The following is a 69850-nucleotide window of genomic DNA, read 5'->3' as shown; positions in this document are numbered from 1 at the left end:
TATTTTGATTAAAATTACTCATATAAAGTAAATAATAACATAACTATATGAAGGTTGGCAAATTCTATTGTTCAAACTCCATTGTTCTTATTTCCCTTAAAAAAAAATCCATTGTCCTCATTGTTGATTTATTGTCATGGGTTTGGACCATAGTGAGGCCAAGTGCAACTAGGAATAACAAAAATTGCCCGACCCGCAAGTACCCGACCCAACCATAATGGGCGGGTTTTACCCGACCTGCAAAGCAAACAGAGCGAGTTTGGGTTTTAAAAACCCAACCCGTAGTGGGTTAGAGTCGGGTGCGGGTATTATGCATACTGACCCCGAACTCGACCCTTATACATATATAATATTAAAAAAAATTTAAAACCCTAACTTTCTCATTTCTCTATTTCACTTCCCTAACCCTAATCACTCTCTCAGTTGACTCCCTCTCCCTCACTCTTACTCTCAGTCGCCTCCCTCTCCCTCACTCTCACTCTCACTTGCTGCTGCCACTCACTCCTCCACCATGCCGCCCACTCTCACTTATTGCCGCCGCCTCCCTCTCCCTAACTCTCAGTTGCCCTCACTCTCACTTTCCAATAAAATCTCAATTGAAGAATGACCCTAATCACCATTTTTGTGATGTATTCACTTGGCAAGGATTGGTACAGTAGAGAGCTTGTGGGGACCTTCATGGGGGTGTTGGATGATTACGATTTGGGTCTTTGTTGGAATGGGCTGAGCCAGAATTGTTTCGCAGAGACACACTATGTTGGGTCTACTGCACTTTCAGCAAATGGGTCGCCACGATTGTGGTGGTTTTGATTCGGCCTTGATTGAAAAAATGAGGGGTTTTTTTTTTTTTTTTTGAGTTTCCAAGTGTTTTGTGGTTCTGCTTTTGGAGTGTTTTAGTGTTTTACTTTTTATTTATTTATTATTTCTTCTTGAACTGTATTTAGGTTTGTGATAGGATTTGTGTTTGAGTTTTTTCTTTTGAAAGGAAAATCATAAATCTAAAAATCATAAATTAGGAAAACATAAAATTGATTTTTATTTTTATTTTTAAGATTGGGTCATGGATTGGACCAAGGATTAGGGACTTTAGATTAGGTTCTGAAGCGGCGAGGCAAGGCCCAAAAGGGCGGGTTTTGGGGTTAAAAAAACCAACGGGGCGAGAACGAGTACCGAAATCAATATTTGGAAAGACAATCGGCTCCCACTTTCTCTTGGTCAAAGATTAATCTTTCCACGTTCTATTCTACCCTAAGAAGCACGAACATAGGTACGAGTACAACACACAAGGGCGGAACTAGATATTTTATTTGGGGCAACAACAAGCTCCCACTTTCTCATGGTCAATGAGTAATCTTCCCACGTTATATTCTAGCCTAAGAAGCGTGGACATAGGTACAATTGTGACACATAAGGGCGGAACTAGGAATTTTCCTTTAGGGGGCCGAGCTATAATACCGATACATTACACACACACACGAGGTTGAAAATAACTTATTATCTTCTAGCTAGACTCTAGTGATTAAATAAATGTTGTTTAGTTTGATATGAGATATGTACAAAAAAAAAAAAAAACTCGGTATCTTCAAAATATATAGAATAAAACTCAATAATGATATTTCATACAATAATATTCATCTATTATCATATACATAATAAATTCTTAAAATTTTCATTTGCAGTATAAATTACTAAGCTATCTATCAAAGTGAATAAAAAAATTCCAATAAAACCAAAGAAGTCTTCAAATTATAAACCAATACTTTAAGTGCATTGTTGAGAAAAAAGTGAAATTATTTTTAAAAAAGAAACTAATAAAAATACATGAATTCTAATATAGCATGAAACAGTGGGTAAGGCACGGTATGACACCTAAAACGACACGGGTATGACACTTCAAATGAAGTGTCCATACTTCCTAGATTTTACATGTTGAAGCAACAATATCTGATTTAATTTATTCAACCTCCAATCCACCAAGATGGAAAGAATTTCTCATTAATTCTATTTTCTACCCCTTTTAAGCTTCAGTTATCAAGTCTATCCCTTCGAATGCTAAAGACCTCAAGACTCTCTAGTTTGGACGAGTAATAGATCATGATTTTTTTTTAGGGGTCAAAAATGCATATTCTCAATCATATATAAGAAACTAAACCTCGGACCTGCTCAGAGAGGGCATTATTCTCAATCACTACTTGAATTACACCTCTCTATTACTCTAGGCACCTCGGCCTTAGACTTGGACTTAGCTTAGCATTACACTTAAATTGTTTTCCCACTCTCTATAGAAAATTTATTGTTTGGGCTTGATTTGAAGGACAATGCATCATTGTTCTTAGTGAGCTTGGGCCATCAATCTCTGAGTACTTACAAAAAATATAAAGAAATAATTAAATTTTAAATATAATTTCATTAATTTGTTATTATAAAAATACAAAAATAATAAAGCATATAAAAGCTATTAAAATTATAATTAATCCTTCAGGACTATTGGTTATAATGAGAATGAATAAGTACCTTGCAAGTATAAAACATAATGATTAATGCTAAATATATTATTTATAATAAAAAGTAATATATAAGATTTTGTATTTTATTGATAGGTGTCATGAACTATTTTAATTTACCAAATTCTTTAAATTGTAATTAATTACTATAGTTTTCCTTTTCTTAACTGAGCCAATAGTTCAACTTATTGGTCATCATTTTGGACACAAAGGATCTTTGATAAGACAGGTTCGAATCCTGGTTGAAAATTTTACAACCTCCTTTTTTTTATTTTTTCTTTTTTCCATAAACGTGTGTGTTTGTTCAAAAAAAAAAAAAAAAAAAAAAAACTCTTTGAAACTAGACATTCAGCACAAAAAAAAAAAGGTGAATTAAAGTGGCAGTGTGGCATACGCATGTGGAAGGGTGAATTAACCCAACGGCTTAGCTTATCTTGTTTTTTTTTTTTTTTTTTTTAGAAATCCTTATCTTGGTTTCTAATAGTTTAAGATTTAGCCGCCTACTTATCTTTAATTCTTTATCTCAAAATTTTAGTTGCCGCTCCCATTAAAAATATTTTTTAGTTGCCGCCATGTTTTAAAAAAAAACCTTTAGCCCCTCATAATCACTTTGATAAAAAAATAAAGGAGTTTCTAGTTACCTAAAAAAAGCAAAGGAGAATACAAGAAGTTTCTAATCTCATTAAGAACCAAAAAAATAGTAATAATAATAATAAAATAAAAGCCTCTTGCAGAAGGAAATCAAGGAATCATACCAAGAACCCACGGGTAAGTCTCTCTTTCTTTCTCTATCACATCACCAGTTTTCTTAATCTCTAGTATTTTTTACATTTGAGAGTTTGCTATTTTCTCCAAATCTAATCTCCAGTATTTTTTTTACAGTTTTCTTTTAGAGTTTTCTCCAAATCTAATAGAGTGAAGATTAAAGAGTGACTGCATGTGGTTTTTAACTATTACTCCCCAGGTAAACATCATGATTTATATAAAGTATTATGCATTTGTTATTAAATAAATAAATAAAATATTATATAACATATAAATAAAATAAGCTTATTAAATTTATAAAAATATACAATATAGATTATAAAAAAGAAAATAATATTAATTAGTTATTTGATTAGATTTTTTATGCATTTCATGATTTGTTGAGACTTAGTATTTTTTGAAGGCGTTGAGACTTAGCATGTATATTAATAAAATGAGTAATGAATGAATTGAGACTTAGCTTTGACTTTGAATATGTGCATGTGATTCTTGATTTTCATGAATCTATACTAATTTAATCTAATATCAGTGAAAATTATTTTTTTTCCTAATTAATTACTAAAATTTTTTGTAAAAAAAAAAAAAACCAAAATGTCTTTTTGGGACACCAAAAAATACAATGAACAATTCTAGGAGCCTAATACAACTATTTGGCACACCTAACAACAATTTTTAGACTATGATCATTATCCTCTCACACTAATTTACTCTCAAAAATTTAGTTGGAACCCATTAGTTTTTTTTTTCCATGAATATTATCACAGTTCCATTGGGGACTTTTGTTGGGCACCTATAAAACCTTAAATAATGCATAACTTTGAAGAGAGAGAACATAGGTAAAGATCCAATGCACCATAATAACCAACTGGTATAATATAATAATCTTAATAAATTAAGTGATTTTTAGTTTCAAGAGTTGAGTCATTTAACTAAAATTAAATTTTCCCTCTTTTTAAAAGGTTGTCATTTGTTCATAGAGTTTTTAACAGTATTCTATGGGTAGTGTGCTCTTGCTTTTTCAAACATTAATTTTATTTGCAAACATATGTGAGTAATTATCTATAGTAAATTTTCACATAAATATGACAATGAAATGTTTTGATTTAGTTGAGGTTGAAAATCAATCCCAACCATGAGGTCCATCACATGACTCATCAACACATAATTAATCATATGACATATCACGACCTGATCATTCACTTGACCCATCAACTAATCAATCAAGGGCTCTATTAGAGACTCACCCTCAAGTTGATGACTATTCATATGGAGAATATATGGAAGTAAAATTTCAAATTACAAGTAGCCATGAATATGATTACTTATGTTTGTAGTCCTTGTAGCATATAACACATTATTATAAGTACGATTGTGTTGTTGACTACTCCTTTTTTTTTGTGCATAAACAAATGATGCAGGTATATATATGATACTTGGAATAACAAGTATGTATGACATATGGAGTTTGCCCCTAAAAATAAGGTTAAGTTGTCTTTTGATCATTATTTCCAACCTGCTGAACATGAACGTCATAGGCTTAGTCAATTTATAAGATTGTTGCAAGGAAGCCGCACTTATGTCTTTTTAACGTTCTTAGTTGGCGTACAATGCCAAATGACTACAAAGAAAATTGTTGGAATATCATTGAGGTATTAAAATTTTAGTGACATATATTATACTTCTTTCCAGAATTTCAATGCTTCTAACATTTTTTTTTTTTTGAAGAAAAAATGCTTCTACATAGTGGTTATGGTTTTTTATATGTATTTGTGTTTCAGTCAAAATTTAACATCTCCCAAGATGAGATTGCAAGTTGGATAATCAAGCGTCATACTTTAAAGAGATTGGGTGATTAATGAAGGAATTGGAAGCATGCTTTGAAAGAAAAGCACTTTGATAAGTCAAAAACTGCAACACAAGTAGTGGCTAAGGCTCCAAATATGGTAAATCGTCAAGATTATTCTGAGCTTGTTGACTCTTGGTTTAGAGGTAATACAATAAAAATAATGCATGTGAGAAGATATGTATTTGTCATCATTTGACTATATAATTTTTACTAATGCAAATATATGGTTTATTGTATTCCAGGAAACTAAGACAATACATTGGAATATAAAAGGAGACCAAGTTTTATTGCTAGAGTGACTTTTGGCGTACTTCGAAGGGAATATTTATAGTCTTAGGTTTTATTGTAGGTTGTCTACAATTATTTTATCCTTGTCTATCTTAAGTACCAAAAAGTATTGTTTATACTTTTATTTGGCTATTTGCGATTTCAAACTTCGAATTGTAAAGTTTTATATCTTCATTTGGATCAATATTATTAACTCTTTGCAATAATTTTATTACTTTGAGTTTTGAAATTGTGGATTTTAATAACATTCCAAACATGTTATAGCACCGTTGTATAAAACTGCTGTTAAAGAATATCTAGTAGTAATTCACAAATCTGCTATTAAAAATAATTCATGCTAGAAATAAGAGCTTTATACTAATATTTTTAATTTTGTTTAGCAGCGGTTTATAGAATTGCTGCTAAAGAATCTATAGCAGCAATTACATGACTGCTAGTATAAATAATTAATTCCAAAAGGAAGACCCTATGTACTAGCGGTTTTTTAACTCTCTAGAAGCAGTTCTATGAATTGCTGCTAAATAATCTATAGTAGCAGTTACATAACCATTGGTACAAATAATTAATTCCAAAAGGAAGGGCCGTATGTACTAGTGGTTTTTAATTATCTAGCAACAGTTCATAGAATTGCTGCTAAAGAATCTATAGCAGCAGTTACATAACCGTTGGTATAAATAATTAACTCCAAAAGGTAAGGCTATGTGTACTAGCGGTTTTTAATTCTCTAGTAGCAGTTCTATGAACTGCTGCTATAGATGTTTTCTATACCAGCGATTCCTAAAACCGCTGCTATAACCTATAGTGACCTATAGCGACGGGAACTTAATAGCGGTTATTCAAATTGTAGCAGTGGTTTAGAAAACTGCTGGTATAGACCTAATTGACTTTTAACAGCAGTTTTTAATAGTTTTAGTAGTGGTTACAACCGCTACTAAAAATCAAGTTTTTTGTAGTGATATAAGTGTAAGATTACTAAGTTACTTTATGAATCAGAGCAGCATGCCCCAAAATAATGGAAATGGAAAACTTGACAATATGATGATGTCAAATGGGTTTAAAATGAATGAATGTGATAAAATGGGATTGAGATTCGGTGTAATTGCAATAGCATCGTGCAATTAACCTCTCTATTTCTCACAAAATTTGTTTACTTTTTTATTTTTTCTTAATTTTTTATTCAATGGTTGAAATTTTAAGTTGTGTTTTTGTAACTTTAAATCACAATCATTCATAACAATTGCATCAGGTGCAATACCCTGATCTCAATCCACTAAAATGAGTTTAGAACTAATGAGTGTGATAAATGGAAAATTTGTCATTACATGTGTATAGGGTGATAATATGCTCATTATAAGTGGATTTTTAATTCGGAACCCAAATATCAATATCTACTATGTCAATTAAACTTCATTCATGTTTTTTTTTTTTTTAAATCAATTATTCCCCACATTTCCAAGTAACTAGATGATTTTTTTTTAAGAAGTAACTTGATGATCACCCGCAGGATGTAACTACACTAAAGTATCACTTCAAATAATTTGTAGGAAATCTCCTTTGCAACATTAATATTGTTGTGAATTGTGATTACAATCAAATAAGGTGTAGAGTCTAGTGAGAGAGTTTAACAATAGAAAAATACCAAATGACTAATATATTGCACATATAATATATGGGGCCTGAAGTGAATTGTCACGAATTCTTTTAAAATGTTACAAATTCCAAATAATTTATAATATGAAAACAAAAAGAAATCATATGAATGACAGAGTATCTCTAAAGAGCATTATAATGCCATTTAAAAAACGTTATACGTTGTAAATTCCATAATTTGAAGTGTCTGAACTGATCACAAACTCGGCAACCTAACTAGCAAGGCCGTGAAATTGTAACATTCTCAATCTCTAGTTGTTGCAAAGTGTTGGCATATCCTTGCCTTGGAGCCATTGGGGCAAAACCGCAAGCTTTTGTGAAGTGATAATCTTCAATTTTCGGAGGCTCAACTTGAGATTCTGATTGTCTTCTTCTGTCAAACTAAGCTCTACACAATTATCAATTATTAGGGTCTCTATGGCAGTTAGCGATTATAAAGATCAGAGGAATTTGTAAACAGCAAAAGTAAACTGAGCATAGTGCAGATGCCTGATATATCAGTTGGTATATGCTGATATGTTGGGGAATAGTAAGAAATCTAAAAGGGAAAGTTTTAGAGAAACATTTTGTAAAATGAAATGGAAATATATATGGCTTCAAAGAAACAGTAGGTTCCATGTTGAGGAAATAAAGACAAAGCAAATGGTCGAAGCTAGAATGGCTGCTTCTAGCAAAATATGTAATTCCATTCTAAGTAGGATTCTCTGTACTAATTGGGGGATCCCATTGACAGTAATCCAAAGTACATAGATGTAAAGATATAGGGTCTTAATTGTTGTAATCCAAACCACATGAATTGCAAGTATAGCTGATATAAGAAAAAACTCAAAATTGAATCAAACTTAGTGAATGATTAAAATTCAAGAGAGGAGATCAAAACTCATGACCAGTGTATTGGTCTCTGCTTGTATAATGTAGGCATAGCTAATCAAAATGAGATATCATTATAAAAGATTGGCATTATTCAATTAGACTGTTTGAAAATAGTGGCTGATGGACATTGCTCGCCTTCACCTACGTATTTAAAAAGAATAAATCTCTCAATATTAACCATATTATCTTAATACTAACCCAGTTTTCTTTTTTTAACTGACCTTGACTCTTGGCAAGTTGAATTCTAATTCTTAGAAGTTAGATCCAAATTTTAATACGATTTCAAAGACAATTCCATTAGTATAATTGGTCATCACGTATAATCCCTTCAAACATGTTCCCGATTTTTTTAGGATTGCAGTTTTGTTCTTCACTTTTATTGTAGACAACATCTGAGGGGATTTCAACACCACCAAAATTTTTTATTGAACATGATAATAGTGAAGATTAAAACAATACTCATCAAAAAAGTGTTTTGACTTCTGACAACTCCATTGGCAGAAGTAGGATTTGAAAAATGACACAATTATTCTCCAACTTGAGAACCAATGTGGTCTATGATCTTCCATCTTTGCTTTTTTCCTATCTTTTCCATTCTAATTATTGGCATGTCAATTGTTTTCTAAACGCATTCCTACAATATCATTTATAATTCTTTTAAGCTAGAAGAGGCTTTCCATGAAAATTAAATTTGGCATTCAAAATCCAAACAACAATCTCTGCAATGCCAGTTAAACCCCACATTTTCCAAGTAATAAGCATTCTTATTACACATGGTCCTTACAAAAATGAATAATAAAATATGAATAGATGAAGAAATACATGCACACACCAATATGAATATATGAAGAAATGCATACACACCACCTCTTTATTGATTTACATCTCTTAATTTGAATTAAGATGAAATAGATGTTTATTTTTATACAACACTTAATGGCTTAATGCAAATTACAATAACAGAATTTTATTTATTTACATTTATTGATCCTAATTGCAATGAAGAAATGCTTACGATTTAAGGAACATACAACTTCGTATTGAGTACTGTTTAACTTTCTATTGAATGTGACTTGTGTTGAACTCCTAAAATGATAGCTGCAATTATATAATAAACTTAAGGCGAGAATAATACTAGGAAAAAAGACTCTACAAAAGAAAAAATAAATAAATGAAAACTGATTATGTGATTATGGTTTTTGGGTGCCAATACCTTGGAGGGGAAAAAGAATGGAGAAATAAAGATTTATATGATCCCTTTGGTTTTGGAAATTCACTTTCATCCAAAATGATATGTTCGTCTTAATTTTCTTTAAATTTAAATCAAATAAAAGGGGATTTGGTTTTAGAAGTAGAAACTAAGCATAACTAGCATTTAGGATTAGATAAGTTTCATTGTTAAGACCATAAGATAAGAGTAGAAAAAGAAGATGAAGATTTTACCTCATCATTTTCTTCATGTGAACTTCCATCATCATCTTCTTCTCGCGAATCTACACCCATGTCATCATCCATTTCTGATGCACTTTCACTCTCACTATCCTCATCGAGATCAATCTCTGATATATGAGCAATCTTGAACCAATCTTCTTGTATGCGTTTTCTAGTTAAAAAATGACAATCTCTAATTATTAATTCTCTTAAAGTAGTGAGACCTTGCATACCCTCTGGGAGAGATGACAACTTAGGACAATCAATAATTATAAGTGTCTGAAGTGATTTCAAACTCTGAAACCAATCCGGCCAGGCCATGAAATTGTAACATTCTTCAATCTCTAGGTGTTGTAAAGTGTTGGCAGATCCTTGGAGCCACTGGGGCAAAACCACAAACTTATGTGAAGTGACAATCTTCAATTTTTGGAGGCTCAACTTGAGATCCTGACTGTTTTCTTCTGTCAAATTAAGCTTTTCGCAATTGTCAATTATCAGGGTCTCTAGGGCAGTTAGGTGTTTGATATTGAGTGACAAAGAGGTCAATTTTGGACAATTTTCAACAACCAATGTTCGAAGGTTGGAGAGGCACCCGTCCATCCCTTCAAACAAGCATATTAGACTTGGACATCGAACGACAATAAAGGTACGAAGAGACTTCAAGCAACCTACAACATTCTCTGACAAGCATGTATGCTTTGTTGTTACTACCAAAACCCTAAGGTTGATCATGTTCCTTATACCTTTGGGCAATCGTTCAAGATTGATGCAACCATTAAGTAGTAAAGTTTGCAAATTGTACAGCTTGCAAATGGAATCTGGAAGTTGCTTGATTATGTGATTAAATGATAGGTCGAGATATCTCAAATGCTTTAGAGCGCCAACAGAACTTGACAACACCTCAAAAGATGAATCACTCAAATCAAGTACACGCAAGTACTCAAATCTTGAGATGCATGCTTCAACAAAGGACAATGGTAATTCAATTTGGAAAATAATAGTTTGTACTCTACTAAGCTTGTGTAAGGGCATCACAAATTCTTGGTCATTGTCTACGAATGACAGATGACGAACTTTTTCATCAATGTCAGACTTCTTGGTAACGGTTAGACACTCACCTTGTGCAACTGAGAGTGCAAGATCATGCATAAGATCATGCATTACAAACGAAGAGTAATATAAATCTTCCTCAACATCTTGAAAGAAAGATCTTGACAACAACTCCTTAATATACAAGTCACCAATATCTTCAAGCTCTTTATTTTCATGTGATTGAAGAGCTCCATGTGCCATCCAAAATTGAATCAATTCAATACTAAAGAATTCATAATCCTTTGGAAAAAGAGAACAATAGGCAAAGCATTGCTTCAAATGAAGTGGCAACTGATTGTAACTGAGCCTCAATGCGGGTAAGATGTCACCCTCATTCTGTTCTAAATGCCATATCTCATTATCTCTAATGAATTTCCACTCATGTTCATCAAGTTTTGAATAAAGTAGGCCGGCTAAAGTCTTTACAGCCAATGGAACCCCTTTACATTTTTCAACAATTTCTTTTCCAATTTCTAAGAGGTTTGGATATTGTTCTTCTCCTCCTTCTTGAAATGCCAATGTCACAAACAAAGACAAACAATCATCTTGCGATAGGCCATCTAAATTGAATGTGGGAGTAGTGCCCATAATGGTAGCAACCGAGTCATTCCTTGTTGTCACTATGATTCTACTTCCATTACAACCTCCAAGTAACAAATCTTCCAATTCAATCCATTTATTACGATCTTCATTCCAAACATCATCCAAGACAAGTAGAAATTTCTTACCTTTTAAAAGTTCTGTTAAGCTAGTTTGCCATTGATCAATACCCAAGTTTTCATCAATTGTAACTTTTGCAGATTTAAGGATATCTTTTATCAACCTTGTAACATTAAAATCCTCAGACACACACACCCACATCCTTAATTGAAAATGGCTAACTACCCGTTCATCATTGTACACTAACTTGGCAAGTGTGGTCTTCCCTAAACCTCCAATCCCAACTATAGGAATTACATTAACATTTCTACCAGCATTTTCAAATGGGTCCATAAAAAGATCTATGATCTCTTCCTTGTCATCATCCCTACCGATGACATTCTGAGGATTAACAAAGGAGTGGGTCATGTCCCTCCTCTGATGCATATTTATGATCTTCCTATCCTCAAGTCGTTCAGCTAGATTGAATTTATCCTTAAGGGCTGCAATATCATCAACCCTCTTCCTAATATCCTTGATTTTATGCGCCAATTCAAAACGGACTGCAAGTGGATTAGAAGTAGAAAAGAAATGACACACCTTTTTGCTAGTGCTCCCGTATCTCTTCGTGACTTCCTTTTGCAGGACTCGGCAGTGAAATTCATCCAGCACATTCTCGGCATCATTAAGAACGTCTTTGAGCTCCCCTAGCCAAATCCTCAGCCTATGGTCGCTTGCTTGTTTCTCCTCTGCATCTAAGAGCACGGCTTTAATGGTGGCCACAGTGAGCTTAAGCTTTTTCAGATCTCTTCGAACGCCCCATGCTGAGCTGATCTCTTGGAAAGCACGGGATCCAAGTTGCTCCAGGACCTTCACTGCGATGCCATATGCAAGTTTGGCCATGTCTGGTTGGTTGGTTGATTGGAGAAAACTGAGAATGGTAAAGTGCTACTGAGTGCTAAAGACTGAAGTAGCTTAGCTTGCTTGGGAAGAATGGTAAAGTGAAAAGTGAATACCTGGGCGGGAATGGACGTTTTGGAGCTTGGGCTGTAGTACTTTGCTACTTTTGTTCAAATAATTTTGCCGCCAGCTATTTTGTTTTCAAATTCCATAGCAAGAATCAGATTTTATAAAAATTTCTTAACATTTTTACAACAAACTTGTTTTAAAGTTTCATTTGGTTTGCGTTTGCGAACTGTGCGTCTGCGTTTTCAGCCTTTTTTATTTTTTTAAGTCTAGCGCCTGTTCACTGTTTAAGAGATATGAACAGTGCAATCAGGCCAATGAATAGTAAATTCATTAATGAACAATAATTAAAATATAATTTTTTATTTCTTTTAGTTTTCAACAAAATAAGTGGTATCCAAACGCATACTAAGTGTGAATTTGGAAGCACGTTTTACACGTTTTCTAACAGCTACATTTTTTTTAGTGAGTCATGTGCACTGTTCACAAGACTCATAATTATTTTTTTCAACAAAAAAAAAAACTTTAAAACTGGGTCTCACGACATTATTCGCACATTTAAAAATTATTTTGTTACAATGTTTTCAGTTTTCAGCAATAAGCGGTATCCAAACAGACCCTGAGAGTGTGTTTAGATACCGCTTATTTTGCTGAAACTGAAAAATTATTGTTGAAAATACTGTAGATGAAGGTAAAAGTTAGTTGAAAATAGTACAGTGAAACCCATGAATAGTAGTAAAAATATACTGAATAGTGAAATAATTCTAATTTTTAATCCTAACCCAAATACACACTAAGGGTCCGTTTGGATACAGTTGAAAACTGAAAACTGAAAACATTGTAGCAAAATAATTGTTAAATAGGTGAATAGTGATGCGGGTCCCATTTTTAATTTAAAAAAATTTAAAAAGTACATGAACAGTGCACCACTGTGCGGTTACTGTTCACGCACAGTGGTGAACAGTGCACCTGTTCCCCGTTGAAACGCGTGCGCAGGGAAGAAAAAAAAAAAAGTCTCAAACGCAGGACGCTGGACGCAGCCTCCCAATCCAAACACACGCTAAGTATAATTTTATTTTATTTTAGTTTGGGATAAATTAACACCTCAATCTGTTATAAAAATATTATTAGCTTAGCTTGCTTGGGAAGAAATGGTAAAGTGAAAAGAGAAAGCCTTGTCGGGAATGGACTTGGACGGTGGTACTTTACTACTTTTGTTCAAACAATTTTGCCGCCAGCTATTTTGTTTTCAAATTCCATAGCAAGAATCAAATTTTATAAAAATCTAGTAACTTTTTTACAACAAACTTGTTTTGAGATGTGATAGGCTTAGGTGTAATTTTATTTTATTTTGACTTGGGATAAACTAACACCTTAATCTATTATGAACATATTATTAAATTTTGTTGAGTTCGTAGAATAACTCTGAGTCTGTTTGGATATCGCTTATTACTGAAAACTGAAAACATTGTATCAAAATAATTTTTGAATGTGTGAATAGTACTGTGAGACCCACTTTTAAAGTTATTTTTGCTAAAATCCGTACTTGTGGGTCTCGTGAACAGTCTACGAAACCCACAGAAAAATGCCCAAACGCCCAGACGCAAGCACAATCCAAATAGTCACTATATCTTTAAAAAAAAAAAAAATTCTAAGAAACGTAACCAAATTTCAAAACAATTTACCAAAAGTTTTTTTATTTTTTTTATTTTTGAGATGTTGTGGTTGGATGGATATAATCTTTTCTTTTTTCTTTTCTTTTTTTTTTAATTTGATTTATGGTGGGCTCACATCTCAATTTAGTATGAAAATATTATGAGGATTTGTTTTGTTCATATAAAATCTCTTTCAAAAAAATACTCTTTTTTATTAAAAACAAAAAAAAAAATGGTTAATAGACAAATGGTAATCATTTTATTAACTTAATCCTATTTTATTTGAAAAGTCAATATTCTTTAAATTAAAGAGGGCAATGGCCAAGAATCTTATTGTTCAATCAAAATCTTCTAATGTTATTAATGGAGACGTTTAAAATTTAAATCACCTCAACTATCAAATTATATATATAAATTAAAGAGGGTATTTTTGGAAAAATCATATATTTTTATAAAAAAGACATTATTAAATGGTATTTCTCTTAAAAACAAATTATATATATATAAATAAAAATTAAAGAGGGTATTTTTGGAAAAATAGTATATTTTTATATAAAAGACATTATTAAATGGTATTTCTCTTAAAAAATATATAGATTTTCTAAACATGACTATTGTAAGTGCACAATTTGTACCCGGTTCAATCACTAGATGGACTCAGGCCCAAAGAGCCTTGTACAATGAAATTTGTAGAACGTGGCTTGAAACTAGTTTTATGGATACTGGACAACAAATAAACAGGCTAGATTGCCACTAATTACACAACCAATGGACAAGAATAACAGAAATTCTCCTCGGATATAAGCCGAGGATGATTTGTATTGCCTTTCTTTCCTTTAATGATAAATTACAATTGAAGAAGAAGATCCCCCTTCTTTCCCTTTCCCTTTCCTTTTATATCGCTCTTCCTCCTCCCTTCACCTTCCACGTGTAGTACAAATCACCAACTTAGATACTTGACTTATCCACCACCTTCTTGATACCTTCAAACAAGAGCTAGAAGGCTGAACATTACTGTTCAAAGGTCATTTCCCCATTAATGCGGCCAGAGAGGTAGGTGTAGAATCTTTAATGTGGTGGTAGCAGCCTTTCCCCTTGATATTTCTCATACGTTCCTCCTCTCCACAACCATGTGGATCACATCTTTACTCACTTGGCCTTCCAGAATTCTCCCCCCAACATCATGACGTGTCATACCATTTTTACTGAACTCAGCCGAGGAGATGCCCTTCTACGGACTACATCATCAACCCTTTCAGCAAAAGCTGATCTGTGGGCCTTAAAGGCTCTGCTCGGAATGACCCATATCACCAATATCAAGCCCAAAGCCCAAATACGTGTTTTGACCATTTTTACCCCCACAACTATCAATGCGACTATGTGAGACTAAAGTTATTGAGTGATTGAAAGAGAAAAGAGAAAAAGCAAAATTACAAATTTACATGTGATTCAACTTAATAGCTTACATCCATAGTGAAAATTCATGTACAATTAAATCTTTGTTATATAATTTAATACTTTATAATGAATCTAGTGTAGAATTTATATAGTAAAGAACCCTAGACTATTAACTCAAAAAAAAAAGAACCCTAGACTAACCTTGGGATTAATTTGCTTAATCTACTTGTACTTGGGCGGTTGGGCCTACAATAAGCTTAGGCTTTCGGCCATAATATCTTTTAACACCAAGAGAGTGACGAAGGAAGAAAAACTTGAGTGTCCACTTAGGCAAAAAGTATTTACACTTTGCATTTTGCATTTTGTCTCAAAAAATTTTAAATAAACAACAAAACTAACTTTTGAGAAAATAAATGTATATTTGTATTTTTGTCACACATTTATCATAAAAGCTGCCAAAACTATATTTGTATATCTTATTTAACAATGAAGCTACTGAAAAATTACAAAGATACCAAATGGACAAATGTGTTGAAAGTGATTTGTTTTGGTAAGCATTTTAACGACAAATTCTTTTTTAACTTGTTCATTTAGGAACAACTTATTTAGCTTTTTACTGAAATTCTTTTGCTGAATGTGTGTTAAAGTATATTTATACTTTGAAAATATGAAGAAAAAAAAAAAGTAAGGTTTTAAAAAATTGTACATAAAAAAAAAAAAAAAACAAAACAAAACAAAAAACTTATAAGCTGGTGTCAAACACACACTAATTGAGATCTTTAGCAACACAAGCCACGTCCATAGCAACAAATTAATTGCTTTTATAATAATCCTTCATTTAATCTATATATCCAAAGAAGATTGTTTGAAGAGGCTCCTCACGTTTTTTATTATAGGTAGTACATCCCATTGCTGTTTAGTGCAAAAACAATAATCAGGTCCAATTGAAGATGCAGTGTGTATGTATGTGTGTGGCACCCTCCCTCGGGCATGTTCATCCCTGCACTTGTTGCATTGACTGCAAAACCGATGAATCCCGTGAATACATCAACAAAATACTTTTTACCTGAGCAGCTCTAGGGGCAGTTTGATTTGCTTAACATGAACCTATTTAAGATGTCAAAGAAAGACACCATCCTCATTCATAGCAACAAATCATAGAAGACGCATATCCTGCAGTAAAAGAGATCTACAATTTTGTTGTTGAAATGACCATGCAGAAACATTTAACTTGGTGGGAAAGCCATAAAAGAATCTGCCAAAGGTTCTTCGAAGTAATTTGGCACTGCATTTTTAAGGTGGGTTCCCTCTATGTTCCTCAAAAAGTTTGGAACTAAGACTTTGTTGTTGTTGATCCCTTTTGCGTTGCATTTCCTAAGCAACTACAATTCTTTAACTTAAACTCCTCATATGCAGTAAAAACAATGTTATGAACTTACGATGGCACTAAAAAAAATAATATATGATCCTACATTTGATTATCAATCTCAAAGTAGCCAAATGAACCAGGACCTGAAAAGTAGCCACTTTAAAATTTACTAGTTAGGGCAGCACGTGCTTACTGTAGAAATAAGTAGTGATTAAGGTAATTCTAGATTTTATTTATATCACAAAACATAGATGTAAATCATTTGATTTTTAAAGTACATAGAGATTTACATTAATCAAAAGGGACATTAATTCCCAAAAAATAAAAGACATTAATTTTACCATATGCAAACGAAACAATGATATAATAGTACACATGATACAAATAGAAATAATGCCACACTTTTTGTATTTCGCTTTATACACCACTAATCGAGGTATGTCATGTGTCTAATTTTTTTTTCTATTTAAAAATTTGATTATTTTATAATAAAAAAAATACATGACAAGTTATAATTGCTGCATTTGTGAACCTATCTAAAGCTTTTTCTTTCCTCATCTTTCATTTGTGTATGTTTGTTTCTCTGCACATCATTTGATCAAAGTAGTGCTACATAAGCAAACCATGTTGCATGCAACTGAAATGAAACTTCTGTTATTTTCTTTATTCTCACAAGATAAATCTTTCAAGGAAATGTCTTGAACCTCAGCATATCACCACGTGCAAAAGGAAATATCCTCATCTCTGGATTGTTGCTGTAGAATATCATCTTTGTAACAATCCCTCTTACAAGAAAACCACAAGAGAAAATTCTAAGTTTTAACAACTATGCCATGTCTATTAGTTTTTCCTCCATCCTTTAATCCTATCTTGTTGGGTTCTTCAATGGAAGATTCATTCCCTTAGTATAATAAATTACACATCATTTAGCTTTTATGAGAAAAATTGCAAAGAACAAAGGCATATGGATGTGCTTATACCACATAACAACAAAGAAAAAATCAGTCATTCTTATTTCAGTTAAGAAACCCGTTAGCTTCTGTCATTAATTGCAAAAATTCAGAAGGTTGGGAACATCAAGGAGATTCTTTGGTAACAATTTTGACAATCTTTGACGATTACAACCATTTGTTTGTACACAACTTGTCAGGAGCATCAATCAATATAGTGTTCTCTAATGGTCCAACACACACACAGGTGTGCAATATTGATCCTAATTACTAATCCAATCTAGTTGATTGCCCTTGACATGAATCACCAATTCGATATTTCTCAAATCATAACATCACAAAAATTTGAAATTAAAACTAAATTGCAGCAACAACAAAAAAAGAAATAAATAAATAACCACTAACCATGCAACTCTGTCTCATTGTGTAATTTATAGGAAAATGAATCCAGTTGTTTCATCCAATTAATTTCACCTCAGCAGCTAGAAATTGAACAATGAAATGAATAATCAATTACAAATGCTTACCTGTTGTCTATGTGATTGTTCTTTGGAGAGATACAGAGCTTCAGTTTCATAGCTCAAGGAAGCTCAGCAAAGACGCATATATTATTATCTTTTGGTTTTTCTATTTGGCTAGCATGTATATATTATCACCAAGAATTGTCAATTAAGTTTCAGCAACTATCTGCTAGTACAAGCTAAGCAGATGAAACATTGAGAATTTATTCAGCCCTTCATATGCAAGCAGGGCCATAAAGTCCTATAGCGATAACAAACTGTCTAATGAAAAACCAGATAAATACCGGCAAGGAAACAATAATTTATAAACTCACTACAATAATTTATAAACTCACTCTCTAGGAAATATTGTTGCTGCTTTGCATACCATTTTCTAGAGCAGACAAGCCCTCATTCTTCTCCAGCAAGTCATGTGCCAGCTGATAGGTCAGCTCAATGGTCTTAAGTGCATTTCCTCCAAGGAAAAATGAAAATTCCCAAACATCAACAACCATGTATTCAATAGATAAAACAACCTAAATATAAAATATTGATGAATTATTCAAAAATAACAAATAAGAAAAATGGCTAAGATGATTATCAAGATCTATAATTTATATTCCCCTTTGTTATCTCCAAAGGATGTGTTGCCACAAATGGTTAACCAAAATTCATAAAATTTTGAGCAGATTGATCAGCAAGGCATTCAACCACAGAAAATAAACATAGATTTGTAACTACTTGGAAGGGTAAGCAAAACCTTAGAATTTTTTTTCAATTTAGCATCCACTAACACCCATATGCATATTATATAGCCAACTTTGAAGCAAATAACTCAACTCTCAATCGTGTGAAGATAAATACAAAGCCACTCAGATTGGTAATCAATGCCAGACGGTGGTTCTGTTTGTGACTTTGCGTATCAAATGTTCCACCATGCAAATCAAACCATCAATCGTGAGGCCATCTAAACTACTTTCTTGAATTACATAAATGTAAAATCAAACACATATCATCATATAAGTATCTCTCAAAACTACACAGAAAATTCAGCAAAACAAGCCTATCGTGCAAGCGAAATAACTACAAGAGTGTGCTCTGATGGTGTGAGTAACCATCGTACAACACTAAGAGTGAGCAGCTTTAAATCCTATTACTTTCCCAACCAAAATAGTAAATTTCAATTACTTTTTTTTTTCAGTTCTCCATGCCCTCAAGATAATCAGTATGCTGTTTCATCCCCAGTTCAAGCAATGAACACCTCCATCATTTCATTAAAGCAAATTATGGACCAGATGTGATTCATTGATAGCCTGTCAATGACACACACACACACACACACCCAAAAACAAAAAAAAACTGAAAATCATAAAATAAGAAGACTAATTGATGAACGAATCAATAATCAATTTTTAGTTTCTTGTTAAGTTCCCAAAATTGCTAGCAAAATGAAAAGATGATAATATATTCAATGTTAAATATCCATTACAAACCCCAAGAAGCCAAAGGAACAAAACATGCCCACATGACTAAGATTTTTTCTGTTTTGAGCTTTAGGTAAGTTATGTTGTGAGCTTCTCTAGAACTCAGAAAAAAAAAAAAAAAAAAAATCAATTCTCCATAGTTTCTACTAACGAACTTGTAATCAAATGTACGTAGATCTAATCATTCTAGAGAGGAGGGGATTTAAAGGAGATTAAAAATAAGAGAATGAGAATGAGGATCTACCAATCTAGGAATTTTAGGGTAGGTGAATCAGAAAATTAGGAGAGAGACAAATACCTAGCCAAGCCATCCATTTCTCTCCCATCATGTAAAGAACCATTAACCAAGCAAAGAAAAACTCTCGGCTCCCTTTGCTTCCATCCCAAAATTTCCCTCTCCACCTCCCACTCTCTCTCTCTTCAAGTTTTGTTTTGGTCTCTCCGCTTGAAACAGCTTTGCATTTCCTCACAAAAAAATGCAAACAGACATTACTTGACTAAACCAAAGTACTGTAGCTTTGCTACTGTAGCTATGGTCATTCACTCTTTTTTTGTATAGAAATCCTACCAAAGGGCACAACAGACCACCCTAGTAATTAGATATCTAAAAAAGAATTACTGCTTCACTGAATTAAATTAACAAAACTGCTATAACCAGAGTGAGCAAAGTCCAACCAGAAGCTGAGAAGAACAGGTTATTATTATAGCACCACAGGTAGAATGAGATTATAACTGGTCCAAATTTGGTCAAGCTTGACCTGATAAACCGAAATCCAGCCTGAAATTAAGTATGCTGGCTTCAGGTTGAACTTTTTTTTTTTGCTTGAATAAAAATTTTAATTGCCAACAAAGGAAATGACAAGAAAGAAAAAACATAAACAAAAAAACACCCCATTCAAACTCAACCACACCTAGGCTGTTCTTCCTTACTAATAACATTAACAAAACGGGAAGGACCCAGCCCATCAACAAAATAGCTAGGACAGGAGTTTGATAGAGACCACTTTGCCAAGCCATGAGCAGCCTCATATGCATTCCTATACACCCACATAAACTCCAGCTTGTCAAAGCTTACTGAAAGCAATCTGACTTCATCAACAAAGTCAGCAATTCTCCAATGCACTGATATTGAGCTGTTGGTCACTACTTCAACACAATTCTTGGAATCAACCTCAATTATTGCCTTAAAATGCATTTAGCTTGCTAGCTGCACCGCCCATAGAAAAGCTTCAGCTTCCGCTTGGACGGGGACCATGGTATTCACTTTTTTTGATCAAGCGAAAACCAAGGTCCCTTTCCAATCTCTAACTACCAGTGCTACATATGAGTGCTCCATCCCAATAGCTGCATCACAATTCATCTTTAACTGATCTTGGGCTGGTTTTTGCCAAATCGATAATCTTGTGCTTGAGGGCAAGACTGTTCTGATTTTTCAACAGCTCCAATGTCATTGTCCTTGGAGAACTGCTAACCAGTTGAACTACAAGACTCTTGGCATCCACACCAACTGACATTGTCAAGAATATTATCTATTTCTTGTAACTAACTCTCCTATATATGAGGAATATATTGGCTGAGGATTGTATCAGTTTTTCAGCTCCTCCCAAAAGTGGATGAATTATCATACAAATGTTTTTGAATTCTCTTCTCAAATATTCTTCACAAACATTCAAACAGCAGCAGCAACCAGTGCATGTGTTCCAAACTGCTGCACAGAGCATTTTACAAGACTTATATAAACCTCCAATGGTCTTTAAGGACCCTTGAGAGTGCCTTCTCTTCTTGCCCTCATTGTAGACTTGTCAAGTAATACTGATTGTGCACTTCTTGCCTCTGGCTGACACTCATACATGTTTACTTTGTTTACCCTGTTTGTTACAATCATCATAAGGGCTGAATCATAGGGTCGATGCACCTCTCTAGAACCATCTGCGGTGAGTAGGCTAATCTTTCTTAGGTAACCAGATACTTTCCTAAAGCTGCCTGATTTTATTGAAGTTAAGGTTACATGCGAACAGGACAGGAATCGGAGTTACTAAATCAAACCAAGCTGCCACATTAAGCTAACACCAACCGGCACCAACCCTTCATTTTCTGCTTTCTGACTAGTGCCTCCCCCTCTAATTATGTGACACAACCCAAACCAAACCAGTCTAGGCCATGCCTAGCCACAACAGAACTTGACCAAACACTGGCTCTAACTTATACTAGTTTGCCAGAAGTCTAAGACATTACTTTATTGGTAAGTTACAGATGGACCCATTGAGTTTTCAGACCATAATCAAGACATTTACAGTAAAAAAAAACTTGGGGAATCAGAGGCTTAAAATTGATTCATCAACAGAGGATGCCTTTCAAGGAAAAATTCGTGATACTGCATTTTCCCACTCATCTGTCTGATAGATGAGTCAGGCATGAATGATACCCAAGGCCTAAGGATAAACTTAATGATTAGGATTAAAATCCCCTCGCGGACCCTGGCGGAATGGCATTAAAAATTATAAATGTGCAAATGAGACAATTGAAGGAATTTTTTTTTTTAATAAGTGACACTTGAAGGAAAATTGTTTAAACATAGCTAATAACCACCAAAAAGCTGGGAAATTTACATTAGCAAATTCCTTTCGAAAAAGATCCACAGAAAACCCTCTCTGATGCAGTTCTTCAAATAGAACAATCCAATTGAGAACACATTAACTAAAACTATACCCAATGATGGAGGCTGCTTTACAAGGAACTGAGAGAATTAGGGAATCCCTTTTCTCCCAAAAAAAAGGGAGAAGAAGAAAAAAGGAAATGTTTAACCAACTTGCTGCCAAAACTTATGATAAACATTCTCACAATTGAATGCATGAAACTCCTGAGTCCTGAATGGATTTAATGACTCCTGACTTTGTACAAGCTCTAGAACTTAAACAAAACAAATATTTGATTTTAGAAATGAATGTCAAGTTGCATTAAGTGTAGTCCTAGGATGCACAGACACAGACACGGGTACGGGTACAATATGGCGACGCGAGCAATTTCTGAAAAATTATAACATGATACGGCAAATAGGACACCATTAAGACATGGGTACAACACAGATATGACAAGGGTATGGCACCCCAAATGAAGTGTCTGTGCATCCTAGGTGCAGTCCATCTCCACACTCACCCCATTCATTAGTCATCACATTGGAATTCAACTATTAAACTACCTTTATGTGTCATTCTAAATAATATGCCAAGTCGAAATAGAAAAGTCATTAAAGAAAATGTCAATGTGCAGTAAAGAATTAATATAGGACATGAGCATGCAATAAATAAATGCATAATCTAAACTAGCAATTTTCAGTTAATCACATGTAAAGTAATATAAATCAACCATGATAAGTCGAACACAAGTGGAGTTAGATAAATACAAGACCAGGCAAAAGTTATACATACATCATCCTGTGCCTCTTGAAGTTCACGCAATGTTCTTCCTCCATCCATATTCTCTGCTCTTCAAGTTTCTTTTTGTAAGCACTTGTCACAAATTTGTCCTTGTCTGCATAGAGGTGGTCATCTTGGCTTCTCTTCCGCAATTTTTCTCTCATACACTACCTCACGGTATTTCTCTCGTTCTTTTGTTTTTTCTTTCAATAGCTGAATATATCTTGGCTGCAATAGAAACAAGCATGTTTTAATTATAAACACTATTTAACCAAATCTATGGAAAGACAAACAAAACTAAAAATAGATGCTCCAATTTTCATCATGTAAATGATTTATTTTAAGTATAAGAACCTGGGAAAGAAAAATCAAGATTGCAACATGCCCATAACTGATGAACCATTTTTCTAACAGAATTCTACATCCATATAGAGCACATTAGCACTTCCATTCCATTGAATATGATGGCTTTCTCTACTACTAAAGTTAATTCATTAACATGTAAATGACAAGACCTTATCTGAAGTCATACTCTGATACTTCCTTAATTGAAATGTCCTTTTTCCGTTCCTTCAACTTGGTTCAACTCATTCTTTCTTACTAGTGCATCAGTCGCTCTTCTCTAAACATGACCAAACCATTTCAATCAACACTCTCTCATCTTTTCATCCATATGAGCTACCCTTTTATGTGAATTTTCTCATCTCAAATCCTATCTTTCCATCTATTTCCCATTTATCCATCTTAACATTCTCATTTCAGATACACCCATTTTCGAATATCTCACTTCTTAACAACCCAACATCCGACACCATAAGAGCAAAGCATGTTGTATAGCAGTCTTATGAAATTTCTCCTTAACTTAGAGTTTTAGAATCACTCTATTACCTTTAAACTATCTTAACATACTCATTTCAGCTACACACATTTTACGAATATGTTACTTCTTAACAATCCAACATTCAGTACCATACAAGCATAGCTGGTTGTATAGCAGTCTTATAAAATTTTCCCTTTCAAACTTAAAGTTCTATAATCGTTCTATTACCTTTAAACATAGAGAAATTGATGTTAACATACAGAAAATCATTTCTATATTTATGCAGTAAGTATAAATTACATTCTGGGCAAACTTTCAATAAAAATCAAACTGTTTTTTCAATAAATTATAGAATAATGATGATATATAAATATTTTACCATTCTGTCTTGACGATCTTGAACTCGAGGTTGAATGGCTTTCAGTTTCGTGCCATCATAAACTCTGTCATAATCAAAAACAGTGGGGTCTTCTTTGAGGGCTTTCTTCTGCTGTTCCTCGGTGTCCTTGAGAGACTTGTTCTTCTTAGCTTGCCAAGAAATATCACTCTCCACATCATCCTCATCGTCATCGTTAAACCCAAAGGCAGGTGGGGAAGGCAGCTTTGTTGACTCCTGCTGCTGCTGCTTCTTCTTCTGCTGTGATGGCAGCCTAAGGTTCAACCCATACCCTATCTTGCTCATTGTAATTTCTTTGACGATGTAAATCTCAAGTATTTGGGATTCAAATAAAGGAATAGAGGGGTTTTCAAAAGAGAAGGTGAGAGAATTCAAGCCCTATTTTTCAATTTTCTTTTTTTTTTCCACCCTCAATTATCATCTTCTTAAAATGCATTTGGCTTGCTAGCTGCACTGCCCATAGAAAAAGCTTCAGCTTCCGCTTGGACAGGGACATTGGCATTCACTTTTTTTAATAAAGCAAAAACCAACGTCCCTCTCCAATCTCTAACTACCATTGCTACATATGAGTGCTTTGTCCCAACAGCTGCATCACAATTTATCTTTAACTGATCTTGGGCTGGTTTTTGCCAAATCTATAATCTTGCACTTGAGGGCGAGACTGTTCTGGTTTCTCAACAGCTCCAATGTTCATTGAAAACTTTGACCAAACTTCAGATAAGATCTTCAACATAAAACTCTTCTTTCATGAACAACTTGGTTCCTACATTTCCAAATCATCTCTAAGTTTCAATAGTGTAAATCCCTTGAAATAAGTAATTTTTTTTTTAATTTTAAAAATTTGGATAAAATAGAACTCAATACAAATTTACCATCCCATTTAATACAATAATATGTAATCCCTGTTAATTTTAGTGGCCCAGAAAAATAAGAGAATGGGCAAGCTGCATACAATGCAGACCATATATATCAGACAGACAATAAACAAGGAAAATCAGAAAAATATTATTTCTAGAGAGGAGTGTGAAGAAGAAAGAAAAACGCCGATGAGTCCTTAAAAAGTACAGTTCCATCAAGCGACAATGAGAACTAAGGGTAAAAATAAAAACTCAACAGTAGCAAAGACAAAAGTTGGCCTCGGGTTTTTATGCAACCTTAATGAGACTGAAGAAGAGCCAAAACTGATTTCCTATCAGGTATGCTAGGAAGAGCTCCCTTCACTTGAAACCAAAGAGAAGCAGCTGCAGCTGTTTAAAAATTTAAAAAAAATTTAAAAAAAAAAAAACAGAGAATTATGATAAGCAATGTTCTAAGGAACATATTTATTGATAAATAGGGAATAATGTTGCAAGTATACCAGCAAATTTTAAGCATTTATTTCTGGACTTGCCCTCCACAAGAGCCACAACAAATGCTGCAGTAAAAGTATCTCTAGCCCCAGTTGGGTCGAGGACCTTTGGGGCTGATATGATAGGTTGTTTAATTGGCTCTTCACCTTCTACAAATAAGGCAGACCACTGTTCATTTGTTCTTCACCAACACCGCATTGCATTAGTGGAAGGATAAATGCTAAGGTAGATAAGAGAACATCTTTAACTAAAAAGGGGTCACAATCAAGAAGACCCCATGAACCATCACAGTGTTGATTATGCAATAACCAATTTACAGACCGAGGAAAAAAGGAAGCCAGTGGGGAATTTGGGCAAGGGACCATTGCCTCCCAAGCAGTGTCATAAACAGAACTTATGAAGTACAATACATACCAAACACATGATTCATACCCAACATTTGACAAGAAACCATTAATGACCATTCCACCATAATAGAACTGGTCCTAAGCTATTTAAAATTAGCAGTTTTGACAGAGCATTCTGGAAAACCACTAGTGATCAGTATTATTCACATAACAAACACTACAGAGAAGATAAGTAGGTTGCCTTCAAGTTGAACCTAAGATTACAATTCTAACTGGAACTCCTAACCCGGAAAATGTCAACAAACAATACATTGGCTCACTACTTACTCTTGGGACATGTCAAGAGGCATGCTCATTTAATTATGCCCAGCAGTAGAGGAATATAATTTTGTTTCAAGATTCCAATGCAAGATAAAACAGATGGAGTACCAATATTAATGTGATTAAAAAAGAAGAAGATAAGAACTCATTCATGCAATCTAAAGTGCCTGTCACACAGTATTAGCCCTCCCCGAAAATAGTAAATCTATAAAGACAAAAGTTGCATTAACTGATCGCTGTTTCTTGGCAACTGAATATATGGTCACCCAAAATAGTACATTTATAGGTTATGCAACTCAAGTGCATTCCAGTAGTTCCTACAAAGGATTTAAAGATAGTTCAACAAAAGAGCTAAAAATCCTAATAAGCTTGTTTGCTTGCAATAAGCACAGCAATGACTGCTCGTATGTGACAAAAACTTTTATTTCTAGCATCATTAACAATAAAATAAAAACAGCAAAACAAAATTAAAAGAACAGAAATAATCAAAAACAAATGATCAACTCTAATCATCATTTTCATACCACTAGCAAAAATTCCAACAAGGTGTGCTAAAATAAAACTACAAACGATCTCAGAAGGCACGTCGCATCATTCCCTTCGGTTTCTTCACAAAACTCAATCTAATTTGCTTAAGTCGTCTCCTCTTCCTAGCCATCTTCTCCGGCAATGTCTCCCTCTTCTTCACACTACTCTTCACAACCCTCACCTTCTTTTTCTTTGCAAATCTTGGGTCCACCATATAAGCTTTAGGCTCCACCGGCACCCCTCTCTTCTTCGCCTCATTAAAAAGCGCATTGGCCCTATCCACACGACTATGAGCACACAACTTCCCCATCAACAAATCATAAGTCTTGATCCCGGGCTCGCACCCATCCTCCTTCATCTTCTTGAAAACACTCATAGCATGATCAATCCTCTCAATCCCACACAAAATCTTCAAGAACCCATAATAGGCTTTCTTATCAAGCTTACTCACAAACCCTGCTGACCTCATTCTATCAATCATTTCATCACCTTCTCCCACCCTCGCAGCCTGATACAAACTCCGAATCAACACGAGAAACGTGGTATCATCCGGATAACAACCCCATTCCCCCATCCTATGAAACAACTTCATCGCGTCCTCGGTCCTCCTCAACTTACACAAGTTCCCAATCAACACATTGAAAGTCTCCACATTTCTAGCAACCCCATGAACATCCATCTCAACCAAAACCTTTTCCGCCTCCGAATCAAGCCTAAACGGATCCTTGTCCCTACAAAGCTTACAAACACAATCAAGAATCGCATTATATGCAGAAACACCAATCTCAAACCCTCCCCTATACATTTCCCCAGCAAGTCTCTTAGCTTCATCAAGCTTCCCATCCACACACCAAGCCTTCACCAACAAATCACAAATCTTCTCATCAGGAAAAAACTCATTCGCCAAATTCTTCACCATCCTCTCCGCATGACTAGCAAAACCATTTTCACAAAGCTTCTCGACGACCAGAGCGAGCGACTCGCGATCGCGTTTAAGGCCGTACTCTCGCTCCATTTTTTCAAAAAACGACACCGTATCGGCAGGCCTTCCCGCTCGGACCAACCTATCAATTACGGCGCGCAGGGTTTTAGGGCCTAGCGACAGCGAGAGACGAGAAGAGGAAAGGAGCTCGTTGATGGCCTTGAAGTCCTTGCGGCGGCCGAAGTAGTCGACGAAGAACGACACCGTTTCGTCGGAGTGAGTGAAGTTAGGGTTCGAGAGAAGCCATTGGTGGAAGCCGAGGACCGTACGACCGGCTTCGGGAGAGAGATTGAGAGTGGAGAGGACGAGAGATGGAGTTGGGTTGATGTGAGAGAACTTGAGGTGGAGGCGTTCGGAGATCGGAAGCGGGTCGGAGTTCGGGTTGTTAAGGAGCTCCGAGGAAACGGAGAGAGAAACTGGATCATCAGAAAAAGGAGAAGGAGAAGAAGAAGAAGAGAAGGATTGGAAATGGGAGGAGAGGAAAGTGAGTTTGGGAGTTTGGTCGTTGTATAAGCATCGTCGGATAAACAACAGCCTGGTTATTGACATTTTTGTTTCTTCAGCTCAGTCTGAGTGAGTGAGAGAGACGAGTCGACTATTTGGTTTGATTTGAAAAAACCTAAAGTACTTTGTCTAGCTGAGATGGAGATGGAGATGGAGATGGAGATGGGCTTCTTCAACTTCAAGTGTTCTGCTACAAAAGCCCATATATTTATTTTGCCCAAATAAGCCCAAGATCAGTTTTTAATTTTAGATCAATAGATTTTTTTTTTTTACAATATAGAAATTTTACTCTAACCTAATTTAAGTGTATATATATATATATATATATATATATATGTGAAAACTCTCTCCTGGAGACTTAAACCTGGCTCTTGCCCTCCACACCCCACAAATACTTATACTTGTGAAGTGATCATCGCACCAAAAATATGCGGCAATAGATCAATAGATTCTAAAAAACAAACAAACAAAACAAAACAAAACATACCGATTACCGAAGGAGAGCAAGGCTGCTGCATAGATGAATCTATATTCTATCTCTTTCGCACAAAAAATATGCGGCTACTTATACTTGTAAAGTGATCATCGCACCAAAAATATGCGACAATAGATCAATAGATTCTAAAAAACAAACAAACAAAACAAAACAAAACATACCGATTACCGAAGGAGAGCAAGGCTGCTGCATAGATGAATCTATATTCTATCTCTTTCGCTCTCCTCTGCATCTCAGTTTTTGCCTTTCACTTATTAGCTCTATCGCATGAGCATTCTCTCCCCTTGCTTTCTTTTTCTCCCTAATTCTATTTTGTTTTCTTCAACACTTCAGACAAACGAACCCGCTGGCTATGGTAAAGAGATGAGTGATTTAGGTTAAATTTTTAATTTATTTTTTAAACATACCAAAATTATAAATCACCTCATTTTTATAATTTATTATATATTATTTTGTCCTTAAAATAATCTATATATCATAACATTATAAATGTATCTGATTAAAATATATTATATTTTATCAATTAATTTATAAATATAATGATATAACATGTATTTGTTTGTAGTTTATTATAGTTTTTTATGTACTGAAGTTTGAATGATTGTTTGCCTTTTAATGAGAAATATTTAAATTATTAGTATTTTTTTAATCATAGTCATTAATTAATGGGTGATAATTTAATTTGAAAATTCTAGTTTTATGGACAAGTTTAGGACTATTGATTTATTCAAAAAAAAGAAAAAGACAATAATTTAAAAATAATACACTTTTGGGTTCTAATATATAAAGTACTTAACTCGTATATTGATTAAATTGTATATATATTATTATTAATATGGATGTAATTAGTATATACGGTAAAAAAAAAATTAATTGTCTAATATTATGTTTGGTCCCCAAATATATATTTTGGGCTCCACCATTGACCATAAATTACAGTTTCTACGTTAAGATTACAATACATTAAAATAATCTAAAACAATCCTCATCTATATAAAAAAAATTAACAAAAACAAACATGTTTAGCACATGGGGATTTGAGAGAGAGAGATAAATGGATTCAAATTAGTGAAGTTATGTCCGGTGTAATTTTACAAAAGCTACACATTTTAATATCTAAGCAACTTAATGGTTCAAAAAATGCTATCTTAATTAAATAGCATGTTTTAGTGTTTACTCTTATTTATTACAATAAATTATGAAAATCTATTCTATTTTAGTATTTTTCTCCCTCTTGTTGAACCACTGTATTGAGTAATGCTAGAGACACAAACAATTTAACATTTTTTTTTTATATATAAAGTGTTTGTAGACGCTCATTTTTTACAAGCCCAGAAGAGAGGAAGGCCCAAAGTCATGAGCTAAAGAAAGTATTGTGGAAGTACCATTAAGCGAGTGGCAGGAACAACGAATAGTGGGTCTAACAAACAAATAAATGGATCCTGAGGAAGTAAGTGGGCCCAAAAAAGACCCGGAAAAAAGTAACTACGAACTCATGGGCTGTATAGATGTGGAAAAGAGAGAATGGGTTATAACCTCTGCAGTAGGCCCAAAGTAGTGCAAGCAAAGAAAGTAGGGGATTGTGGAAAACCCATGAGCCCCAAGGGAAAAGTGAGAAATGCTTGGGTCGAGGAATCCCAAGAAGATAGTAGAAGCCCATGGGAGACATAAAATTGAAAAAGGACCGAGGACGCTCGAGAGAGTAAGTTGGTCAAGGACGCCTAAATGGAAGTAGGTGGGACAATAGGAGTCCGCAAGTAGCAAGAGGGTCCAGTGGGATCATTGGGCCTTCGAAAAAAGAATGAACAAAAAAGGTCCAAAGTGGCCCAGCAGGCTTGGAGTCAAAAAGGCCTCATGGCGGGCATGACATAATTGTGTGGCAGGAAGCAAGTAACAGGGGCCGAGAATAAAGGTTTTGAACGGCCCACGAACAAGCATGGCTCAGTCCTCAGAAGAGGCAAGCCATAAAGGAAAAGTCGGGCGAAATAGCCCACACCAAAAGAAGCCAAAAAACGAGCAGCAAGCTGGGCAGTTTGACGTTCAGACCACGGCAGACAGATGAGCAGTAGGCAGGATTTGAACAAGCATAGAGGTAAGGCACGCGCAAAGCCTAGGCACTACCAACCTGTACCGAACCAATACAGGAAATGGTGAGGTCATGGGTCAGAGGTAAGGGGGGTATGGTCTAGCAGTGGAGAGGGGGAAAAACTCATTTTTGTGTTTCCTACTCAAGCCCTTTTGAAAGCAATGTCCTGCTGGAAAGGCATGCAAACCAAAAGAGGCAAGGTTGAGTGGGGACCACCAGGCGCATGTCGTAAGGGGTAAAGGGAAGGGGAGTATTCACTCCGTGGCAGGTAGGAATGCCGCAGGGAGTGAGCAAGACAAAAAAGCCTTCTCTGACTGAGGCAGGGTGGCACTGGCTGGGTGACTGACCAGTCAGTGACGGTCAGCAAAGGAGCCCATGCTAGACAAAAACGGTTAAGGGCTAAAATAGTAAAAGACCAGGCAAGGCTGGCCCTATATAAGGAGTCCTACAGTAGAGAGGGAACCTCTGTAAAAAGAAAAGAAATAAGAATCATAGAAAACAGGGGAATAAGAAACGCAGGGGAGAAAAGAGAGAACGGACAAGAAAAAAAAAAAAAAAAGAGTAAAGAAAAAGAAAACGAAAGGAAAGGAGAGGATAAAGAAAAAGAAAACAGAAGCAAGAAAGAAACAGAGTGAATGGAGTGATTGGCATGCACCGAATGGATTAACCCCCCTCTCCCCTTCCAACTCATGCTCTCTGTTAACCAAATAGAAATCTCGTTCAACCCGAAGTCACTTAGGCTCGTTCCTTCAAAACAGCTAATTTCTCCTAAGAGAAATTAGTCGCGTTGAGGGAATGGTTCCCTTTCTTGACGCAAACTCTGTAAAACAGCCCATTGCAGCAGGTTAACGTTTGTTTCTTTAATACGCTCCCGACTCTCCATCTAACATTCATTATTGTGATATTATATTGTAAAACGGCCACCCTTCATTAAGGCTCACTTACTATGTTGCTTAAATCTCTATTATTTTATGTTATCTTTTATCATATCTGTCTGTTGTAGCTAACGTGACAGTTCTGCCTACCGTAAAGATCTGATCACCAAAAGGCATTGTTTGCGCGCAAGCCGGACCAGCAAGGTTTGTTTTTGGATCGGTCCCAACTCCTCAACTCAGAAGAAAATCTTGGGCCTAGTCTAACAGCGAGCGGCCCAACCCGACACTTGTGAAAAAAAAAGGCCCACACATTTCAGTGTTGATATGGCGTGGTCCACATTAGATTTTAAAAACAATTATTGAAGGATATTTGTATTTTTATTTATCAAAATGACATTTTCATTTTTTTTTAATAGGCATGAAACTAGCTTATTTATATCAATCACAATATCTTGCAATTTTCAAATTTATAAACATATATAGTATGATCAATTTAATACACTACTTTTATTATCTTTTAATTTTTTTATAAAATAGAAGACTAAATATTAAATATTTTAGAAGTAAAATTATTGAAATATTTGAGGAAACTAACAAAATGCACAGCATATCGTGCGGAAACTCGACTAGTGGAATGTTAATTTTGTCTATACTTAAACTTAGAGGCATACTGGTCGAAAAGTCCATCATAGAAGCCATTTAAATAGTAGTATAAAATTAAATTCGTAGTCTCTTTCAAAAGCGGTCATCTTATTTGACTCTCTCTTTCAAGAGCCATCTCTTCTTCTTTTCAAAATCTCTCTATCTTATTGGCAGATTTAAAGAACAAAAATGGGGTGCCTTAGACCCTCCCTCACAACCACGATTAGATTCTTCATTGTACTTATGAATATACCAGTTACAAGAAAGGATCTCATGATAGTCAATATAGGCCCCCCACCATCCGTCAATGCATTGTGTTCTTTGACTCGTCGTTACTCTAGACGATGAAGATGTTATTGACTATGAACCAATATTGTGCTATTTACATAATGGATGGAAAAAATTGCAAAAAACCAATTATTATACAGTATTTGCCTTTTATAACCCATTGGGATTATTTGGCTACTATGTTTTCTTCTTCTTTTTATTTTTTAGTTGTTGTTTCTGTCCTAAAATCTCTATCTCATTGTTAATTGCTTTAATTTGAGTACTTGTACTTTTGGAAATCTTAAGAATTTGTAAATTTGATTGGTTTTTTTATTTATTTTTCTTTTGACCTTATTATTGGTAAGTTTTTTACTATGATTTTAAAGAGCTCAATACAAGCATTTTGAGGCTATCTTTCAAAAATAGTTGCATAATCATATTTAATGTTAATCCAACTCCAAACAGTTTAATCTACTCTAAAAAGGGTATGTAAGGTTGATTAAACATCTCACCTCTACAAATTAATTGTGTGAGTAAAAGTAGCAAGTATATCATCCATTTAACTTGGCCTATTTTATTGCCGCCACACACACATATAATGAGAAACCATTATATATTTTAAAAATATATGATTTAAAAAATGTGTAAGCTAATACCATGTATAATTTGAATCTCTTATAAGAAAATGTATAATTTGAACCATATAAATGTGTAATTGTTTTTAATTGTATTCGTGCACATGCACAGGGTTACACACTAGTAAGTACAATGTTTAACAAGATAAGCATCTGCCTTATGTTTTATAATTGTTTATAAGTCATTGTTAAGAAAATTTTAGCTTCACAGCTATGACATTGATTTAAGGGCATCTTTGGTTTGTTTATTTTACTTTATGTTTGTTTGCCCAACAAGGAACTTAAATATAAATTCAAACCATTTATATTGAACCGTCACTTTTGTTTTGTTGTAATTTTCTCTACTTAATTCTAATAATGTTGGATATCTATTTGTTTTCATTGTTTTTGAACATCATAGAATTGGGATGAATTTTTTTTTTTTGAGGCTGAAGTGTGTTTGTAAGGAATTTGGGAAAGCAACTAATTTTGGCGTTTTAGGGTTATTATTAACACAAAATTTTGTTATAGATACGATTATTAAGACAGCGTTTAGATTTTATGTGTCTTTGGGTTTTTCATAAAGCAGCTAAGCTAAAGTTAAGGCTATATGGTACTGTTAACGATACTGCATGAATGGTAGCTTGAATTCTCTCTTTATTGCTGGGTTTCTTTTCATTTGCTCTTATTTGTTATGAATAATGACTCAGAATTTGTTACTTTTTGTATTAATATGGTACTTTTCGCACCATTAATAGGTTTTGAGAGTTCGGTTTAGTTTCCATTTAGTAGCTACACCCAGTTTAAATGCTCCCTTAAATATCACCATGTTAGCATTAAGTAAAAGATAGACAATGCATTAGTACTTAGTACTTATGATTGCTATTGCTTTTTTTTTTTGTTTGTTTTTTTTTTGTTTTTTTCGGTGCTAGGTTGTGGGCATTGTGGCATGCTTTGGCAATTTGATGTTAAAGCTCCATTTGGATAGCTTATCTCACGTCCACGTTTTGCGTTTGTTTGTTTTTTTTTTTTTTAGACTAGCGCATGGTGCACTGTTCATGTTCATGTGACATGAATAGTGCACCAAGGCATATGAACAATAAATGCAGAGTGAACAGTAATTTTAAATTTTTTTTTTTTATTTTCAGTAAAATAAGTGGTATTTAAACGCACACTAAATAAGACTTTAGTTGATGGTGGCTATGCTAGAATGATTTGGTTCCAAGAAGATTGAAGCCAAAAATCTGTAATGGTGTGGTTGGGTTACAGTTGATATATATCAAAAATTTTTTTTGGCTTGTCGGTGCTAAGTTGTGGCCTGCTTTAGTAACTTGATGTTAAATAAGGCTTTGGTTGATGGTGGTTATGCCGGAAAGATTTGGTTCCAAGAAGACTGAAGCCAAAAATTTGTAATGGTGTGGTCGGGCTATAGTTGATAAGTATCAATAGAGAGAGCGTGTAGTAGCTGTAGCTGATTTCCTGTTTTTTTGGGGTGGGGTGGAGGCGTTTGCTTTTGTTCAAATGTATATTATTTTGTTTGAATTCAATTTGTTTAATTGTCAAAGCCTAAACTTGGGGCATGTGTTAGTAGACTGTAATAGCACTATAATGTAATAATTATTTCTATGATTTTAGTTATTATTTAATTTGACAAAATAGTTGTAATTATAATTCCTTCGTAGGCGTAATAATTTTTAAAATTAATATATTTCTAAATAAACAAACTTCTCATATACACTAACAATTATAAAAAAAAAAAACTTATATTTCTTTCAAATACAAAAATATTATTTAAAAAAAGATATAATGATATGAATAAGATATATCTAAAAATAAATCTTAAGTTTATCTAATGTTGCAATTCACAATCAAACTTATAAATATGTTTAATTATTTCATTACAACATATTTTATTCATAGTAATAAAGATTACTATTCCTTATCGTAACCCTCAACTCATTTCTTAAATAAACAAACATTATTTTTTTTTTCCTCAATTTGTGTCGACTTGTAAATAAGGAAGATAAAATATTGGACTAGTGGGCCTATTCCCAGCAAAGCCCAAAACTTTAACACCCACCCCTAAAACCTGATCATAGCGAGTCGGACCTAACCCGAGAACACAAACCGAAAACTTTTAAACCCCTAAACCCTTAAAAACAGTTAAACCCTGTCTCTTCCAAAATCACAACCAAACCAGACAGCATAGCAGAGCAGATATCACTTCCAAATTCAAATCCAAAAACCAAACCAAAAGCAAAACCACCATGCCAGAACCAGAAGAACAAGCGGAGGAGCTTTTGAAAGATGGCTCCGACATCTGCCAACAGCTCATGGACCGTTACGCCAGGTCCTCCGCCCCGCAGCACCGCCACCTCCTCGCAACGGCCGCCGCCATGCGTTCCATCCTCGCCTCCGAGTCTCTCCCCCTCACCCCGCCCGCCTACTTCGCCGCTGCCATCGACACCGCCGCTTCCAATTCCGACACGCTTGACTCCACCGCCGCCGCCGCGCTGTTGTCATTTCTGTCCGTCGTGCTTCCGCAGGTGCCGGCGCAGGAAATTAGCGCCGAGAAGGCGGGCGAAGCGGTGTCCGTGCTGGTCAATTTGGTTGGGAAGGAGAGAGGGAGCGATGGAGGCTTGGCCGTCGCCACTGTGAAGGCTGTGGTCAAGTGTTTAGGAATTTTGTTAGGGTTTTGTGACTTGGAGAATTGGGATTCTCTCAAATTAGGGTTCCAAACTCTCCTTGATTTCTCAATCGATCGCCGTCCCAAGGTAATGCTTGATTCTTTATTCATATTGAGTTTATGAGTTTGTTAAAATTTAAACAGTGAGTATATGATTGGTTCAGGTTAGGAGATGTGCTCAAGATTGTCTTGTGAAGGCTTTTAAGTCTTTTAAGAGCTCGGGTGTAAACAAGGCCGCGAGCAAGTTGGTACTGTCTATGCTCAAAAACAACATGCCTTTGGCAGTTAAATTATGTAGTTTGAAGGCTGTAGATGGGTCCAAAGATGATACATTGTTGAAACCCGAACATTTGGAGGTTCTTTATATGCTTAGTGTAGTGAAGATTAGTGTTCCGAGTCTTTCTACAAAAGTTAGTTCAAAAGTAATCTCAGAAATAGTGAAGCTTCTGAATTCCAAGTTCTCGGTGCTTACAAGACATGTTTTTCAAGTTATTGAAGTGTTTTTTGAAACATCGAGAGTTGAAGTTACTGTTCCAGAGACACAGAAAATTGTAGATTTGCTTGTGTCGTATGTGTCTTCGGGAGATAAGAACCCTGTGGACACTGATATTTCTGCAGCAACATTGTTAAAACGTGCTTTGGATATACTTCATGATGGAGAATCAAGCTTGTGGATTAGGAATCTTCCTCTAGTTTGTGGCTGTTTAGCAGGTATGTTTCTAGTTGTGTATTGGATTTTAACATTATTAATGATGCAACTATGCCTTTAGCATTGAAACATTTGATGTAGCTTCTTTTGCTGTCTCATCTCATGTTGTTAATTGTAATTTATCTTTTTTTTGGTAAGTAGTAACTTCATTAAAGGAGAATTTTCAAAGGGTTACAGAAAAGTCCTCCTAGAAATTACAATACAAAGTTTAATAGAGCAATGGAATTTAAAAAAGAAGCTGTTTGTGATTGTCACGTTTCACATCATTATCATCTTCCCCCCTTCCCCTCTCTATCCTTTTTGTTAATTCGGTATATATTATACATCTTCTGATTCATGTTGCCAATGGTGATTTAGGTCTTCTAAGTTCAGAGGCTAGCGTTGCATCATTGGCTTCAAGTATTTTGAAAGAGTTGCTCAGCCATCTTGCGGATTATAAAACTCTCTTGACTGATAAAGATAAACCATCTGATGATGAAGGTCAGGAGAGCATGGAAGCAAGTGCAATAAAATCAGTTTGTCTTATCTTTGAGAATGCCCTTGCCACTTATAGTGGAATTCCAGATGAGCATATTTTGGGGGTCATAACTGTTTTGTTTCTCAATCTTGGTATGTTATGTTGTTGATATCTACCTTCTGCAGATTAATCTTTATATTTATTTATAATTATTGTTACTTCTAAAAATTTCACTTGCTTGAATCAACTTATTTATTTGTCTATTTATCAAACAAACTTATTTGATTTGTCTCATTGTCTTTTAGCAGTAGATTGTAAAAAGGAGAATTAAGGCATGTTAAAATTCTCTTAATCGACCACTTTTGTTCAGATAAGGTCGTTAAAGTAATCACTGAATTATTACCTATAAAAAAAGAAAAGAAAAAGTAATTACTGAATTATTACTTGCACACTTTGGGCATTCAATATCAGTTAATAATCTACTTGCACCGGACACTTTTTATCGAGGTTTTACGTAACTTAAGGTGTTTGTTCATCATCTATTGGCATGGCTTGAATTGTTTGACGAAACAAAGTTCATGCTCAGCAATTTTAGCATCACTTTGCCAAACCTTCTATCCTATAGGGGTTATATGTTCAATTTGGATTGTGGGGGATATTTGGAGACTAGCATAGTGAGGGCATAGAATATAGTAAGTTAACACGCGTTTGAAAGGAATTTGCAAACTAGTATCTTGAGTTTTAGAAACTCGAGTTTTATATAAAACTCGAGGCTTAAAGGCTCACTTCCTACTTGCTAAGTTGGACACTCTTATGCCACATAGATCTCAAGTCTTAAAGACTCGACTTATGCTGGTGCTGCCCCACCTGCTTCAATTTCGTTTCCATGTTCTTCATCATCATCATCATCTCTCAGCAACAATCAAAAGCGCTCTCTAAAATCAATCCCCAACAAGTTATTGCCTTTTGCTGACGGAGCTGGGATCGGACGTGGTGTCAGTAACGGAGGCTAGAGTGGAGGAGCAGGAGGAGATGGGAATGATTTTGGTAATGATTCTTCCAAGTCTTCTGGGGGATTTGGGCTTTTGGGTTTGTTTTTGAATCGATGTAGATCGAGGGTTGTTGCAGATCCACAATTTGCTTTTAAGGTTCCAATGGAAGAGTTGGTGAGTGTCACTATTGAATGCGCTCACTTGGGCTCTTCACATGGGGATTAGTAGTAATTTCAGGTACCAGACTTTGAATGGGATTGGGTTCTTGTTGGCTAAGGGGTTGCCTCCGCTTGCATTTAAGTCTTAAAGAAAAGGAATATCAGATGGTTTGAGATCCACTGAAAGAACAGGGGAAGAGGACGAAGAAGACGAAGACGAAGAGCTGATCTGAAAAGAAAATGGTGGAACTCAAGTTTCTAAGACTCGAGTTCTACGTGGAATTTTTCCACATCAAATGGCACCGCTTGCGTCTCGAGTTTTAAAAACTCGAGTTCTACCATTGATCTCGAGTGTTAAAAACTCGAGATGCTAGTTTTCCAGTTTGTTTTGCAACATGACAACTAACGATATTCTTAGAAAATTAATGCTAAATGGAAAGAAAATTCCTGGACTGTGCTTACCGTTTGTACACTTTGCCTTGTTGCATTCTTCGTTGTTGACTATATTATGCTTATGCTAGGACTACTTTCTAGTAATCAATTTGAGGGTAGGACTGCGATATCTCCATATTCTTGGTTCAGTTGCTAATTTACCCTTCTTTTTATTTTCATAAGTTAAGTTGCCCCTTAGTTTTATTGAATATAAATTTCAAATGTCTGATATTTACTGTCTGTATGGTTGGATCTTAAGACTGACCCCAAATCCACTTCAACATTCACTACTTGAGAATAGCCAAAGTACATTTATAAGCTTTTAATTGGACATTGTTAAGTTGTAGTTTGCGTGAAGATTATTCAAGTGGGAACAGGCTACTTTGCCTTCTTTTGCTTTGGGATCAGATCTTTTAGCTTTTTTAGACAGCTTGAATGTTGGTTGACTTTATTCGCTGGGCTCAGATCTTTTACCCTTTAAAGAGTCCTTTTGTATACTTCCTGTGTACTTGGGCCTCGCCCTTTTTATCAACGAATCCTTTCTTTTCTTAATCAAAAAAATGAAAATGAAAGAACTTTCCTAACTTACCATGTACTTTATTTGAAAAGTCAATGCTTCTTTTCCACGTGCTTTATTTTAATTTTGATTATGAAGGGTATCTTTAGAAACTGATAAATTGTTATTTATAAAGACAATTCATTAAATAATATTCATTTAGGAGTTGGATTTTCTAAGGTGGACAAACAACATAGGACAGAGAGAGTAGTATGAAATCACAATATATCTGTAATTTTTGAATTTGTAAACTCCTTATTTTGAAACTTTGACATTATTATTGAACATAAAGAGGTTTTAGGTGCAAGGAAGTCAATATCGTATTGGTACCTATCGTACCGGGGAAATATACCTTACCGGTCATTAAATTGATACCGGTACTCCTCCAAAAGGTAGCGGAAAAAAATACCGGCTTGTACCGGCCTATTTCGGCTATAGTGGCCTGTACCAGTCCATACTGGCTGGTATTAGCATTTCGGCTAGTACAATAAAAAAATTAAATAAATGAAAAAATTATTAAAAATATTTTATTTAATCTAATATATTGGTTAATGTACTTAAGCTAATATGTAGACTAATAAAATATGTGGATTTTAAATTTTATGTTGATAAACATCAAAATTAATAAATTCATACTTACATAAATAATAAATATATATATATATATATTTATGTATAGAAATATATAAATAGCAGTAAATCCGAAATGGTATATCGGTATCAACAGGTACCGTAATATTTCATTCCCTTGGCCAAACCGAAACAGCCTCCGGTATGAAATTGACTCCCTTGCATAGGTGATAATTTAATAGTAGAAGTTTGAACCTTGTTGCATTAATATAGAGGCTTGCAACAAGATACAAAAAAAACTTCAATTACAAATTCAAGAGGGTATTAGAAATAGCCTATGAGGAATAATTTCCAAACTGGGTTATTTTCCTTTATCAATGAGTTCCAGTTATTCATTTGCATAGTACATTTATAATATGGAATCATTGTGAAGAGCATAACCATATATTTAGGTACTCTTTAGATATAATACCTTTATTTTTTGTATTTTGTTTTATCTTTTGGAATTTCTTTTAATTTTATTGAAACCCCTTTATTGTGAAAGTCACAGTACTCCATAAATGAGCTTCCAGGTAGTGTATATGTTGATTTATGCACCTGTATGCATGTTGTACTTCAAGTTCAGTATGTTACTGCCATTTGTGAGCAACACTGATATTTTTAGTAAAATACTGCAATTTCTGCTCATATTATGTACTTTTGGTTGTAGGAGAAATCTCATATGTCTTTATGAAGAGTATAGTGCTTAAACTTGCGGACTTGATGATCCTTGCCAATGGGGGCACATCCAACACTGACCATGTAAGTTGATGGAAATTCATTTTAACTAATCCCATGTTGGTAAGCCTTTGGTTTGAATGAATATGTAAATATAAAGTCTTTTTGGTCTTGTTGTCAAGAAATTATTATTTACATTGAGAAGACTGCTAATGTGGTTCTCCCTAACCAATGAGATGATGTCATCTATGTAAATGTATGTGTAAGCTTCCTAATCAGCACAAGGAATAAAAAATAAAAATTACCAGATGATGTCATATTTGCATAAATAACGGCATTTTATTGGTTAGGAGGTCAGAGAGGACCACGTTAGCAGTCCTCCTAGTGGTCCTAATAATTTCTCCTTGTTGTCACCTACATCAAGCTCTAATTTTGGTGACTAGCAATTTGCCAATTCCATTTTAGTGTTTTGGCCTTGCACTGAATCATATATTATCATTAGTACTAGTGGAAAGGCCTTTTTGATGAAGTTTGGATTTAGATGAAAATTGGTGGTGGTTGGCAATATTGGACTCTATGATGTTCTTTGCTTGTGCATCAACTTGGGAATAATTTTGGATTTTGCATACTTAATCGGGAGACTTTTGGTTCTTATTACAGAGTTTCTAAATCTTACCTTATTATTGAATTTTATATGGTTATCAGCTCAAGCAATTCAACAGATCTTGTATTACCACTCTATAATCTGGATCCATAAAGTTCCTCACGAATGTGATAAGTCATGTCAATTTATTTCTGCACTTTTGCTTTGAATTTTCTTCATGGTAGAGGTACAAGTTTTGTGGGTAGTAGCAAATATGTTATTTTCAATTGACTTCTATTGATATTGGTTAATATCTTTTTTGATGATAATGCAGCTTCGGAAATGTATTGGGTCTGCCGTAATTGCTATGGGACCAGAGCGGATACTTACACTTTTACCTATCTCCTTACATGCGGACTTGACTTGTTTGAACATTTGGTTGATACCTATTTTAAAAGATTATGTTGTTGAAGCATCACTAGGGTACTATATTGAGAATGTTGTGCCCCTTGCTAAATCATTTGAGCAGGCTAGTCGTAAAGGTATTTCGTCAAAAAATACAGGGAATTCTTATCCTTTATTTCAATTTTTTTTTTCACAATCCTCTCTCTCATTGCTTCATTGAAATCAGAGTATGAGTTGTCAGTGTGAGTCTTTGTGCATGTTGTATGTGCTATCACTTCCAATATCTATCCATTCTAACACCTTTTATCAAATAGGCTCCTCTTCCTTTTGGATATAAAGGTAAATGATGAAACATACCTGATCTCCATCCTTACTTTGTCTTGAACTGCAGACCTTGTGTGCGGGATTCCTTTAAAAGTCATTTAATATACTGAGTTACAAGTTACAACTCATTTATCCAGGATGTGTTAACTATATTGGGCATTTTTATATTCAGTTTTTAACCTTGGTTATTTTTGTTGTAAAATTAAATTTCTTAGTAATTATGAAAGTTTGCGGAGAGGATTGAGACTTTCTGTTGCCATATCATTCCTCTTATTCACACTAGTCTTTCAATGTTTTCTATTTGCTGTATATGATGGTATATAGTGAACCATTTCAAGAATTTACATGTGGATTTTCTTCTTTCTCTTGTCTTCCAGTTAAAAAGTTAGCAATCAGTCAAGATCTTCAGGCTCATGCCCATGACCTGTGGGGACTGCTACCTAGTTTTTGTTGCCATCCTACTGATACTTACCAAAATGTTGGAGCTTTGGCTAAAATATTAATTACTTTTCTAAAGGAGGACTCCTTTATGCATAAAAATATTGCTGTTGCCTTACAGGTGCTCTCTCCTTCATATGTAAAGCCAGGGTGTTTTTCTTTCAATTTTTTTTAATGTTCATTTTTGGTTGTGTCCTTAATTATTCATTTCTGTATGCTTTTTTTTTTTTTGGCTTTTTGCACAGGTTCTTGTTTATCAGAACAAGAATGTTCTTAGCCCTAAAACAGAATCTGCAGAACCCAATTCCTCTGCAGAAAAAGATTGTGTGTTACAGTTCAGAAATGTACCCACTTACTCAAAGAAGATTGCAACGAAAAACATCAAGGCCTTGACATCATGTTCCACAGAGTTGCTCCAGGCTCTAACAAACTTATTTGTTGATTCACTTCCTGAGAAGCGTTCGTATCTAAAGGTTCTCCATTTGTCACTCACTGAACTAATATTTAGAAATTTGATATATCTTCTCTTGCTCTCCATACCTGTAATTACAGGATAAGCATAATAGTAGTCCATAAATTACTCTGTTTTTCTCCACTGTGGTTATAGAAAGGTGGTCTATTTGTAGCCATTTGCAATTCCATACACAAATTTTGTACAAATTTAATTCCCTTTCTAATATTTATACCTTATTTTCTTCGCCTTTTTGGGTATGCATTATTTAACCTTTTTTTTAGGTAATAGAAAAAGAACTGACATGTATCTTAGAGTCCAAGCCACCATTGTCAACCTCAATACTCTTGGTTTTGGGCAGGTCTCATGGTTCAATGATGGTCAATGTGAGCCGATATTATACCAACACTGACCTTCCTACATGATGGTCTCTTTATGCTAACACATGCCAAGCCAACCTGTGGGCTTTTGGAGAAGCTAAACTTGTTACTCTAGGGTATTGGAGCTTAATAACATGCCATAGTTTTGGAACAACTACAGATTAACAACTCCGTGATTGACTGAAAATTAAGTGCAAATGTGTAAATGTGATTTTGTTTTGAATATGTACATTAGATTAGTGATTGAGAAATTTCCATGGCTGCAATATATATATATATATATATGTATATATATATATATATGTATGTATGTATGTATGTATGTATGTATGTGTATTCATTCTAATATTGATTCTATTCAGCTGAGAGTTATTTTGAAGGGACACAAATAAGTTTCTTGATTGAGAATGTTGCATTAATCTTTTCTTAAATAAAATTATATGTAGAGTATTTTTTTGTGTGTCATTTTTTAAAGAATTTTAATCTTCTTTTTATGGTTTGAGATTGGTTTATTGCTTGTTTAGTTCTGATATTCTCTTGGTCTATATTTTCTTTTGCAGTATGAATTATTAGCCAATTTCTAAATAATAATATGATTAAATATTTTTTGTTCTCATTTTCTCAGGATGCCATTGGATGCCTGGCTTCTATTACTGATTCTTCTATAACCAAAATGATTCTCATGTCATTATTGGAGAGGTTTCAGTTCGTAGATGGTGAGGGTGAATTTGAAAAGTTGGAGAGTGATAACCAAGCAATGATTGATAAAGAACAAGGCAATCTAAGCAGTACAGAGAAAGAGAATCAGAGGTAAATGTGAGTGACATTGTTTTTTGGATGAGTGAGCTTTGGCCCCAAGGGTGGTGGCAGAGCTGGTAACGTGAGTGTATGCATCATATAATTTGGGTAATTGGCCATCTGCCAAGGGTTTTAGGTTTAATAATATATTTTAGCAGTACTTATAAATATATGAATATATATATATATATATATTAATTTTAGCAGTAATACAATAATCTAAATGTAGTGTTCTGTCTGCTGTCATTTACTGCCACCACTATTATTATTTTTGAAGGAAGTCTGTGTGAGTATTTTATTTCATGGAATGGAGAAAAAACTTCGGCTTAATATCCGAGAACTTGTTTGAAAGTCGTGTAAAGCAAAGGGACTTAAGGGTCTATGGTTATTTGACCAAATAGGATTGTCCATTTCCTCACTTAAGAGGAGTAGAATTAAGCTGAGCCAAAATGGTTTTCCCTGAGACAGCATTTTCAACCAAATAGGGTTGTCCTGTTTTGTAGCCATGTGATAATCCTACTTGAGATTTCTGTATAAATGATTGTTTGATGATGAAGAACTTGTCTTTGTGGTCAACTGATAAAGGTGGAACACGGGAATTTTGTTTGTTTGTTATTTATGGCTTTGTATTGTATTTCTTATTGGCCTTTACCAATATATCTTACTTCAACAAGATAAAAGCAACTGAATTGTATGAATTTTTGCTGCTATTAATTGGATGTTCATTACTTTGTTTTCCTGGCAAAGTATTTGGTTTTTATTTTTGATAACAAATAGAATTTTTTTAGGAGCTTTACTTTAAATTAACTACATAATGATTTCTTTGGTTTTGCACTCCATACTTCTTTTAGAGTCATTTGGTAGCTTGTTTGTTTCTTAGCTTTACCGTCTTTTAAAAGTTCATCTTGTGATGATCAACACTAAATATTTTGGCAGTAATTTTCTATTAACTTTCTGTTAACAAAATATTATTTAGGAGCTTTTTTGTAGGTAGGGAAAAGGATTTGTGTTTAGGTATTGCCCTCTTAAGTTAAAATCTGTTAACTTTAGTTCTTGAACTTGTTGTATTTGTTTCTTGTTTAGAGTGTTCACCATCTTGAACACGATGTTCAATTTTTTCGATATAAGTCTTATTACCTAGAAAAAAAAGGTATTGCCCTCTTAAATGTCTTCTGAACGAGTTTGATTGCAATATTCTGTTCTTGGTACATGTCTGTCAAATTGCTACAGTAACCAAAATTTGCAATTATTTCAAAACCTCCATCTTGATGGCAAACTTACATCTATTGATAATGTATCCATAGTTGATGCAAATGGGTTACCTATGGCATTATTTGCTGGCATCAGCATTTTCCTGGTGCAATCATTATGTAGTCCGATATATGGTTTTTAATGATGCTTTTTTTTCATAAAATTTTACCATATGGGCTGCACCGTTATATTTTATAACGTGAAGTCTAATAAGTGGTTGTGTTAGATGACGTGAAGTCTACAGGAATGACAATGGTAGAAAGTTAAGAGAATTCTTTATTGTTTTCTAGTCATAAAATATTTTGATGATATCTGCCCTCGTTGCAGCTTGTATGCAGTCATTCAATTATTAGACCATAAAACATTTTGTATAAGTTTTTCTGAATGTGTTGGATCATTTTATTCTAAATTTTTTTCCCTCCTGCTCCAAAACCACCTTTTCTTGTTGACTATCAGTACTATCTAGCACTTAAGCCTATGCAAAATATGTAAATAAAGTATAGCTTGTTTGTATTTGTATTGGTAGGAATTTATTGTTAGATACTTTGTAGTCAATGAAGTGCCATTGTATATCAGGTAAAAAAAAACCTTCCCCCATTTTCTGGTCATATGGTCATAAAATAGATTGATGATATAGTGTTTAGTTAATGTTGTTATTCTTTCAGGTGTGTGATAATGGAGCTAGCATCTTCTTTTGTTGAAGGAGCCAAGGAGGATCTTATTGATCTAATCTATAAATTTATTACACACACTTTTGAGGTATATTGTTGGCACTCTTTATCCACATGAGTAACATGACATGCTTTTTATTAATGCCAATTCTGTTCTCCTTTCACTAATGGATTTAGGCTGACACCATTTGTGAACCTTTGGTTTTAGGTAACTAATGAGTCTGGTCATTGTGAAGCATACCACACCCTGAGCAGAATTCTGGAGGTCTGAATTGGCATCTCCCAACTCTTAAATATGTTATTTTTGGAGCTTGTTATCATTATGAACTTGATTCTCATTTATGTTATGGAATGGGACAGGAACATGCTTGGTTTTCTTCTTCCCGATTTGTTGAGCTGATTGATTTGTTACTTGGTCTTAAGTCTCCTGTCGATATTGCCTCTCTTAGGAGTCGCTTTGCTAGTCTCCACATATTAATGATTCATGCATTGAAGGTAAAAAATTCTCTCTTTAAGGTAATGATAAACTTATTTAGTTTTTATAATGGTGGAAATTGTGCAGTTGGTCCTCAATAGTAGTAGGCGGTGTTTTTATTTTTCTAATTAGAAAGATGTTTGTTCACTTCACTAAATATTGGTGCATAATATAGCCTTAAGTTTGGAGAACTGCCTGGGCGCGCTTTCTATCTTTGATTTCCTCTTGTTCTTTCTCTTTCCTCTGTTTTGATCTCATTTTTTACTTTTCTACCTGCTAATTGTTTAATTTTATTTTAATATATTTTTCTCTAAGTTATTTTCTGCTGTCCCAGTTAGTGATTCTTAAACTAATGCAGCATGCCCTGTAGATCTGGTTTTGAATTTTTTAGCACTTCTCTATGAATGTCTCATGTAATTACTCAAAATGATAACAGAAGCCGTATCTTTTTCTACAAGTTAAGATGAAAGCGTATTGGTTGGTAGGAAGCAAAGGTCTTTGAGTGCCCTCTATCAATTAAGATTAGCTATCAGAGCATGCAACACATGCAACCATATTAACCAATTCTTGTTATTGTCAAAGTAAATAAATAAATAGGGACACATACACACTTACAGAAAAAATAACAAGAATACCAATAAAAATGTGAAGCCCTCCAAAATGTGGACAAATTTGCTCCTATTTTGTCTTATCTAACATCCAAATACGTTTTTGCTTGATGGCCTGGGTAGATTAGATGCTATCATTACATAACAGCCCCTTCCTCCTATGCTCTTTTTATCAATTGTCTGTGCAGTTCCAAAACATTGATGGTTATTGACTGCAATAGCTGAAAGCGTTTCTCTAGTTTTTTGTTTTATACATGTGGGTTTATAAAGTCATCTTATCACGTATGAGATAGTTGAAAATATTATTTCAGTTTCTGCTAACCACCATGAAATTTTATATCCCAACTATGACTGACTTCACAATGCATTTCATCATTCAGCTTTTGCTGAATAAGCTATGATGCCAAAATGACCAATGCTTGTTTTGGCTTGCTGTAGTTCCTTCCACTTGAATTGTATAGCTCATTGGCTACACTTTACCAGACAATCTCAGATGGCTTTTGTGTCTTGTGTCCATTTTCCTGTTGGGTGATTGATGCAAGGAGCAGGAAGAAAATTTTGTTTTGTTTAAGTTTAGAAGCCAATTATTTTTTTACTATTGGTCCATATGATTTTATTTTAGGTCTTATTATTTAATTGATTAGAGTCAAGGTTATTTTTGTAATTCAATAATTGGGCTTTGACCCAAGTCAATTAAGATTGGGGTTTTTTCTGTTCAAAGATTTGGATTTGTCATTGTAGTCTATATGATTAGAGTCAAGGTTATTTTTGTAATTCAATAATTTGGCTTTGACCCAAGTCAATTAAGATTGGGGTTTTTTTCTGTTCAAAGATTTGGATTTGTCATTGTAGTCTATATAAGCATGTTATTAAATTCCTATGGAGACAAGTTTATGATTGACTTATAAAAAAAAAACAAGTTTATGATGAATCAAAACTTAGTTGGAATTTTTCTAATAGTCTGGTGTTGACTCTAGCGAACCCTAAGTTTGGAATCCTAAGTTCTCTATGGAAGGGGACAATTTTATAAAAATTTGTACAAGGAGACTGAGGGGTGGAGGCCTTTTGTGGAGGGTTTGGATTTTGATTGTATTGGGGATATGGAGAGGGTTTGGCTTGAAAGGAAGTTTGAGAGGGAGGAGATTCTTCAAGTTGTTAGAGATATGGAAGGGGACAAAGCTCCAGGTCCGGAGGGGTTTACTATGGCGTTTTATCATCATTGTTGGAGAATAGTGGAGAAAGAAGTCCTTGCGGTCTTTGATGAGTTTTTTCAACATTGTAAGTTTGAAAAATCCCTTAATGCTACCTTCCTTGCTTTAATTCCTAAAAAGCATGACGCCTCTAATATTAGAGATTTCTGCCCTATTAGCTTGGTGGGGAGTGTGTACAAAATCTTGGCTAAGGTTTTGGCAAATCGGTTGAGAGTGGTTTTAGATCAGTTGATCTCTGAGAATCAGAATGACTTTGTGGGTGGGAGACAAATCCTTGACCCGGTTCTTATTGCGAATGAGTGTGTGAATAGCCGAGGGAAGAGTAGGGTTCCTGGAGTCATTTGTAAACTTGATATTGAGAAAGCCTACAATCATGTGAATTGGGAGGCTTTGCTGTACTTGTTGAACAGAATGGGCTTTGGGGCAAAGTGGTGTAAGTGGATCCATACTTGTATATCCACAGTTCAGTTCTCTGTTTTGATTAATGGGTCTCCAGCTGATTTCTTTGGTAGCTCAAGGGGTTTAAGACAAGGAGATCCGCTATCTCCTATGTTGTTTTTGATCATGATGGAGGTGTTTAGTAGGATGTTGAGAAGAGTGGAGGGAGCTGGTTTGATCCGTGGTTTTAAAGTCGAGGGTAGGAGGGGTGGTGGGGAATGTGTTTCTCATATTTTGTTTGCAGACGATACTATCCTATTTTGTGATGCAGATGTGGAGCAAATTCTGCATATTCGATTGTTGTTACTTTGTTTTCAGGCGGTAACAGGTTTGAAGGTAAATGTGCATAAAAGTGAAATGGTTCCAATAGGGGAGGTTGTTGATGTGCATATCCTGACTGATATTTTGGGCTGCAGAGTTGGATCTTTGCCTATGTCTTATCTTGGCATGCCGTTGGGGGCTTCTCATTATTCCCCTTCTATTTGGAATCCTATTTTGGAAAAATTTGAGCGGAAATTAGCTGGGTGGAAGACCTTGTACTTGTCTAAGGGGGGTCGATTGATGTTACTCAAGAGTACGTTATCTAGTCTTCCTACTTATTTTCTATCGTTATTCACCATTCCTACTCATTTGGCTAATAAAATTGAAAAGTTGCAAAGGGACTTTCTTTGGGGTGGTAACAAGTCTCATCTAGTAGGTTGGGATAAAGAAACTTACTGCCTTCAATAAGGCCTTACTGGGAAAATGGTTGTGGCGGTTTGGAAAGGAGGAGGATCGGTCATGGAGAAGGGTGGTAGCTTCAAAATTTGGGGAAGATTGGGGGGGTTGAACCTTAAAGCTGGGTAGGGGAGTTCATGGGTGTGGTTTGTGGAGATGTATTCGCATGGGATGGGAGGATTTCAGCAAAAATTGTCAGTTTGTTGTTGGTTTGGGGAACAAAGTGAGGTTTTGGCAAGATGGGTGGTATGGGGATTAACCCTTTCAATTGGCCTTCCCTAGGTTGTATGGTATTGCCATTGATAAGGAGATTTCTGTTGAAGCTTCTTTGTCTAGGCAGGGGGCGGAGGAGAGAAGAATTTGGGATGTTTGTTTTATTAGAGAATTTGAGGATTGGGAGATGGATGAAGGGCTGCATTTCCTTCGTTTATTGGGAGCTAATACTCCTCCGAGGGATGTTGGAGATCGGATGAGATGGAAGTTAAAGCCTAATGGGGAATTTGACATCCGGTCGTTCTATAATAAATTAAGAGTTTGTCCCTCAATTGTCTTTCCTTGGAAAGTTATTTGGAGAGTAAAGGCCCCTAGGCGAGTTTCTTTCTTTGTTTGGTGTGCAGCTTGGAATAAGATCTTAACGGGTGATAACTTGAGATTGAGGAGATTGGATTTTGTGGATTGGTGCATTATGTGACGCCAATGTGGAGAGATGGTAGACCGCTTACTTCTTCATTGTGAGATGGCTTATCGGTTATGGAGTTTTGTCTTTAGAATTTTTGGCTTGTCTTGGGTTATTTCTAGATTGATCCCAGAGTTGCTTTTTGGTTGGTGGAATTGGTTGGGGAAGCACTCGTCTCAGATTTAGAATTTAGTTCCATTGGGCATCCTATGGTGTGTTTGGAAGGAGCGAAATCGGCGGACTTTTGAGGATTTGGATAGCACCGGTTATCAGTTGCTTGCTTCTTTTAGTGGGACTCTTTTTGATTGGTCTATGGCTTGGGGACTCACGACTAGTGACTCTCTCCTTTCTTTTTTTAGCTCCCTTTCTCTTTTGTAGTTTTTCTGTTTTCTTCTTGTTTTTTCTAGGTTTGCTCTATGTTCTTGATGCATAGAGTAGCCTTTCGTATATATATATATATATTTCTCTTTTTCTTATAAAAAAAAAGATTCCTATGTTTAATTTTATTTTTATATTATTAAATTGCTTGAGAAATTTTTACTTCATCAGTTTTGGTACCAGCTCTTGTTGTTTTGCACTTGTGGTATGTGGCCTATGTTCAATTATCATGCTATTCCACTTGCAATTCAGACATTTTTTGAGAGAGTTTCAACCTATGGCGTTCGCTCTTGATAATAGCTCTTTATCATCAGACCAAGACACCAATCAATTTTTAGTGTAGGCGGGGATTGAATCCCAGATTTCTTATATAACCATTAGAGACTTGCAATTCAGACCTTGACACCTGTGCTGGTGTTCTTGTTTCAAAGGATCTTCCACAAACATTTTATGCTGAATGAGGCTGTGTTACATTCTCATAGTTCCGTTTTTTAATTTCTTTTCAAAATGAAGATCAACTACTTGAAATACAACCAGAAGTTATTGGCACAATTAGTTGTTTCTTTTTTTACTTTAGGATTGGTATTCTTTCAGGAGCACACTTTTTTTTAGGGTGGGGGGACTGCTAAATATCATGCACATAGGAATGGTTTATAGTTAATACATATTTAGATGAAATCAGTTGCTTTTGGCATTTTACTTCTTAGATATTGCGAACATATCTCCTCATTGTTTGATGTGGTGCCTTTGGAATGAAAGAAATAGTAGGTGCTTTGAAGATAATGAAAGTACCATGCCTGACCTCAAGTTATTTTTCTTTAGAACCTTATTGGATTGATTGCCAGCTTTGCAAAACCAATTCTTATCTTCAATTCTTGATTTATGTAATTTCTGTACTTGATCTGTTTACCCCTATACACTTCTTTGTACTTGAGTGTCTCTCTTTTGATATCAATAAATCTTATTACTTATAAAAAAAAAGATATTGCAAACATATGTCATGGACCAATGCTCTTAGTTTTTAATCATGGTCTAGGGTGTGTGTTTGGGGGGGGGGGGGGGTGGCTCATTCATAATTACATGCTTTGAACTCATTCGGCACATTACTTGTAGTTTAGTTGGTTCCCTACAAACATCTACACTTTTCTGCCTTATTCGTGAAGCAGCAACCTTTTCTATACAGTTTTAAAAAGGCAGTTCAATTTCTTTTGCTGAATTTTTGTTAAATCTTTGTATGCTCTGTGCAGATGAGGTTGGAGGAGGAGAACACAAAGGCTTTTCTTATTCTCAATGAGATTATACTCACATTAAAGGAGGTAAGAGCTATGATTTCCAGAAGTATGATGCTGTAAATGCTTTACCCCATTTTTGTTTAGCCCGTTGCCTCTCTCTCTCTCTCTCTCTCTCTCTAGCTTGTTAGTTTCTTAAGAGTACATCTTTGAAGCTCTGCCTGAATTTTAGACTTGACCTTGTAACTGCAAATGATGAGATCTTTATCCCATACGTGTCACTCAGTTCTATCCTTTAATTTTTTTAGGCCAAGAAGCTTGTAGCTTAAACCTCTTAATTAGACAATGGCTGTTCACTTCCATTAACCTACTATTGATGGATTGTGACATGATTCACAATAGGGTTGATAGTGGAAGGCTAGCTGCCTAGGTTGCACGGACACGCCATTTTTGGCGACGTGTCCGTGTTTGACAAGTGTCGGACACCGGAACCGGTACGATTCGCCGGACTCCGGTGTCTGAGCAGTGTCTTTTTTTTTTTTTTTTTCCTTCTCCGACATGGTGCCGACGCGGCTCCGACACATCCGACACGCTAGCAGTGAAAAAAAAAGAAAAAAAAGAAGAAAATCACAGATTTTGACAGATGGACTTACCAATACCGTTGATTTCATGATATACCCTAAAACAAAGTCTGAGAAGTGAGAACTCATTAGCCCGAAACCCACCTCTCAAGCTCTCACCCACCCTCCCTTTGACCTCTGCCTGTTGTGCCGCTGTCCTCTGTCCCTCGCCGGAGCCAGATCGGGCCGATCGGCGAGCTCCATAGATGTCGCTCCGTCCCTGTCCCTTCCAATCTCTCTCTCTCTCGGCGTGGACATCTCAGGTCCGACCTCTTGGCTTAAGCATCTCTCTGTTTTATTTTGTTTTTTTTGTTTTTTTTTTTTTCCCGGATATTTGTTGGCCATTTGGTTGGGTGAATGGGACGGGTTGCTTATTTAAGTATTTAACTTATAACGCTTTTTTTTTTTTTTTAATCCAACTCTCACGGTCACTGTGTGACCGTGAGAGTGGGATATATATTATATAATGTTGTTACATTAATATTATGTGCCATATAATGTAATGTTGTTACATTAATATTATGTGCCATATAATATAATGTTTTTTTTTTAATCTCACTCTCACGGTCACTTTTATGTTTCTAGTTTGATGTTGAATGTAGTCTATTTAAACTTTTGGTTTGTACTCTAAACATTATATGTATATTGTTGTATGACTTTGGGTGTTAATTTGCTTATTTGTAGTTCTTACATAATTTAAATTTTATACATAAACAAATTTTTTGTCTAAAAATATTAAAAAATATGCCTAAATATAAAATTTAATTAATTATTTAATTGCCGTGTCCATGCCGTGTCGTGTCCTTATTTTTCAAAAATTGCTGTATCGCCGTGTCCGTGCAACATAGCTAGCTGCCACTAAAGTAGCATTCGAGGTAGATATCTATCCACGTTAAGTCTTTTTCCGATAAATTGAATATTCATTTGAAGTCAATTATGATTTCCAGTTCGGGAGTCAATGCATCCATGAATAATGAGGATACTTGACTGTATGTACATTTAGTGGATCATCTGAAAGCATGGAGAGGCCCTTAAGAGCTCTACTGTCTTGCAACTTCTGGGAAACTAGGTTGTATAAGTTGGCAGTTGTATGCCAGTATTTCCTTCTCCCTTTTTAATAGTTTTATGTTTTCTTTATTTTCTTTGTATGTATGTTGTAGTGGGGGGCTGTGCTCTAATTCTATCTTTCCTTTTGATGAATTTACATTTCTGTTGTCAACTTTTTGAAGTAAGCTTAGTACTTGAGCCTTCTGAAGCTTCTTGTTTCAACATTACTTAAGTTCCATTGTGATCACACCTTTTTTATAACTCTTATCTGCTATTGAACCAGAGTTACCAATTCTGGGTTCAAGAGACAGCCAATGGTAATGACATCCTTTGTGGTGCCCCATGTTCGTCCAAACCCCACCTCCCCATCTAGCTACCTATAAGAAAGTTGCCAATTTTGCGATAAGAGAGATTTCTGCACTACTAATGTGTGTGTGTGTGTTTTTTTTTTTTTTTTTTTTTTTTAAATATGTAGGGAAACGAAGAATTCAGGAAAGCTGCTTATGATATTCTCCTTAAGATAAGTGCCAGCTTGAAAGACTCATCAGCTATTTCTGATGCACCTTATCACAAACTGATTGGCATGGTAAGTATAATAATGATTCTACTTCAACATCTGATTTAATACAGATGGTACTTTTTAATTACTTGATTATTGGATGAGTTACCGCTTCCCCAACTGCTTTCATCTTTAATATCTAATGATTTTACAATAATCAGATAATGGGCTATCTTTCTGGTTCATCTCCTCATATAAAGAGTGGGGCTGTGTCTGCCCTGTCAGTATTGGTTTATCAGGATGCAGATATCTGTCTTTCAATGCCTGATATTGTCCCCTCACTTTTATCTTTGCTGCATACCAAAGTGGTGGAAGTTATAAAAGTGAGTGTTCTCTTAGTTGCTCCTGATTCAGTGTTGGTACGATTTTGCTTTTGATGCTAATTAGTTGATTGCATATTTAACAGGCTGTTTTGGGCTTCGTGAAAGTACTAGTGTCATGCTTACAAGCCAAAGACCTACACAGGCTTCTGTCTGATGTTGTCTATGAAGTTTTACCATGGTCATCTGTCTCCAGACATCATTTTAGATCAAAGGCACTTGCAAATTTGACATTAAGCACTTAATTGCCTTATTTACATATATAAATGAAATTATATTGGTGTTGGTGTTGGAAATTTTCATACATATGCATGTGCATCATTATTCACAGGTCATTGTCATAATGGAGATAATAATACGGAAGTGTGGTTCTGCAGTAGTTGAGTCAGTTACTCCAGAGAAATATAAGAGTTTTCTGAAGACCGTTTTTGAGGTGATTCTTTCATTTCCCATTTAAGCTCATTTTTGAATATAGTTTATTAATTTTATTTTAATTTAAGAGAGGGACTTGATCATCCAATTGGTTGAGAACTCCTTTGAGCTGTTTAGGCCCTCAAGTTTGATCTTTTTATATACCATAATGCATTATATTCAAATAGTGTAATCTCTACTAAAAATCATTGGTGATGCATAGCTAGATCATAGGTTCCTCTCCATTGAGGCCTTGTTTTAAATGTCAAAGGACTGGCACAAGGCATTAATAAGCCACATGCTTATGTGGCTTCGCAATTATTTTATAATCTTGAGAAAAACATTAGCAATATAAAGTTGCAGCATGTCTTAAGATAGTTTTCTGAAGAGTAGCTGTACTTGTCAGTTGTCATGCACAATTAGCATGGTAGAAGCACATCCTGTGAGCTCAACTAGGTGGATGGCAAATACGGAGATGGGGGGATAGTTCAGTGGGATTAGAAGTCTGGAGGAGTTTGATAGACATTGTGCATGAAATAAACACAAGCTTGTATTTGAAACTAGGTATCTGGCTGTGTCTTTGTATGGTCCTGCACTTGTATTGCCTGGAACGCCTTATGCATTTGTAAGAGAATGCTAGGACGGGCCCAACCACAAGTGTCACAAACCAGAATGAAACCACCAACGCAGAAAGATTTTATTTCTTTTTAGGGGGGAGGGTAAGATATTCTGATTTTGTTATTAAAATGTTACATAGACCAGCTATTGGCTGTTGTTTGATTGTTTTCCTTGCATTCTTTTCTTATTTTACCCTTTTCCTATATTCTCTACTATCAATTTGGTCTCATAGTGTGTCCTCAGCCATTCATTAGATGAAGTCCTCTAGTTAAAGACACATAAAGACTTTCTTGCCCCCCTTAATGAATGAGTGTTATCAGTTTAAACATAGGGATCTAATGTACCTCCTGCAGCCGTTTTTCTTTTGATGGGAGTTCATTTGAAGTGTGTTTGATAAAGAAACATTTCATTTGGAATCCATTGGGTTGGCCTCATAAGGTTAGAGTTGTTTGAGTCTTGGTAAGGTAAGTTTGGGCGACATCGCAATATATATTTTTGGAGACTTGTGCCTCATTGCTTAATATGGTGTATTTGACGTGAGAGGAATGTTAGAAGCTTTGAGGGATGTGAACATTCTACGCTAGAGATTAAATCTTCTTTTTTTTTTCTTTGCATGCTCTCCTTGAATGGAGTGTGGCTTTGTCTCATTCTTCTTGTTTTTCCCCTCCTGTATTACTTGATTGTTGTAATTTTGGTTCTTGATATGTGCCCCTATAGTACATCCTCAATGTAATCGGGTTGGCTTTTTTTATTAATAATATCTTCCATCATATATATATATATATATATATATATATGATGCAAGATAATTTGGATGGCTGTTTCTCATTGCTTGATGTGGCGCATTTTGTGGGAGAGAAACAACTAGTGCTTTGAGGATTCATAAAGGACAGTGGCTGATCTTAAACTTTTTTTATTTAGAATGCTGACTGATTGGATGTCCATCGTTGGAAGCCACTCCATTTTTTTCAATCTATGATATGATGAATGTTTGTAACTTATGTACTTGATTGTTATGATCCCCTGCTGTGTACGTTGTGTATACTTGGGTGATTCTTTTTTATGATTTGAATAAATTTTACATTACTTATAAAAAAAAACATATATGATGGAAGCTTATGTTGTCCTCATGTATCTTATTGCAGAACCGCCATGGCAAAACGAGTTCCAAAGAATCTGATGCTGTTGATACAGAAATGATGCTTGCAGATTCATCTATGAAGGCTTCTGGATCCATGTACAACTGATCAAATTTTTTATGCTGCTCTGTTCTTTTGATAAATCGTGCTCTATTCTTTCTTTCCATCTCTTATTTTGCTTTATTGTTTTTAGGCTGGAGAAGAGGAAACACAAAGCAATGAGTTCTATACCTGAGGAGAATGGTTCAGTAGAACAAAGGAAAAGAAAGAGAGACAAGAAAAACAATGCCTATGCCTCCATCCCTAGCTCAAATGAGCATCACTTGTCATCTGGTAGTGGTGGTGGTTTAAGAGCAGTTCAAAGTGCTAGGCATTCTCATAATGCAAAATCAATGAAGGGTCGGTCAGAAGGAAGACAAAAGAAGAGCAAGAGGAATCACGACCAAATTATGACAAATCATGAAAAGAGAAAGGAGCCAACTAACACAAGCAAGAAAGGTGAAGCCACTCATATACCTAATGCTTCCAAATTAAGCAAACACAAGGTTGGGAGGAAAAGACAGAAGATTAATAAATGAGTAACGATGTGCACTAAGTCTGAATAGCAATTGCTTCCTTGAAGCATGAGAAGAAGTTGGCACTCTCCTTGTACTGCCCTACTGAAGATGTTCATGTAGGATGAGAGCAAGCTTCTCACATTTTCATCGGGGAGTTATTTCCTCTGGAATTGCAGAGATCAAGGAATCTATGAGATGTGTTGGTCTAGTTTAAAGAGTGAGAATTCTGGAATCTCTCTAAAGATTGGATTCTGGCTTTATTCACTCGGAGGGTGCTGAGCAGTGCAAAAAGTCACCAGTTTTGGTCCAGCTTAATACTTACTAGTGGGTGTTGCCATGGTTGGCTACAAGTCTGAAGCCGCTGAACTGTTCAGCCATGTGACTTGAGGGCATTTATATACATATTTTGTTTTGTTTTTTTTTTTGATGGGATACATATTTTGTTTATTAGTCTTAAAAAGCGCAATTCTTTTTTTATTTGTAATATTTTATTTTTGGCTACAATATACTCCAAATCATTCTTACTATTTGTTATCAAAATTATCCAAACAGAGAAATATGTTATTTTGTTGAGTAATTTTTAATGACATCAATCTCATTAGTGTTAATTGAATGAAGTACTTTGTCTTTTAGGACTATCGTGAACCTGTCATCAATGGGCTATTTTTACTTGACTCATAGTCACAATAGTTGGGGTATAGTAGGTTGTTGATTAGTTAACGAGCCAGGCCGGGTTGGGTCTAAAGAAAAAATCTCAGCCTATGATCCTACTTAGGGGTGATACCCATTTTGTCTCTAGCAGGTAGGGTTGGAAATCTATTTAATTTTTTATTATTATTAAGGTTTTAAATGGTTATTTTTAAAGCTTTTAATAAATAAAAAATGTCCAACGGTTAAATTAAAGTTGTCACACTACTAGAAAATATATATTTACTAGACGAAGTTTATCACGATCACTTTAAATATCTTAATGGTTAGATGATTGCTTCTAAAAATTTCTCTATAATGTCTCAAGATTATTCTCCGATACTCCCCTCACTTATTTTTGTTATAAATGCTGAGTTATCGGGCTTGGCAGCAAGTTGGGCCAACATACCTGGCTAATGGGCTAACCTATTGGGCATAAAACTAACACATAGCTTGACCCATTGGGGTAGTGGGCTGTCCATGGGCCTCAACAACGGGTTGGGCTGCCCATTAGCCCGACGCACTGTTGAGCTATTGGGTCTGGCCGTGGGCAATGAGCCATTTGGTGACCATTTGGATGGTAAGAACTGATAGGTGACTATCCAAGTAGTGATGTTCATTAAAGATAAGATAATCAAGAGAGTGAGCTTCTTACATTTCACCAAGGCATTGTCTTCTTAGGAACTTTAGAGAAGAGATCAAGAAATTTGTGGATGTGTTCGTTGAGTATAAAGAGATTGGTTGAATTCTTGAATCTCTTTGAAGATGGACACATGCATTAATTTCGTCTTCTTTTTCTTTTACTTTTGGGATAGTTCATGTCTTTATTCACTTATTCAGGTAGAGGTGTTGAAAGGAGCAAACTGGATTGTTTTTATATGTTCCCTTTGAATATTTTATGTTCGAAAACTGGATTTACTTACGTAAAATACAATTGAGAGGTGATGTTATAAAGGAAAGACAATGTGCATTAGCCATAGACCATAGAAATTAATAAACATTTTGACTTAATGCTAGTATTAATTTTATGTACTTGATTTTGTGGCTGGAAAAGACCTAGGTATTTTGTATTGTTTTTATTTTTAATTTGTTAGAACTCTATTACTTCATTTTGGTTCTTGTTTTTTCTGTTGTTATGCTTTTTGTTTAGGTCTCTCTCCCTTGCAATGGCTTATTTTCCAGGGTTTATTATACGAAAATGAAAATGCAATGCTCCTATTTTTGTTTTCATTATCTATTTTGAACCTGTTTGAAATAATGCATAAAATAGGCGATTTAATTTATTCGTTGGAAGTTGTCTATTTTGAACCTGTTTGAAATAATGCATAAAGTAGGAGATTTAATTTATTGGTTGGAAAAGTATTTTGTGTTAATGTATGAAAGTATGCGATTGGAAGACTATCTTCACACAACATTTTTTATAGATACAACATGAATTTTGTACCATTTGGAAGAATGTGCTTGAGACGTATGTATTCACTATTCACAACAACACATCAAAGTGAACAATTTTTTTTCTTAATCTTTGACCTTTTGCTAAGAAAGTGAATGAAAGAATATATTAAACATTTTTATTCATTTGTGATGTATTTTCCTTGAAATCACGAAGAAAATTTGGGAAAAAAAAAATACTAAATGTATTAAAAAATCTTATTTAGTTCAATTTTTATAACATCATATAAATTTATATTAATAAGATAATATAAATATGCAATTAAATTATATACAGAGTATACCTATAAGTACGTTTATTTACAGTTTTTTCATTTCTGTTTTTTATACCTTATTTTTTCAATAAAAAAATTTAGATCTTGATTCAATTGAAACATGTACATATTTCATACCTATGTCACACGGTATATCTTCTGTCCCATACATTTTTTTTTTTGGGTAAATAAAAAAAATGCATAAGAGGAGAGGGTGGCAATCCTTGCATGCTGAAGGTACCATGGAGGAAGATTGGCACTAACACACTCACTATTGGGGCTTAGGGGGAGTCGGATCCAATATCTAAGTCTTGTTGGCCCAATTCACTTTTTTCGTCCCATACATTGCTACACTTTAAGTGTTGGGTCCCGAATAGTATTACCACAAATATTATTAATCCTAAATAGCAATCACACACAAAAACACAAATATTAGCGTGGAAAATCCTTTCTCTTTGAAGGGAAAAACCATGTGATCACAAATTCCAAATCAATTTCACTATTTTCAAATCAATTATAATACCTCTTGTGTATGTCTCACGTTTAGAGATTTTTTTTTTTTAAAAAAAATTTTTCTTTGCTCTCACATACACTTTCTGTGTCTCATGGCTAAAGAAAAATCTCATTGTTTTTCTTTGTTCTCACACACACTTATTATTTATCTATAGGGCAGCAATAATTTGCTCTCTCCTTTTTAGTTTTTCTTTTTTTTTTTCCCTTATTTTTTCTCTTTTCCACATAGCTCTCTTTGGCTATCTTCTCTAATTTGGTAACATGTTGCTCTCTCCTCCTTAGCTATCTTCTTAAAGTCGGAAACCCTTTGCTCTCTCCTCCCTTAGCTGTCTTTTCCAAGGCAACAATACTTTGCTCTCTTCTCCTTGGCTCTCTCTTCCTTGGCTATTTTTTCGAAGGCGGCAACTCTTTACTCTTTCCTTCTTGGCTATCTTCTTAAAGGAGACAAATTTTTCTCTCTCCTCACGTTTCTCCCAAGCGAAAATCTCTTTTTTCTCTTTTGGTTTCACGCTCAATTTTCCCTCCCCCGATAAAGAGGACCCTTGGGCCAAAGTCAACAAATTCATTGCAACATTGTTTATTTATAAGACTCTTTTCCTATTCACTCTTGAACTAGGAATGCATTACTTCTCTAACAAAGAATAGTCTTTTCTTCCATACTAAGAAATAAATTCTTTCCACACCAAAGAATAGTCTTTCTTTCCATATAAAGAAAACCCAAATTAGTTTTTCCTTCTTGAACTAAGAAACCTAATTGACTTTTCAAGTCACAATTGGAATTTGAGGCAATTTCCCAACATTAATATCCCAACAAAAATACAAAATAAAACACACGCACACAAGCTGTAACACAAAAAATGAAAGGAGAGATAAATGCTGCTATGAAAGAACATGGCCACGGTAAAATTGTTAGAAATTTGAAATTCAATAATATATCCAACGAAATTTTTATCATATATATTATTAAGGTAGATCGCATAAATAAAATCCCATACAAATAAAATTCAAGCTCTTATTTTGACTATGACCAACAAAAATCATGTAATGTGAATCCACAAAGAATATCATAAACTCTGAGAAACGAAACCTCCTTAGTTAAGAACAATTTGGTTGGCCAGAAACTGGATTGAATGAAAATGAAGTGTCCCAAGCGTAGGCGAAGGCAGTGTTAGAGTGTGGTGCAATCGTACCACCATCAGCAGTGACTTGTAATTGGTTTCCGCTTTGAACTATGACGGTAGGGTCAAGAGGTAATACAGTTTGAAACCCATTGCTGCTTAATACCAAATCTGTGAGAGTACATGGGCAGTCAAGATTGATTGTCACATTCCACACTGATTTTTGTTGTACAACTAATTTGCTTTTTGATTGAACAACTGATACGTTGTCTAAGGAGCATTGACCATTTCCTGTAATTTAAGAAATACGAAATAATCAGTAACACCGAAATTAATCTAATCTATTACTCCGTAGGAAGCATCAACACAAACACTAATAAATGTATTGACAAATTTCAAATTTATTTTAAGTTGGTAAACAAAATATATAACTATCAAAATATTTATTGAAGACAGACATATATGTAGGAGTGACTCTAGCTAGCGTGTAAAATCAAGAGCAGCGACAAATTCTTCCAAATGAATATATATGCATGGTAGTAAGAAGGCCATGTATTTCAGGGATATATTGCATGCACTGCATGAATCTTGTACGTACCATCGCGAACAAGACTCAGGAAGAAAAATACACAAAGAAGTTTGATGAAAGCTGCCATTGCTAAAATCAATACTACTGCTACTTCGTTTCTCTGCTTTTTTCCTGAATGGAATGCAACTAGGTCATGTGTAATTTATAGTGATTTTCGAATCAAATGAATTAATTGGCGTGATCTTTTACTTAAATCTAGCTATTCATACAAAACTTTACTACCTATTTAATTAGAAAGACCTTTAAATTTTGATAGGATAGAATTCCATAATATTTATTTATTTGGAAAAAAGAATAATAAAAAAATCTATCTTATTCTCCTATGTTTGACAACAACCTTTAATGTGTTGAAAAATTATTTTTTGAATATCATTTTTTAACTTAGTATGAGATAAAATTGTTTTCAAGACAATTTTAGTAAAAAACAATTCTATCTCTTACCAAGGTAAATAAGAAAAGTGAAGAGATAATTTTTCATCTAAGCAAAGCTTTGAATAAATGTATATCAATTTTACCTTCTAACTAAGTAAAGATTTTTAATGAATTATTTAATTTTTGTTATTTATTTCTATTCTACAATGAATAAGAGAACTCTTTCATTTAGCTTACCACCTCATCATCTCTTAATTACTATCATATTTCACTCTTAGTTTTCTACCAAAGCAAAGTTTTAAATGAATGTATAACTATTTAACCTTCTATCTAAGCAAAGATTTTAATAATTATTTAAATTTTATTATTTATTTATATTACACAATAAATAATTTTAATTCCTTACCATTTAAATTTAATAAAATTAATTGGAACCACTTAGCATTTTATATATATATACACACACACACATAAGTGGAGTCAAAGTACCTCCCCTCCCCAAAACTCCTTTACACTAATACTGTTATAGGGAATTAAAAAAAAAAAAACTGTTAAAGAAATAATGTTACCCCCCCCCCCTCTTCTGCAAATAGAAAATATCTTAAGAATTTTTTAATTTTGAGGAACAATTCTTTTAGAAGTTGAAATTCACAACAATTAGGTTTGTACTTGGTTTTGCTATTGGAAAAAACATGAAGATCTGTTGTTTTGTTTTATTGTTATTATTATTTATTTTTTTTGAGAAGGTTTTTCCTAGAATTCTATTACTCTTTAGTTCTGGTTTCTTCTTTTGTTGTCAATTTTTTAGGGGAGTAATGTTACAGTTATAAACTATTTTACAATATTTTTACAAGTTGTTGATGTGGCTAACTTCTTATTGGTTTTAATTTAGACTTATCATTAACATTACTTTTTTATTTTTCAATAATCATTTACCATATCAGCCGTTTGTAAAATTATTTGTATCTCTAGCATTACTTTTTTTTAGATATATTTCTCACTTACTTTATATATTCCACGGTTTGTTGTTAAAAATGAAATGAAATTCAATGGACTCGTTTCTATTTTTGTTATAATTGCTATTTTGAACCTATTTGAAATATTGGGCAAGAGCAACGAGTTATTTTATTAGTTAAAAAGTATTTTGTGAAATTTTTTTTCCCCCTATGTTATTTTTAGTTGTGAATTTAAATTTGATAAGTTAGTGAAGACATTTACCCTTATGAAAGATGTAAGGGCACAAAATCTGGCTTACCCAAGCCCACTTAGAATAGTGAGAATGATGTTCCAAAACTCGGCCCAAATTAATAAATATTTGTGAAGAGAGTGGGATGAATAACTTTGGGCTTAGCCCGATGACACAAATAGAGTAGGAGGAATCAGAAGTTTAAGATTTAAATGTATAAATGGATCTTTACAAGCTTGCCTGAGGACAATGTTCTTGATTGTTGCAAGTACTGTTCACTCTTTTTTTCTCAATTACTGTTTTGGCTATGATCTCTTTTTCTTGATTCTCTCTGGATCCCCCTTTATTTGAGAGTCCTTTTCCTTTATATACTTCATGGCTACTTGCATCTTAGTCCTCCATCTTCAATCCTCCTAAATCTCCTATGAACACTTGTCCCATTAGACTTTTGGTGAAGGTGGTGGAAGGAGTTGCTGGGCTGTGGATCTTGCCAGCCATTTAATGCGGAGGAATAGGTGAGACTTTACAAGAAACCTCTCACAAATATCTTGTTTATCCCCTGAGGCGGCCCACCTTCATCTCTTATAATCCCCAAGGACAGCCTGTCACTTCTCATTCTTTCCTCGGGCAGCCTCACACACTCCTCAAGTTATGGATGTTTCTTCGTAAAGAACAACTGAAGGCTATAGTGGTGCTTCCAATCTTCGGTTCTCGGGTCCCCACAAAAGAAATTTAATAAGTTAATTAAAGACACTTATTTTTTCCAATGCTATACATTTAACTTTTTTTGTTTGTGATTTAAAGTTTTTTTTTTAAAATTTTAATTTGTTAATTTTGAATATTACTTTAAGATATAGAATCATAAAATTTATTGAAAGAAAAATCCTTTAGATAACACCAGTTTTTTTTTTTTTTAAATAATTTTTTTCTCGCATTTTTTACAAGCTAGAGTTGATAATATTGAGGACAAGGTTTTTGGAGAGCAACATGTCAAACTCCCCCTATATTTTTTAGTGGATGAGAATTTTGAAAATCCAACTGTTATATTACATTTTCTATATATTTTTGACATGCATGTCAAATTTTGTTCAAATATAATATTATTTATTATTTGATCAATAAACTTATTTTTTATACATAATTTATACCACAAATTTAAAATTTAAACATTTAATTCATAACATAGCTTTTGATATTTGATATTCTTAAATTTTTGCAAGTATGGAGGATATAATAAAAATATGTAATCCAAACAGTTAAAATTTCAAAATTTACATTCAATAAAAAGATATAGGAGAAATTTGAAGGGTTTCCTCAAAATTGTTTTAGAGCAAAACATTTTCCTTATATTGAATTCACGCATGACATCTTGATCTAACGGGTTATATGGAAAAAATCAAGCCAAAATAAATTATAATAACCAAAACATTTCCTATAACACGAAATATGAAGATTTGAAAATCAAAATTTCACGCTGCCCATGATATTAAATGGAGCAATTAATTAAACCATATAAAGAGCTCTTATTTTGACCAAAAATGATCTAAATCTACCAATAAGAATGTCAGAAACTCTGTGAAACCTCCTTAAGAACAATTTATTTGGGAAGAACGTGGCTGGAATAATAATGAAGTGTCCCAAGCATAGGTGAAGCTAACTGAAGAAGGTAGCTAGTCTAAGTGGCACACCGTTGTTAACAAGGCGCATTCATTTCCAGATTTGGACAAAAACAAAGGGTCAACAACTTTTACAGTTTGAAACCCATTGCTAAACAATTTCATATCTAATTGGGAACATGGGCAGCCATTAGTGATTGCCCCAATCCACACTGGCTTTTGTTGCAATACTTCTCCAGGTTTAGATTGATTAATGGTTTCTTGACTTTGGGTACTGTTAAGAAAAATTAATTTAGAGCAGCGTAAGAAAATAAACATACCTCTAATCATAGTTATTCAAGTGTTTTAGAGAAAAGAAGAATCATTACAAGATAGTATAGTGCTAGTTTGAGCTTGGCGAGTTGTTAATTCATTTGTTGAGTTGGCCTTTGTTCTTCCTTCAAATTTCTAACACAATAAAGACACGTGTAAAAATGGCCCTAATGCCATACAGTAATATGTCGTGCTGAATATGCATGTAATATGTGTCACCCAAATATATAGTTTTTTATTTTTTTATTTTTATTTTAGAGAGCATCCCTATAGTAATTTTTTGTATGAAAAAAGTTGTAATAAATTCTTTCTTAAAGGGTTAATTAGAAATTTAGTTCCTCTCATTTTTGCTGTATGTTAATTTGGTTCCTAATATTTCAAATGTGTCATCTTTTTATAAGAAATGATTTTTATATCAACTCAGATGTCACGTGTTCTGCTGCCTGATATTGAAATTAAAAAAGAAAAGAAAAAGAAGCTAAATGAAGGTCTCACGTTGGGATCAAAATCACGCCCCCATCCCCAATCTGCTTCACGTTTTGGTGGAGAGTGAATGGTGAATGTTGAAAACATATTTAGCAGATATGTTCAAACTGCAGTGCTAGACAAGCTCTCGAGTCATGCTTGGAAAAATGTGGGGCATGATAGAAGGGAATTGAGTTGCAATAATTGACTTCCTAAATCTTAATTGGATGGTTATGATCACTATCAGAGCCCAGCCTTTTTATAAAACTCTTTCATTTTTTATGTGTCTGCAAATTTAAATGTTTGCTTTTATGGGATTTTTACTCTACTTAGTAATTTATTTAAATAAGTATATATAGCACCGTATGTATGATTGTTCTCACACGATAGTTCATATATAGCTTCATGAGTTCCCGCAGTTTTGTATATATATTATCGGTATTCAATAGAAACGGAAAGCTTATGTTTTGGATATAGGCACAGGAAGATTAGAAGGGGCACAGTGGAATGTAAGAATTTTCCACTGAAAAGACAATAAGAAGAAGCGCAAGTTCGTGGTTGTGGAACTTATCAATATTTAACATCAATATCACAACCATATGGACTAGATAAGAATGAATGGACCGAAGTGGATATAATTGACCGAACAGGACCAAATTAGACCAAATAGGACCGAAGTGAATGACATAGGACCAAAATGAACAGAATGGACTGAATATATCTAAAGTGGAAAAAATGGACTGAATAAGACCAAAGTAAACTGAATGGCCTAAATAGGACTGAAGTAGTTAGAATAGACCGAATAGAAGCAATGTGGACCGAATAGAACTAATTAGAACAAAAGTATACAGAATGGACTGAATAAGATCAAAGTGGACAAAATGGACCAAATAGGACTAAAGTGGATAGAATGGACTGAATAGAACTGAAGTGGACAAAATAGGACCTATGGACCGAATAGGGCAAATGTGGATTAAATGGACTAAAGTGGACTAAATAAGACAGAATGGCCTAAATTGGACTGAATAGAACTTTAGTGGACAAAATGGAACTGTAATTCAAATTGTTTGTTTCAAAACAATGTGACACACACAGGCCTTTCCCAGCTTTCAACTAGCTTTCCAACTAATCTTTTCCCATCTTTAATTTAAGAAGTTGTGCCTATAGCATGATGGATAGCTGGCTTAGGCTTCTTTATCTGTTCCACCAACACAGCTTGAGTGGCTAGAACTACACCCGCAATTGACACAGCATTTTCAAGTGCACACCTTGAAACATGACAAGGATCTGCAACTACAGCACTGAGATCTTCATATCTACCTGTCATTGCATTGTATCCAACATTGGGAAGAATCAAAGAATTTAAAACTTACTTCAAATTTTTTATGGTAAAATCTATTTAATTTTTTGTTTTGTTGATGGAAACCTATTTAATTTTTTTATTAAGGTTTTAGATGGATTTTTTAAAATCTTTTAATAATATAAATGTCCAACGGTTCATGCAAAGTTGCTAGACTACTAGAAAAATATATATTTACTAAATTAAGTTTATCACGATCACTTTAAGTATCTTAGTGATTAGGGAATTGCTCTTAAAAATAATATTTTATAATGTCTCAAGATTAAACCCAATTCCTCATACTTCCCCTATTTATTTTTGTTATGAATGCTGAGTTATTGAGCTTTGTAGCAGGTTGGGCCAACATGCTGGGCTAATGGGCTAGCCTATCGGGCCCACATGAGCATAAAACCTAGCACTTAGACTAACCCATTGGGCTACCCATGGGCCTCAATAACAATAAGTTGGACTACAATTAGCCTGGTGGGCCGTCGAACTACTGAGTCGAGCTATAGGCAATAGGCTGTTTGGTGACCTTTCGGATGGTAAGAACTGATAAGAGTCTATCTTTTTTAAACCATATCGCTGAATAAAAATTACGTCCACCCTGAAAGGTGGAAGGAATTTGGTAAACTTTTCTTGTACTACCCAAGTGGAGATATTCATGAAAGATGAGATATCAAGAGAGTGATCTTCTTACATTTCACCAATGTCTTCGTAGGAACTTTAGAGAACTAGAGATCAAGAAATTGGTGGTAGATGTGTTTGTCGAGTTTAAAGAGATTGATATAATTCTTGAATCTCTTTGAAGATGGACACCTGGATTAATTCATTCTTCTTCTTTTTCTTCTAGGATAATTCTTGTATTTATTCACTTATTCAGGTAGAGGCGTTAAAAGGAACAAAGTAATTTGCCCTTCGAATATTATGTGTTGGAAAACTGGATTACGTAAAATACAATTGAGAGGTGATGGTATAAAGGGAAGACAATGTGCATTAGCCATAGACCATTGAAAATCAATAAACATTTTGACTTACATGCTAGTATTAATTTTATGTACTTGATTTTGTGGCTAGAGAAGACCTAGGTATTTCGTTTTGTTTTTATTTCAATTTGTCAGAATTCTGTTACTTCATTTTGGTTCTTGTTTTTTCTGTTGTTATGCCTTTTGTTTAGGTCTCTCTCCCTTGCAATGGCTTATTTTCCATGGTTTATTATATGAAAATATATGAAAATGCAATGCTCTTATTTAAGTTATCATTGTCTATTTTGAACCTGTTTGAAATAATGCATAAAATTAGCGACTTAATTTATTGGATGGAAAACGTATTTTGTATTAAATACAGCATGAATTATGTACCGTTTGGAAGAATATGCATGGGACGTATGTATTCACAACAACACATTAAAGTTGAACAATTTTTTCTTCTTCTTATTCTTTGGCTTTTTGGTAAGAAAGTGAATGAAAGAATATATTAAACATTTTTATTCATTCGTGATGTATATTCCTTAAAATCGCAACTAAAATTTTGGAAAAAAGATACACTACTAAATTTATTAAATGTTTATTTAGTTCAATTTTTATAACATCTTATAAAATTATATAATTATGCAATTAAATTATATTCATATATAGTATACCCATAATTACATTTACTTACAGTTTTATCAATTCCGTTTTATATGCGGTATTATTTTTTATAAAAAAATTTAATCCGAATGAAATGTGTACCTATTTCATACATACATCACACTATACATCTTCCGTCCCACACATTTTTTTTTTCACAGTAAATAGGCAAATAAAAAACCTTGTAAGAGGAGAAAGTACAAAGGAAACTAGCACTAACGCGCTCACTAGTGGGGATTGGGGCGACTCAAACCCAATACCTTAAGTCTTGCTGGCTCAATGCACTTTTTCCATCCCATACATTGCTAGTTAACTACTTAAGATCCCAAAAATGGAAAAAAGAAAAAAAAAAAAAAAAACACACTCGCTCACTTGCTGCAACATAAAAATGAAAGGAGAGATAAATGCTACGAAAGAACTTGGCCATGGTGAAATTGTTAGAAAGCTGCAAGTCAATGTAATCCAAGATATGTTTATTACAAATTATTAATGTAGATCACATAATTAAAATCTCATACATGTAAAAATCAAGCTCTGGTTTTGACCATAACCAGAAATCATGTAAAATGAATCTACCAAGAACATCATAAACTCAGTGAAACGAAACCTCCTTAACACTTTTATCCAGAACAATTTGGTTGGCCAGAAACTGGATTGAATGACAATGAAGTGTCCCAAGCGTAGGCGAAGGCAGTGTTAGAGTGTGGTGCAATCGTACCACCATCGACAGTGACTTGTAATTGGTTTCCGCTTTGAACTATGACGGTAGGGTCAAGAGGTAGTACAGTTTGAAACCCATTGCTGCTTAATACCAAATCTGTGAGAGTACATGGCAGTCAAGATTGATTGTTACATTCCACACTGGTTTTTGTTGTACAACTAATTTGCTTTTTGATTGAACAACTGATACGTTGTCTAAGGAGCATTGACAATTTCCTGTAATTTAAGAAATACGAAATAATTAGTAACACCGAAATTAATCTAATCTATTACTCCGTAGGAAGCATGAACACAAACACTAACAAATGTATTGACAAATTTCAAATTTATTTTAATTTGGTAAGAAAAAATAACTATCAAAATATTTAATGAAGACAGACATATATGAAGGAGTGACTCTAGCTAGCTAGTGTGTAAAATCAAGAGCAGCGACAAATTCTTCCAAATGAATATATATGCATGGTAGTAAGAAAGCCATGTATTTCAGGGATATATTGCATGCACTGCATGAATCTTTTACGTACCTTCGCTAACAAGACTCAGGAAGAAAAATACACAAAGAAGTTTGATGAAAGCTGCCATTGCTAAAATCAATACTACTGCTACTTAGTTTCTCTGCTTTTTTCCTGAATGGAATGCAACTAGGTCATGTGTAATTTATAGTGATTTTCGAATCAAATGAATTAATTGGCGTGATCTTTTACTTTAAAGCTAGCTATTCATACAAAACTTTACTACCTATTTAGAAAGACCTTTAATTTTTGATAGGATAGAATTCCATAATATTTATTTATTTGGAAAAAAGAATAAAAAAAAAATTATCTTATTTTCCTATATTTGGAAACAACCTTAAATAAGTTGAAAAATTATTTTTTGATTTTCATTATTTAGCCTAGTGTGAGATAAAAATTTTTTCAAGACAATTTTAGTAAAAGACAATTATATCTCTTACCAAGCTAAA

At 34.4% G+C, this 69850-nt stretch overlaps 2 protein-coding genes and 2 pseudogenes across 4 annotated transcripts; 1 reads left to right on the top strand and 3 right to left on the bottom strand.

Annotated features, from left to right (window-relative positions):
* Window positions 1-9736: 9736 nt before the first annotated feature.
* Window positions 9737-11991, bottom strand: LOC142611385 (putative disease resistance protein RGA1; annotated as a pseudogene).
* An 8880-nt stretch (window positions 11992-20871) lies between these two features.
* On the bottom strand, window positions 20872-24486 carry LOC142610231 (uncharacterized; annotated as a pseudogene).
* Window positions 24487-24680: 194 nt separating this feature from the next.
* LOC142610230 (small ribosomal subunit protein mL104 (rPPR9)) lies at window positions 24681-28195 on the bottom strand. Of its 2 annotated transcripts, XR_012839792.1 has the most exons (2): window positions 26585-28195; window positions 24681-24806 (listed from the first exon to the last, which is right to left on the bottom strand). XR_012839792.1 is itself a non-coding variant. In XM_075781991.1 (1 exon), the coding sequence occupies exon 1, from the start codon at window positions 28117-28119 to the stop codon at window positions 26635-26637; it is 1485 nt and encodes a 494-aa protein (XP_075638106.1). In that variant the 5' UTR covers window positions 28120-28195; the 3' UTR covers window positions 26267-26634. The 2 variants fall into 2 exon arrangements, 1 of the variants encoding a protein (XP_075638106.1); XM_075781991.1 differs by lacking the exon at window positions 24681-24806 and having other exon boundaries at window positions 26267-28195.
* A 7013-nt stretch (window positions 28196-35208) lies between these two features.
* Window positions 35209-57243, top strand: LOC142611303 (uncharacterized). Of its 2 annotated transcripts, XM_075783409.1 has the most exons (18): window positions 35210-35828; window positions 35905-36451; window positions 36807-37058; window positions 40324-40415; window positions 41249-41456; window positions 42021-42202; window positions 42327-42554; window positions 43538-43722; window positions 45627-45720; window positions 45841-45897; window positions 45993-46127; window positions 51383-51451; window positions 53507-53617; window positions 53752-53913; window positions 53997-54125; window positions 54242-54343; window positions 56085-56176; window positions 56272-57243. In XM_075783409.1, the coding sequence occupies exons 1-18, from the start codon at window positions 35322-35324 to the stop codon at window positions 56654-56656; spliced, it is 3537 nt and encodes a 1178-aa protein (XP_075639524.1). In that variant the 5' UTR covers window positions 35210-35321; the 3' UTR covers window positions 56657-57243. The 2 variants fall into 2 exon arrangements, with proteins under 2 accessions (XP_075639526.1, XP_075639524.1); XM_075783411.1 differs by lacking the exon at window positions 53997-54125 and having other exon boundaries at window positions 35209-35828; window positions 53752-53949.
* Window positions 57244-69850: the final 12607 nt, after the last annotated feature.

This window comes from Castanea sativa, chromosome 9 (assembly GCF_040712315.1).
Source record: "Castanea sativa cultivar Marrone di Chiusa Pesio chromosome 9, ASM4071231v1".
Classification (NCBI taxonomy): domain Eukaryota; kingdom Viridiplantae; phylum Streptophyta; class Magnoliopsida; order Fagales; family Fagaceae; genus Castanea; species Castanea sativa.
This window is presented reverse-complemented; position numbering and strand designations above follow the sequence as displayed.

Bases quoted from the DNA above. Each gene is read 5' to 3' on its own strand.
- LOC142610230 (XM_075781991.1), bottom strand. From the start codon at position 28,119: ATGTCAATAACCAGGCTGTTGTTTATCCGACGATGCTTATACAACGAC.
- LOC142611303 (XM_075783409.1), top strand. From the start codon at position 35,322: ATGCCAGAACCAGAAGAACAAGCGGAGGAGCTTTTGAAAGATGGCTCC. The intron at 54,344-56,084 runs GTGATTCTTTCA...ATCTTATTGCAG, and splicing joins TTCTGAAGACCGTTTTTGAG to AACCGCCATGGCAAAACGAG. The intron at 56,177-56,271 runs GTACAACTGATC...TATTGTTTTTAG, and splicing joins ATGAAGGCTTCTGGATCCAT to GCTGGAGAAGAGGAAACACA.